At 35.7% G+C, this 53,160-nt stretch overlaps 1 protein-coding gene and 4 long non-coding RNA genes across 5 annotated transcripts; 1 reads left to right on the top strand and 4 right to left on the bottom strand.

Annotated features, from left to right (window-relative positions):
* Window positions 1-8,240: 8,240 nt before the first annotated feature.
* Window positions 8,241-8,678, bottom strand: LOC124444039. The gene is made up of 2 exons (XR_006947803.1): window positions 8,503-8,678; window positions 8,241-8,290 (listed from the first exon to the last, which is right to left on the bottom strand). It is a non-coding gene; the product is annotated as an uncharacterized LOC124444039 (long non-coding RNA).
* A 1,138-nt stretch (window positions 8,679-9,816) lies between these two features.
* Window positions 9,817-12,557, bottom strand: LOC124444038. Its single transcript, XR_006947802.1, has 3 exons — window positions 11,572-12,557; window positions 10,153-11,498; window positions 9,817-10,053 (listed from the first exon to the last, which is right to left on the bottom strand). It is a non-coding gene; the product is annotated as an uncharacterized LOC124444038 (long non-coding RNA).
* A 3,439-nt stretch (window positions 12,558-15,996) lies between these two features.
* LOC124444045 lies at window positions 15,997-17,035 on the bottom strand. The gene is made up of 2 exons (XR_006947804.1): window positions 16,626-17,035; window positions 15,997-16,529 (listed from the first exon to the last, which is right to left on the bottom strand). It is a non-coding gene; the product is annotated as an uncharacterized LOC124444045 (long non-coding RNA).
* Window positions 17,036-20,879: 3,844 nt separating this feature from the next.
* On the bottom strand, window positions 20,880-47,892 carry LOC124444279 (mitotic apparatus protein p62-like). Its single transcript, XM_046994858.1, has 14 exons — window positions 47,798-47,892; window positions 47,623-47,726; window positions 45,859-45,975; window positions 40,133-40,184; window positions 35,918-35,956; window positions 31,204-31,260; window positions 30,697-30,725; window positions 30,373-30,448; window positions 29,455-29,498; window positions 25,506-25,727; window positions 24,405-24,521; window positions 22,825-22,902; window positions 22,317-22,391; window positions 20,880-21,060 (listed from the first exon to the last, which is right to left on the bottom strand). Exons 1-14 carry the CDS (start codon window positions 47,826-47,828, stop codon window positions 21,016-21,018), a joined length of 1,086 nt encoding a protein of 361 aa, XP_046850814.1. The 5' UTR covers window positions 47,829-47,892; the 3' UTR covers window positions 20,880-21,015.
* A 3,793-nt stretch (window positions 47,893-51,685) lies between these two features.
* LOC124444713 lies at window positions 51,686-52,336 on the top strand. The gene is made up of 4 exons (XR_006948006.1): window positions 51,686-51,715; window positions 51,791-51,844; window positions 52,014-52,034; window positions 52,185-52,336. It is a non-coding gene; the product is annotated as an uncharacterized LOC124444713 (long non-coding RNA).
* The last annotated feature ends 824 nt before the right edge of the window (window positions 52,337-53,160 follow it).

A 53,160-nucleotide genomic window follows, 5' to 3' on the forward strand; every position in this document is an offset into this window, starting at 1 on the left:
TGTGGCATATTGTCGCCTCGAAACTAAGAAATTTACAAATTTAGCGCTTTATATTTCGACACAGCGACGCAAAAAAACTTCACCCATTGGGAAAAGCCCATGTTTTGAAACATGAGTGCCCATAATTGTTTAGATGCACATAAAATCCTAAAATCTTACCTAAATTATATTAGCAATTAATGTTTCATTCGCAAACTTTCAGTGAACGTATTTGATCATAGGACTCATTTTGCCTTTTTCTTTAAAAAAACGACGATACGTTTTGCTCTTTGTTTACAAGGCATCAATGAATGAACCAGTTACTATTGATAGCAAAAACAAGGACAAATTTCGTTGACTGAAACTTCAGCTTATTAATGTCATCATAGAATTATAAGATAATGATTAACTAAAAAATGCTTTTCTGCTTGACTTAATAAACCAATATTTTATCAAAACAAACAACACAATCTTGAGGTTGTAATTTGAGTAACAGTTCATTATAATGCCACAGCAAATCCCGTCTATTTGCTTGTTATTACTTTTGCGACAAAATGGAAGAGTGCTTTATCCTTGTTCTGTCAACATGCATTCGCCAATCAATTATTTAGACTAAATTAAACAGAACGCATTTTATTCAAATTATCTTACATGTTCGAAATTGAATAAGAATGCGTTAATTGTGAACAATTACGTTTGTACGTGCGTGAAGAAAACGACTCTCCCATTTAGGGTATTCCCCATTCATACACTTTGCAAGTTCCGTTGGTAGTTACTTTCATATCTTTAGTCATAAACGTAATTTTAAGCAAGACCTTTAAAACGCATTGAAAAAAAATTCACAGCAAATAGTAAGCAGAGAATTGTTTTTGTTGAAAAGGATTTCCAACTTCCTTGTTCATTAAATGCAGTGTTTTCCAAGTACCGCGTATGCTTTTGCTATAATTGGGGTAGGTAGGTAGGTAGTTTATTAAAATATTAATTGCAGCCTTGCGGCTGAATTGCAAATATCTAAATTAGTAAAATTATAATAACAAATAAGTATCTAAAAATAAGTATCTAAAAATCTAAAAATAAGTATCTAAAAATGGTACTCGCTAACACCAACAGAGACAAAGAAAACTCCATACCTGGCCACTTTGTGTAACTTTATGTACACAAGGACAGGATGAACGAGTTCTTCACTCTGTTGGTGCGAGCAAGCGGAACTATATATTTATGTTTACTTCTCAGGCTATATTTACAGTTATTTTTGTTTGGCAGTAAATTTCTTAATTTATGGCGTTCATTTGTTTCAATTGTCTGGAAATAATGTTTACATAAATCTTCATGGTGTAATTCTATTGGTGACATATCTAGCTTTTTTAGCCCAATTTTATAACTATTATAAGGAAATATTATTGATATCACTCTTTTTTCTACACGTTGGAATTCGTTTTTTAAGTAGTTTGATAAGGAATTGTAAAAACTAACTACTCCATAATCCATAACCGATCTTATACAAGTTATATAAAAGAGAGAGAGAGATCTTTAGGGGATACCTTAGCTCTCTTTAATTGAATTAGAAAATAGATTCGTTTGTTTACTTTTTTGATAATATTGTCAATATGAATGTTCCACGTCAAATCATTGCTGATCGTAATTCCAAGAAATTTTGCTGACTTAACAACCTCAACCTCGTTGCTGTTAATAACAAGTGGGTCAAAATTTGGTGTTTGTTTTGAGAAGGATATTCTCAGTTCTTTGCACTTGTCAGGATGTAATTGTACTCTGTTCTTTTTGGACCAATCATTTACATCGTCAGCTATATTTTGTGCATGACTCACACTGCCTTTAGGTACAATTTCGGAAGCAGTAGTGTCGTCGACAAATTTCCAAAAAGATGGTGCTCCTTGTTTTAGATCGTTTATCATCAATGCAAAAAGCCAGGGTCCTAGTTTGGTGCCTTGAGGAACTCCAGATGGAACAGAGCCCCAGTCTGAATAACAATCATTTGCTAATTTAACACGTTGCAATCTGTCACTCAGAAAGTTGATGATCCAATTGATTACGCTAATTGGAATGTCCAGATTACACAGTTTGTCGACGAGTATGGAATGGTCTATATAATCAAATGCTTTTCGATAATCAAATAAAATCGACCTTACAGTAGACCCATTTCCATCTGTACCTAATGTCCAATTGTGTAACATACTGATCAGTGCCATTGTTGTTGACGAGCTTGATACTACTCCATACTGGTTGGGATCGATCACCTTGGTTACTGCCGGTTTTGCTGGTTTGCAAAAGCTTTTTTAGGCTAACAAAATAAACTTTGCCAAATGGATTGGTAAATTCAGCGATTCAGCTAGTAATATTGTCATTTACGTCCAAGATAGCTGCTTGCAGTAATATTACTGACGCGGTTACAAAAATATGTAAATTTATCTTATCTTAGTATTCTATTACGTCATAAATTAGCCAGTTGTGCTGTACGTGTGGATTAGTAAGCACAGCATGGTTATCGCTCTCATTGATTTTCTGTATTAGCCGATATAGTTAAATTCATGCAACTAATGCATTGCATACATCATTGTCAGTGGTGGATTACTCACTGGGGTAAGTAGGCTTTGGGCTTCCGAGAGGCACGTTGTATATAGACATAATTAGTTTTAAGTTTTTGCCATTCCGGGTAAATTAAATGTTCTTAATCTAGACTATTTATGCTATTAAAAGCCGTACGATCTACTGTTCAAAGGGACGATGCTCAAAACTCATGAAGTGGCGATTTTTCCAGTTTGACTTTTAAATTTATTCCTTATTGTTGATATCAGGAGTTTTAAAAACAAGCCGGGAAATACAAAGGCAAGAGCGTAAGGAACGCAAATGTCATCATGAGACTGAACTTAGTATGAGAGAAATAGACTACCAACTTAAAGTTCAACAACTTTGTCTTAGCCTACAGGCCCCGTAATTAGCAATCCACCACTGGTAATTGTATGTTAAATACAATGAGAATAGATGTTTATAAATACGATTAACTTTTCTTAAACTTTGTAGTGAAGCCTTAATTGAATATTGCATTGACAAAAAATATCTTAATGACGTAGTTATTAGCGTTTCGAGATTTAAAACTTGTATCACACATGGAAATTTGACCAAGATAAATTAAAATTCGTTCAAGTTATAGCGACGAATTCGAGTTAAACGTGTTTTAGTTGATCAAAGAAAATTACTAAAAACATACTATAAAATTCAGGGAGTTTGATATTTTACTTAGAAACAGAGGGGAATTTGAGTTAAGCGAGTTTGATTTACTGGGATTGTACTGTATGAACGGTGGATAACATAAAGTTTGATAGAAGTCTTAAAAATTTATGCATAACATAAATATGCATACAATTTTCATAGAAAATAAAACAAGTTGGTGACAACGAAATTCGCCGCTGCTGCATGAGTGCTGACAAATTACTTTAAATGTGGCTTGATTTTCTATTAATTTCTTTATGTGAGCTCTCTTTGTGTAATCTGACAACATTGAGGTTTTGGAGCTATTGTGACCTTTCTGATAATAACAACTAAATAGCTTTAAACGCCATCACGTCTAAAACTGTTTAAATTTTTCAACTCTATCATCAACGTAACATTTGTCCTTAAGTTACATAAATTCCAATCGTTGCATTTATTTGCAAACCACCAGAATCGAAATTTCCCTTCAGAAACAATTCAATGAGCAATTAAACTCGCACAATATATTTTTGATAGCGTTTGACTGTGTAGAAACTCCTAAATGCTAAAAATAGTCTTTATGCCTCTTATTTATTAATTGACACCAAAAGCAATTTGGTAAAAGAAAAAGAGAAAAGTATATGAAATTTATTGTTATCCAAATGATATTATTTTTTAGAAATGACTGAATTTAGATTTCCCTTTCGTGTATTATTTCATTTTCAACATAACGTCATGAATTGTTTATAGACATTTGTTAAATGCCAATGTGAATGTTGAAATGATTAAAGCAATAGTTTTCATGAAACAGAAGAAATTTTTCATGTCCAATGCTGATTTAATTATTCAAGCCAAAACTGAAGATTTCAACAAAGGTGAAACTACTTTATGTTTTCAACGTGTTAATATACTTTTGGATGAGTCACTTTTGCAACCACCATTATATGCTAAAAATAGCTACGACATCATGTCATAGTCTTTTATTCAGCAGCTTCCAACATATCATCAGTTGTATGCTGAATTTATCAAGTGTTGTTGTTGTCAGATTCTGGAATTGTATTTGGGTTTGTGGTGGCTGTTGTGTTTGGTGCTGAGGTTAGTTTACCAATGTTTTTTGGGCAACATTTTGAACCTGAGACCAAGGACTACTTTGATTGCCAACGATAAAATTGCCAAAAACTGGTAAAAAATAACTGGACATGTGTTGTGCTATATGAATTTAAAGCAACAATTAGTTATAGTAAATTAAAATGACCCAACAATTAGAGCCTAGCATAAAAACAGGTATCAATAGTCAAAGTAAGTAAAACTAAATTGGACATTATGTAATTCTTTTACATGCCTCTTTTACACGAATTGTAAACTCCTAAGTTTTTTCTATTTTCAGTTATTTCGTAGCATTGACTATTCTTTATCATGAGAAAAAAAGTCACTCTCGCATGCTATATAATGCGCTATTGGTGGTTTCTAAAAAGGTGATTTCAACACATATATATCTTATGAATTCTATTTCAAAAAAATTTTTCAAGAGCTCTCAAAAGTGGTCCAAGGCCGAAGGACCCTTTTGAGGCCGAGTGAAAATATTTTTTAAGTACGGACCGACTTAAGCGGTAAATAAGATATCTGTCTTTTTGTTTTTATCATGAAGAAATTCGCCTTGTAAAATGGCCGATACAGCGTGCTGCTGTGATTACTAGCTCAGACTGAAATTGGCTAGTATTCCACAAACTTTCCTTCTTCTGGATAGTAAAAATCACTATTGCTATGATAATATTGATCTGAATTCACTTTACCTACTTGTTCAACAATTTACAAAACTTTTCAATCAATTTTAAAAATTTACATTTTACTTCGTAGACAAACACATTGCGAGAAAAGTATCACTTCTGCCTACGGGCAGATATTGTAAAAAGCTGCCCACTGAGACAGAACAATCAAATTGCATGAAATCAAAAAATATTGCTCCGTATGCGTAAATAATAAATTAAAGCATAGGCAGCTCTCAACTTCGAATTTTTCTGAATAAATATGAAATATTAATTTCTTTATAGTTGGATGATAAGATAACGTCAGACTTATTAATTGGCTTTATCACGCTGACTCATTGTTATAGTATAGTTACATTCTAATTTTAGAAACATTACGTCATATGTTGTAAATAGCGATTATGCCATAATTATAAAAAGGACTCATACTTTATAATTAGTTTCCAGACAATATATAAGCAGTGGACAGCTAAAGCGAGGAGGATGATTTTTGAAGAACATTGTGTAATACGAAAGATACCGAACACTCGTGGTATTTGGCTATTTGTTGTTGGACGTATCGTCGTAATGATTTGAGGACGGAGAAGAGTTGAAGATTTTGTCTGAGAAGCAAAGCTATTTATTGTTGTCGTAGACAGATAAGTTTATACTATCCTGTTATTTCTTTCTAAAAGCTTTCTTTAATTTAAAAATAATATAAATATAGTTGCAGTCCTCTGTTATTAAATCTTTCTTGCTACTTTTTCCTGCAAGTATGACAATGTCTATTTGTCTGTCTATTCATAAGATCAAGTAATTGTGAATCATTTTCTGATTTGCTGCAGGGAATTATGCATGCTATTGATAAATGCGACAGTATCTTCATCTTTATCAACGCCAAACACAGGTGTATTTTCCAGCCATGTTAAAAATGAATATGAGGTGACCAACGCTGTTGGTACTCGACTGTATAAACCAATCGTTAATTTTGCTTAATGGAGCGAGTTCACTCATCAAAACATCTTTTAAGAAAGTATTAAATTGATAGTCAAAATGTCTTGCACAGATTATAGGGTCACTTTGAATAGGTCGTCATCTTTCCTCGCATATAAGATTGTCCAATTCCTCATCACTATAATCCTTTTGATCAATAAGTTTTCCATGAACTCTTAATAAATAATTCCATTTTGTTTCTGCCGATGAAGAACTGCAATTAATGATGCTGGTCCTAACTGTCGAATCAGAGCAAATAAATCCTTTTTGGTTCTTTCAAAGTAAGGTGGTGAGCCCCTGAAGGTTTTGAGAAATCTAAAACCATCATCGTGGTTGATTAAACTTTGCACACCTTTGGTAGTTTTAGGTCTCCAGCAGTGAGTGTCTTGCTACCAATTTTGTTTTTTCGGAGGGCAATTTGTGCTTGACCAAGCAAGAATTTCACAGATATAGGTACAGGTCCTTTTCACACATTCACTGCACATTCTCAAATGCATGAAATAACGTCAGACGGACCATGTTCGATGATCACTTTTCGAATTTTCGGCTTAGATGTAGCAAGGACTTGCAAGTAGAGAAGATTGCTCCTAATTTGCTTAGACATGGTATTTAAATGATTGTTGAACGCGATGATTATTACTTATGTACATAGACAATATGCTTTTCCCCAGGCAGGATATTTTTTCTGATACGCATATTGTCGGGTGTGAGTTGATGCATATCCAACATTAGATAACCAGAAGGACGACTTGCAGCATCTTGAAATTATTCCAAAAGGTAATTCGTTTTTTTCGGATACATTCGCCACGCTAAATTGTATATCCCTAATGAATCTCTGGGGTTTTTGAAAATGATCCTAGAATGAGAATTTAGACTGATAGTTCTCGATTGAATAAATTTTGAGTTAAATACATAACAGATTATTCCACGATGATGTGACCCGAGGGTAAATAAATCAGACATTCGTTGATCATTAGAACACTCGGAAATCACATCGTCAACGATCACTAAAGAGTTTTGACAACCTTCCAGAATATCAAACAAGTTCTCAGGGACTCCTTCGACAAAGCAAATGTGTGGAATTTTCGATTCCATTTCCCCAAATTCACTTTGCTATTCACCGTAACAGTTAATAATTTAATTCCGGACCGGATAAAAGTGTTAATTCAAATTATAAAGTATCGATCTAACCAGATAGCTTTTACTGGACTGACTTTGGCCACACACATAAACAGAGGCGTAACTAGAACGTTAATTGGGGTGTGCATATTTATATATTCCGTTGTGTCCTACTGATTTCTTTTGAAAGTGATTTGAATCCACCATCCTCCAGTTATTTCTCGTCTATAATACCATCTATCTCAAAGGTTTATGTCCATTCATCTCGACTTTTTTTAATATTTCGTCGTCGTCACCTCGGTCGTTCACCATTTCACCCACATTGTCATCGTCATAATCGTCGTCGCTGTCCCTGCCGTCTTCACTGTCTCTGTCGTCGTCGCTGTCCCTGCTGTCTTCACTGTCTCTGTCGTCGTCACTGTCCCTGCTATCTTCACTGTCTCTGTCGTGGCCGCTGTCCCTGCCGTATTTACTGTCTCTGTCGTCGTCGCTGTCCCTGCCGTCTTCACTGTCTCTGTCGTCGTCGCTGTCCCTGCCGTCTTCACTGTCTCTGTCGTCGTCGCTGTCCCTGCTGTCTTCACTGTCTCTGTAGTGGCCGCTGTCCCTGCTGCTTGTCTCTGTCGTCGTCGTCTTCACTGTCTCTGTCGTCGTCGTTGTCCCACTGTCTCTGTCATCGTCACTGTCCTGTCTCTGTCGTCGCCGCTGTCCTTTGTCGTCTCTGTGCTCGTCTTGTGTCGTCACTGTCCTCTTTACTGTCTCTGTCGTCGTCGCTGTCCATGCTCTGTGTCTTTACTGTCTCGTCGTCGCTGTCCATGCTGTCTTTACTGTCTCTGTCGTCATCGCTGTCCCTGCTGTCTTCACTGTCTCTGTCGTCACTGTCCCTGCTGTCTTCACTGTCTGTCGTCGTCGCTGTCCCTGGTCTCTCTGCTGTTTTGCTGTCTTTGTCGTCATCACTGTCCCTGCTGTCTGTCGTAGTCTGTCCATGTCTTCACTGTCTCTGTCGTCGTCACTTTCCCTGCCATCTCACTGTCTGTCGTCGTCTCTTCACCGTCTCGGTCGTCGTCACTGTCCCTGTTGTCTTCACTGTCTTGTCGTCGTCGCTGTCCCTGCCTTGTCTCTGTCGTCGTCGCTGTCCTGTCACTGTCTCTGTCGTCGTCCCTTCACTGTCTGTCGCTGTCTTTCCCGTCACTGTCCGTCTTTATTGTCTCTGTCGTCGTCGCTGTCCATGCCGTCTTTGTCTCTGTTGTCTTTACTGTCTCTGTCGTCGTCGCTGTCCATGCCGTCTTTACTGTCTCTGTCGTGCTGTCCCTGCTGTCTTCACTGTCTCTGTACTGTCCCTGCTGTCTTCACTGTCTCTGTCGTCGTCATTCTCTTGTCGTCGCTGTCCTGCTGTCTTCTTGTCTCTGTCGTCGTCACTGTCCCTGACTGTCTCTGTCGTCGTTGTCCATGCTGTCTTCACTGTCGCTGTCCCTGCGGTCTTTACTGTCTCTGTCGTCGTCACTGTCCTTGCCGTCTTTACTGTCTCTGTCGTCGTCGCTGTCCATGCCGTCTTTATTGTCTCTGCTGTCTTTACTGTCTCTGTCGTCATCGACTGTCTCTGTCGTCTGTCCTGTTGTCGTCTCTGTCGTCGTTGTCCCATTGTCTCTGTCTTGTAGTCCATGAAAAATTGACTGTCAAAAAACTTGACTGATCGTCGATGAGTCTTTGTCGTCAAAGAAATGAAAATTTTTAAGAACATCACTGACTGTTGTTCACTAGAAGAGTCTGCGAATAAAGAAAAAATTTTTGTCTAAAAAGAAAGAAGAAACAGTTAATGAGTAAAAAAAAATTCACTGTCTCTGTAGAAGAATACTGTCCCTGACTGTGTGTCCATATGTTTTATCTTTGTCTTGAATTGAAATTGACTGACTCTCCGACTGATTTGTCTACTTAGTTGCTGTGTTGTTTGTCCCGTCTTCGTCTGTCCGGAAAGTCCTTTTGTTCTTGTCCACTTGAATTGAAACTGTCCTGCTCTGTCACTGTCGTCTTTGAGAAAGAATTTGTTCTCGTTGTGTTGATTGACACTGTCTCCATCAACCTCGAAGACTTGATTGTCATTGTCGAATCCACATTGTACCGAAACTGTCTCTGTCATGTCTTTATTGTCTTGCCGTCTGTCTGTCGTCGTCTGTCCATGCCGTCTTTACTGTCTCTGTCGTCGCTGTCCTGCTGTTTCACTGTCTCTGTCGTCGTCACTGTCCCTGCTGTCTTTACTGTCTCTGTCGTCGTCGCTGTCCCTGCCACTGTCTCTGTCGATGTCCCTGCTGTCTTCACTGTCTCTGTCAAGCTGTCTGTCCACTGTCTGTCATCATTGTCTGTCCCTGCTGTCTTCACTGTCTCTCTGTCCCTGCTGTCTTTATTGTCTCTGTCTGTCACCTGTCCCTATCCTTCGTCTCTGTCTTTGTCTCTACTGTCTCTGTCATTGTCTCTGTGTAATGTCTCTGTCTCTTGTTCTGTCCGCTCCATCCTTCTCCAACTGTCCTGTTGTCTTCACTGTCTCTCGTCGTGTCATCTCTGTCGTTGAACTGTCCTACTGTCTCTGTCGTTGTCCAACTGTCTACTGTCTCTGTTCGGCTGTCCCTGCTTTATTGTTCTGTCGTCACTGTCTGTGTGTTCCCTGTTCACTGTCTCTGTCTCGGCCATTCTGTCGTCGTCGCTGTCCCTGTGTCCTGCTGTCTTCACTGTCTCTGTCATCGTCACTGTCCATACTGTCTCTGTCGTCTGTCCCGCTCGCTGTCTCTGTCGTCGTCGCTGTCCATGCCGTCTTTACTGTCTCTGCCGTCTTTACTGTCTCTGTCGTCATCGCTGTCCATGCCGTCTTTACTGTCTCTGTCGTCGTCGCTGTCCCTGCCGTCTTCACTGTCTCTGTCGTCGTTGCTCTGTCCCTACCATGTTCACTGTCTCTGTCGTCGTCGCTGTCCCTGCCGTCTCTGTCATCAAGATCCAGTGAAGAAATGTATGAAACTCGTCTCTAAAAGTAATTATTGTGTAATTAGTGCATAATTGCTTGTTTGATTGTGTTACCTTTTGATTAAAAATTTCATAATTTTATCGTTCCCTGATACTTTACCTCTGTCGATGTTACAGTTGATGATCAATCCGTTGGTAAAATGAAGGTTCGTTATCAGAAAGATCACTGTTGTCATGAAATTCCATATCGGATTGTCGTTCGGAAATGCTTTGCGCTTCTTCTTCGGAGTCGGTTTCCTCAATTAACTTGTTAATTTCCTGCAATCCTGCAATCCGGTATAGTGTAAAAGAGGCCTTAAACAAAGCTTTGCTAGTACCTTTAACCCTGTATTTTTTTGAATTTTCGCCTACGTAATAGAATTCCCTCATGCTTTAGGTAGTCAATGATCTATTTTGCCTGGTCTGTTTCTGAGGAAATCCAGCTCGGCCAATCGGAAGCTTCTTGCTTCACTCGCAAAAAGAAATTGACTCATTCGGTAAATAACCTGTCAGACCTTTTTCAAAATGCCAGATTTCATGTATCTCTAAAATTTTGCCTTAGTCATTTCAATAGTACTAAATGTCCCCCCAAAACGCACGCTTGTTTTCTAAATGAGACAGTTGCAGCACATCGCTTACACATTATATTACCATTAACTTTCACGGGGAGGACAGGAATGTGAAGCTTTTCGGGGGTAGAACGCGACACTTAATCAAACAAAAGTAATTAAAAATGTCTTCAAAATTTTTGCGAATAATTGTTGGGTGACTTGTATGATAACGCCGATTTTTCAAAACAAACGTGTTAAGACTTGTAAAATCGTAATAAAAATTTTTTCGTTTTCTTCGGCCTTACGAAACAACTTAAAGCCTTCAACTTTCCTTCCAAAAAAACTATCAGTCGTGTTTAGGTCTGTTATGACTTCGTGTGTGTTTAAAAAATGCTGCATTTGCGATGTCTGTCTCAATCGCTTGAAATCATGCTCCCATATTGTTTTCACGTTATACCTTAACTCTAATAATCTTTTCTCACGCTCAATGGTTTGATTGTACACGTCTGTTAGCGTTGTCCCTCTGTGATAAGGATTTTCACCGTTCAAATCAAGGCACAAAGTGCAGCCGTAATAAACTTTACCATAAACTCATAGACAGTATTAGTGTCTACGCAAAATCTGTTGAAGAAATAATTTTCACCTAACAATGGATCAAAAATAACTTTCTCACCCCCGTAGAGTTGGGCGTGCTTGCTATTGCTTTTTGTTTGAAAAGAAACTAACTGCAACCACTCAATGGAACTGTTCGAATACGGCTTGTTGTTTTCGCGATACATATTCTTAGGTACAATACTTATGATTTTTTTCTTTTAAATGATTTCAACGAAATACAGCCATGACTGTAGAGGCAATTGTACAGTAACAAAACGGATCTATGGTAGTCTCTGCTATGAACAGCTTTCTGAATTCCATACTACACAAACGTAAAATACGTTACATCTTGAGAGCAATATTTGAACATTTCATTTTGAAACTCAAAAACGTACCCCTCATTAACTAAATTCTGATGCCATACAATTAGTTCATCTCTTTTTCATCTAGTCTTTGTGTCGAGGCTATAATATTCTAGAGCTGGAATCGGCCAAATGTAGTTTTGATTTTCTCGAGTGTTGAATTTAAATGGGAAATCGCCTTTCGAATACATCGACAGATTCAATCCAAACGTTCGCGGTAAATTAGAAAGAGGCGTACTTAGGAAATTTGACGAATCGAATAGTGTGATTTGGTAATCCTTTAAAAATAATTGCATTACTTTCAGACCTGAATGAATGACATGCATGTCTGCTGTCGGCCGATACTGTATGAGCCACTTTTGAATGAGAACGGCGTCAATCGTTTTGCATTGTGCGCAATTGCAGCATAGCCTGTATGCTCTCTTGAAAACAAAAACTAACAAAAATCATTTAATGCATTGTATCCTTTGAAAACATGTTCGTCAGCTGAAGCATTATGTAAAACTTCAAAATTCACAATGTGCTCTCCGCTTGTAAAATTTATTTCTAAATCGTAAAAAATGAGATTAACATTTGGCTTTTTTGCTGGTTCGGGTTGAATAAAACATAAATATCCGTTAACAACAAGCTGTTTGGAGATATGGCACTTAAATTCTCCGCACTTGTGTTTATCTTTTCTATTTCTGTCGACACTGACATTGTATGCACGGCATTTATACGAGCTTTCATATTTTAAGGGAAGATCATGTCCTTTTAATCTGCGTTGTTTTTTATGTAGGTTGTAACATGCACTTGATCGGCAAGACTTATGACAGTCGGGGAATTCACGCTGCTCCGATTCAATTAATGCACATCCTTTGTGCAGGCATGTATCGCATACATCAAAACAAGTGTGATCAATATAATTATTAACCTACGTGCAAACGCGCTCAACATGTTCACTCAACATTTTGGACTCAACATGTTGAGCGCATTTGCACACCCTGTTGAGTGGTGTTGAGAGGTATTTAAACTTGTTCAAACATTCGACTCAACAGCACTCAACATTTTCTTTGTTCCGCGCACATCAATGCGTGTCTAAACATTGTTTAGTTCGTTTGCACACCTCACTCAACAATGTTGAGCTAACGCATGCGTACTTTTTGGCATATATTATTGTCACTGAACTGTATATGTATGTATAGCTCCAGTTGTTGCTAGGCATCGTGGAATATTTTATGTCATAGGCTCAACATTGCTCAACCATTGAGTTCTATAATACCTGGAGGGGAAAAGGGGCCTGGACCCCGTGGTCAAAAACATGGCGGTAATGGCGGATTTTGGTGGTCAAAACTTCCACTTTAAAATTTTTTTTCAATATTCACTTCCTCCTGATTTCGTATACGAACGATAACAAGTGAGAAAAAACAATTACGATACCGACAGCATATCATGTGAAAATAATGCTTCAGCATTACGTGAAAAACACAGTACACACAAACATCAAAATAAAGAAAATCGACGGTAGAGAAACGCATATTTTGGCTGTATTATTTAAGTTATTTTATGACATTTTAACCATTTAAAAGTGAAAATCAAACGGCATTCTTTAGTAGACCTGTCAATCTCGGTAAACGAATACATTATTTTATACTTCTGTGTGTTTGACTGTTTGTAAACAGTTTGGTGCAACTATTTTTTTTGCTCAAATGGGTAAATCTGTGTTAAAATGCTCCTAAGAAAGCGAGAAAATGTTTGCTTCAGTTCTACGACATAAGTCAACTGAAAATTTACCATGGATAAGTATCATAAGTATATTGGCATTACCTGATAAATCTACTGAAAATTCATAAAGAAAGTATTACATGTTTGTAAATGTAGATCGTCCAAGTTGGTATAGTACAGAGAAGGACTGTTTTTGTTGTTGTTGACTGACGTTTCGACAAACTTAGCGGTAGTCATCTTCAGAGTCAAATGAGGAATAAACGTCAGGTTAGCCGTATTTGTTATCTGGTTCTTACGTCATTGTATTGTGTGTACAGGAAATGTGTGGGTGTCAATTGTGTATTGTCATTGTGAATTAGTGCGAAGTGAAATGTTTTTAGTTGTGATGTGTGATTTAGGTGTGATGTTTTTAGTTGCAATGTTTGGGTGTCAATTGTGTATTGTCATTGTGAATTAGTGCGAAGTGTAATGTTTTTTAGTTGATCGTTTGTTTGTATTGTGAATAAGTCGTTTGTAAGGTGCCGGTAATTGCTGTGATCTGTTCAGGGGGGTTTGTTCTAAGTTGGTATAACAATTGTGAGTTATAACTCTGACTTTATCAAACGCAACATTTACAAACCCAGCAAACCCAACGAAACGAACAACTCAGTGACAACAGCAACGATACCTTACATCAAAGGTACGTCTGAGACTATCTCGCGTATCTTACGACCATACAACATATGTGTCGCACATAAACCAATCACAACGTTACGACAAGTACTTAACGAACATAAAGGACAAAGAACAACCCAACGAACGACAAGGTGCAGTTTACAAAATAAACTGCTCCGACTGCCACGCCTCCTATATCGGCGAAACTGGCAGGAACTTAAACATAAGACTTACTGAACACAAACGAGCTACTAAGAAACAAGACAAAACTAATCACATTGCCGAACATCACCGAATGACAAAGCACAACATTGACTGGGACTCGGCAAAATGCATTACTTACAGTACTGACTATAGACAACGGCTTACATTAGAAAGTTGGTATACCAACTTGGAACAAACGACTTATTCACAATGCAAATAAACGATCAACTACAAACATTACACTTCACACTAATTCACAATGACAATACACAATTGACACCCACAGATTACAACTAAAAACATCACACCTAAATCGCACATCACAATTAAAAACATATCACTTCGCACTAATTCACACACAATGACAATACACAATTGACACCCACACATTTCCTGTACACACAATACAATGACGTAAGAACCAGATAACAAATACGGCTAACCTGACGTTTACTCCTCATTTGACTCTGAAGATGACTACCGCTAAGGTTGTCGAAACGTCAATCAACAACAACAAAAACAGTCCTTCTCAGGACTATACCAACCTGGACGATCTACATTTACAAACATATAAAAATAAGTTGCCCGAAAAAACGCGCTTTTTGTGTTAAATTTAGTACAGTACCGATATATTTTGACTAAATACGTGAATTTCAGAAAAGCATTGTAAAAGCGAGAAGGACAAGAATAAAAAAGGCAATAGTAAAAAAATCGACTTACCAAAACAAAGACTTGTCAAATTTCAAAGACGACTCTTTAAATTTTCCCGCCCCCAAGACCAAGAGTAATTTAAAGTGCGTGGTCTCCACGCGTGTATATCTCGAGAATGCAGAAACATATGCCAGCATAAAAAATAAAATTCAAATTAATTTTTGGCAAAATAGCCTTTTAAATATTAGAGAATATTGATTAGCTTACTTGGTAACAATAAATACTTTAAAGATGCATTATCGCAGTTACTTTTGCATTCTATATGCTAAGACGCTCATATTTCGTGCACGAAAGACATATGGAATTATTATGTCTTGTAACAGGCATATGAGACTTAGAAAGCCCAAACGTGCCCAGTAACACCCATATAACAACTAAGTGCGTAAAATCATGGGACCTAGAAAGCACAAACGAGCCCAGTAACACCCATATAACACGTAACTGCGTAAAATCATGGGACCTAGAAAGCACAAATGTGCTCAGTAACACCCATATAACACGTACGTGCGTAAAATTGTGGGACCTAGAAAGCACAAACGTGCCCAGTAACACCCATATAACACGTACGTGCGTAAAGCTATGGGACCTAGAAAGCACAAATGTGCCCAGTAACACTCATGTAACATGCACGTGAACATAACTAATACGGTCACACGAGTAATTGTTTTAAATTCTACTGATGTTTGAACAATACTAGTTTGCTCAGTTTTTATCGTTCTCTGTCTTACACAGATGATGCATTCATATCTTCACGAAAGCTTCACAACAACATTTAATCAACTTTAAGATATGATCTTCTGTAACAACAAAATCAAGTACATGCTGGTTCAATGAACTAAAAACTTTTCTCTCCACGCATTCAGTCAAAACAGTGTTGGAGATTGCACCTGTGATATGCGAACATGTGGCAAACTTCCGCTGCAAGAATTAATCATTCGCATAACGCATTTCTCGGTCTTGTGACACACTTTTAGAAGATCATTAGTTGGTATTTTTAGGCCACCATGACTCTTCTAAGACACAAAGAGGTTTGGAGCCCTGTTTTTCGATGTATGCAAAGCAGCAATACAATCTTGGCAAGTGATCTTTCTTACAACCATTTTAAAAACATAGCCAGCAATGTAAGATATAGCTGCTTCCTTATACTCAGACAGAGCAATGAAGTTGGGCACGTCACAATAGTCATGCTGTTTTCTTCCCTTTCCATTTGATAAGCCTGGAAGCCTTTGCTTTCACGAACTCAAAAAGTATTTTCAACATTTCACAAAGTCCTTTATTATTTCCACTAGCTTCCAACATAAGCAATTATATCCCGTTATAATCAACATAGTAAAAAATGAAATTTTATACCTGTATAATGGGCTGAATCATTAACCACATTTTCTAAAAACATGCATTTCTGTATACTGCTGGTGTTAACAAATGACTCAGTCGCATAAGTTTTAAGATGTTCATTAGTTAGGTTGGTTTGAACAGCAGCATCTTTTTTCTTTACAACAAGAAGAAGTTCGTCTTGGTCCTCTTGGATATCACGGGATGTTGTACTATTTTCACATAAGGATAGGAGGGCGTCAGCTGCGTCTCTTTTAGCGTGTTCCCTTTCGCTCAAGCGAAGAAGAGCCTCTGCTGCATCTTTTTTGGAGATTGACGCTCATTTTGGTGGCGGATTATATACCCTCGTCATTGTTTTTTTTTCGTTTTCCCGTTAGTTTTCTTCTCTATATGAATTTAAAATGAATGTATAAGCTTATAAAACGTTTAGCAAGCTTTCGTATAATTCACACATTTATGACAAAAAAGCAGGCAACACTTACATTCTCAATACTTTGTATCGCTGAAATAGGGTCTGGGTTATCTACAGTAGGACCATTTTCTCCCACACAATGAAGACTGCAGATATAACTGTCTTTCGTACACACAAATCTGTCACCTCGATGACACGCACGAATCCAGCGCTCTCGCTTGTCGCTATGGTATTTCTCCCCAGGAAAATGTAAAAAAAATACTTTGCTTCTACTTGCGCCTCGTTTTAAACGATCAGGATACCGCGAATCGCTTTTGCAGGTTCCCTAAGCGCACCTCTTCGTCGTAACCATTGTTATAAAATTACTCCGCCATGTTTGTCCGAGTTTTTCTCTTTAGCAAACACGTGTTTCCACATATATGAAAACCGCCAAAGTGGTGTATTGGTTGTCGTAACTTCATATCATATCGTCTTGCCGTTGTCACATCGGAAATATCTGCCGATATTTCATTTGTCTCGCAACGATCATTTACTTTTGTCAAGATTTCAGTGCTATCTTGAGCAATACAGTTTCCATGTCCTCCTTTGATGTTATTTCTCATCAATAGTTGCTTGTATGCAGCTTTAAACTGACGTGGTGTTGGATTGTTATTCCATCCACCCGCCGCTCGTACAGCTAAAAAGAAAAGCTCTAAGTGATCTTGACTCATTTTGTACATCAACTAATACCTGAGAACTGGTTTCTCCGAAACAACTAGTTCATAGACACGATTCTCTCGAGGCCTACACCACAGAAACACGGATATTTTTCAATCGACACCATGATGATCAAATTATTTTCTGTCTAACAGATTTAACTCGTTTATGAAGCACTGCTGTAGCTAAAGTGCAGCAACAACATTTTCACCCCGTTTTTAAAGTGTTGGCTTGCACATAAATGATCATTTACAAACGTAATTTTCTTTGAAGAATAAGAAGTCTCATTCACACTGTGAGTAAAGAATTGAATAGAATCCCATTCACGTGAAAGACTCATGCTTGCTCAAATCGGTAACTCCATTTTAGGTACATTGTTTGATATCCCCAATTGTTTCTTAAAATTTTACGCGTCACCTCCCTCTGTATGATCTTAATCTTATCTAATGGATCTTATCTTAACAACTAATGGATCTTATCTTAACAACATGATTTTCCCCTTCAGTATTGACTCATGATCATGCCGATTCTTATTTCACATTATCATGCATCATCACTATCATTTACTACATCATGTTGGTCGGCAATATGCAAAAGGCTCTTTTCATTTTCTTTTCTTTTCTTTTCATTTTTTTTATTGACTCATTTTTTTTGTTCAACCCACTCCTTTATTCGTATTGTTAGATTTCTTTCCAGAGGGTTCTTATCATTTACTGCACATTTCCCTCAGAAGTATCTCGCACACCACGAAGGATCTTATACACACATCATTATTCAAGGTCATACTATTCAATGGTAATTTTTAATTTACATTTGCGAGATGGCAATGAAGGTCACATCTTCAGGCGCAAGCGAAGCAATTCTAAACCATTTACCACGCTAAAAGCTTTTGTGTATGTGACCATAAAAACTTTGCAAAAAAATACAAACATGCAAAGCGAAGGATGACCTCGCCACAATCATCGTCGTGCACTGGAAACTTTTATACCTTCAGTAAGTACCGTTTATCATTTTTCCGTTCCTTAGGGTCAATGTAGCTATCAACTTTAAAAAACACGCCGGTTTTATTTTCAGAAAAATGTGATCACTGTTATGATTTTTTGGTCAAGGCTTCATGTGGCCATGCTTATCTTACTGATGTGATAACCAGTATGTTTGGCAAGGAAGACATTGTGTTTATTTAATTTTTTTCATTCCTACAATTTTTTTCGTTCCTATAATATTTCGGAATCAGAGACGGATCGTCTTATCAAAGACTTCATCAAGTAAGTTTTTAATTTGCTTGTAGTTATCGTAAAATGTTTTTATTTCTATGTAATATTACATCGTTTACGTATATGAAGTGCTAACATGAATGCAGGAAATTCATACATGTTTTTATATTTCTTTCAGAACAATGTGCGATGGTTTAACTTTTTCTATCAAGTTTCCATTCTTTCCAAGAAATAAAATGTAAAGCTTTCGTAAGTGTAAGCTATGAAACGTAATTGCCTCGTCATCCTCCCGTTTTTACCTTAGAATGAAAAAAAGGAAACGGATCTAATGTTACTTTACCAACAGCAAGCAGCTTCCAGCTTTGTCGTATTTCCAATTTTTCACGCCATCCAGTGGGAAGCCTCGTTCATTTACCACATTTCCCAAATGACACGCGTTCGGTTAACTTCCAAAGTCTGGAAACTAATTGGCACGGGTAAGAGCTCTGTGATAAAAGTGTGACAAAGCTGCACGATATCTACTACCTTGTTCATGTGGTCATGTATGAATTGGATCCCGGGGGCTTGTTGGGCGTTCATAGGTTCAAAGAAAAGAAAACTTAAAGATCATTTCGCGACTAAAGGACCAAACTTTGTACATTCGGTTGATTGTCACGACATGTTGATGGGCTACCAGAATAGTGCGTATCTATTAGCTGTTTACGAGTTTATTGATGCTGCAAGTCGTAAGTTGGTGTGGTTTCGAGTTTGGGTGAGCAACTCTGATCCCATGCTAATTGGTACTTTGACTAATTGTATCAGACAAGGAAGATATCAGTGTTTATTAGGATGGACAAAGGGAATGAAACTGGGATAATGCGTTCTTATGAAGACATCACAATGACATACATCATTGTGACACAGTCCCAATACGGACCTTCTACTTCTAATTAGGTAAGTGGACAATGATGAATTACAGCATGAACTTTTTGGACGTATAACTTATCAGTGTTGTATTGAAATACATATTGAGAGGTGGTGAAAAGAACTCCACGAAAGACTCGAAAAGTATTTTAAGAACCAGCTGAGTTCGTTGAAAGACCATTGCTATTGTGATCCAAACAATAACACAGACAGGTTTGTATGAACTTCATCTTCCTGTATTGTCATGTATGACATATAATACTGGGGCCGGCTGCACAAAGCTTGGAAAGCGAAAATTTTCCTATTTGTAAAAAAGGTGTTTATATTTTTCTCGCAAAGAAAGTGCATAATCTTCATTTCAGTGATTGTTCAATTCGAATCTTATATTTTTGCTTTTTAAAAGGTTTTATAAAAGTTAAAAAATTGCTGTTCAATGGATAACGCTATCCAGGCTTCGTGCAACCGGCCCCTGTCAATGCTGGTAATATTTAGGAAGTCTACTATACAATACAATACATGCAATGTTATTAGGATACATGGGGAGAGGAGGGGAGAGCTAAGGCGGATATGATTGACCGGGGTCTGAATAATTCTTGATGCAATGTGAAAAACGAATTCAATAATTGTTTTAATTGTTTTATTATTCACTGAAGTGTTATTAAAACATATCGATATAAAACATTTTTCAAACCTTCGCTAATTTTTTTTTCAGACGATTTATTCAAGCTCGTTTCGTTCATATATGCTGTAAATGTATTCAAAGCCAGCTTCGCCGCGTTTTTAGTGTTTTCCACATCCTTTTCGTTTAAAAGCTTCTGCTTATCGTTTTTAGAAACTGTGGTAAACATCGTTTTGATTTTTCAAAACAGGCTTTTAATGGCGTCCATATTTGTAGGTATGACGTCATGATTGCAGATGTCGAGATTATCTGCAAGTAGTTGACCAATCACAGCCGAGAATTCTCACATAGTGAATAATAATAGAATTACCTGCTTATACTTTCTCCTAGCTTCAGTCATGTTGCCGTGGTAAATTAATATGGAATTTGGAATACGGAACTTACATGTTTACGTAGGACGTGCAAGATAACTTCTAATCTTGAAGACTGCGTTGAGGAGAATAAACTGTACTGATGAAGACTAGCGTTTATCTGGTTGCCCTTCTCAAGAGTAGAAATCTAATAAGACCGTCACGTAATATTGATGGGACTTGGAATTCTGCTCGACTTCGAAGCCCGTATGTAAGGAAGAGGTGAAATCGCCATATCACTCGTATTACTGGTACTGAATCCAACACTCACAAAAGAGCAAGAGTGATTTTTTAACGGATTTAAGGTTGTGATTCACTCGGCTTGACGCGGTTAGCACTCACATTTAACTTCGGGGGAGAGCGATTTCATCTGTATAGTGTTAACTTGTCAACGACAAAAGAGCTTTGAACACGTTTTTTAACAGCAAATAAGTTTTTTCCTTTTAAAAATAACTCGACATAAAATAATAAAACAAAACATATTTGTAAATATACGTATATTTATTGAAAGTGTGTAATCTTTCTTGGACTACAATTGCACGAATATTTTGCGGTGATCAGTTTCCACGAAATTACAAACTTTAGGCAACGAACTGTTGACAGCCACGAGCAAGAGTTTCATTTCTTGTTCGCTTGTACGAAAGACCACAGATCTTTCACAGTCTGTTTGGAAAAAAGATACATAATGAAAAAGTTTGTTTTGATGTATGTATAAACTACATCGAAAACTCGTCCAGCAAAGGCGTTTGGCAGAGAATTCAATTTATTTTTCTTAAATAATAAAACAGAGACTTTGTCGTGGTGACAAATCTGAAAATCGTTTTAAAGATCGCCAATAGCTACCATGGTGAATGGTAAGAGTAATAACTTAATAGTTCTTAAAAGAACTGTTTAGAATTATTAAAACCATTGGGTTAGTGCTCTTTACTTAAAACAGTTCTATTAAGAACTATTAACTTATTACTTTTACCATTCACCATGGTATTTGCGATCTTTACAACGATTTTCAAATTTATTTTTCGTGAAACATCCAGCAAAATCAAACTGTGAAGCAATATTTCTAGTATTTTTAGAGAGGATTAGAAAATTCGTATCTTATGTTAACAAAAGCTATCCTGATCCCTCTTTTGCTTATGGAAGATCATACGATAATCCACGAAAAATTTAAACATGTTTATCGTTCATACATAAATTTTATTTATCTTTTTTTTATCAATTTGTTATCTCAAATCTTTGCATAATTTCTGTAGTACTTAAGCGTAAACCGAGTTTAAATTCAGTTTCAATAGTTCAATTTTCATGGCAGTTGAAAAATGGCATGATTGTCATTTCAAAAAAGAAATATGCTTGTAGGGGATTGAAAAGTCGTGTTTGCTAAATCACTTTATTATAGCATTAAATCACTGTATTATACAAAGCGTCCACAAAATATATCATTAAAAAAGATGATTTACAGTGGTGTTATTGCTTATTGTACTAATAGGGCCAGTCTTAAAGATGCTAGAAGTCTTCACGCGATTTAATTTTTCAAAGATGACCAGCTCGAAGGAAAAAAGAAAAAATATGGGTGAACTTTTTGTCAAAGCAAAACAGATATTTGAACAGTCAACTATACGCTTTGCTTCTGACAGTTCAAATCTGTGGAAAGAGAAAATACTTTATTTTATTTTATTTTATTTTATTTTATCGACACTACTAATGTCGGAATTATTATTAACTTCGGCTTAAGCGTAATCACGCGTATCCCGTTTATCGACATGACGAATGTTGCCGTTGTTGTTTTGAAAAACCTACCGTATCTTCAATTACGAGATATCCCAACATAAAATTTTATATCCGTGTTATTGGACGGATATAAAAGTTGATTCACTGACAGCCATGATAACCGGACACAATTTTGACAATAAAAAACATCTTACCGCATCATCTGTAATTCTCATATTCGTTTTCATAAAATTTTTGAATTTTTCTATTTTCCTCGGGAGGTTGGGCGACTAAACATAAAGTAAATCATAAAAAAATCTTCGCATGAAACAGTATACTTGTAACAGTATCAATGTACTTCTTTGCATGCAGTACATCAGGGAGTCTCGAAAGAAGCCGCCCTTTTAGTTTGGAAGTTAATACCTTCAAGAGGCGGTTATTTTGGAAGGGGGGAGTGTTGCCCAGTTTCATCTTGTTATTTTCAGAATAAGTAAATTCCAATGGTCAACTCTTAATCCATGATTTAGAAACGAAACTTTTTAATGCGTTTAAAGTTGTATAAATTTGATGTAATTGACACAAATTTGCATTGAATAAAAGTATGACTGTTATGAAGCTCTCGACAGTTCTATAAAGAGAGAGGTCACTTTCGAGTGGACGGTTACCTTCAGATGGAGGTTAATTTCAAGACTCTATGATAACCAAACAATGCTGTGAACAAACCTTTAGAAGTTTTTGCTTGACTGCATTCAGGTCGGGAGTTTTGGGAAGTTTGACTGAAGCATCCACCTTCTGTGGGGTCTAAATTACGTAATTGATGAGTGAGTAGCAAAGTAGGAGAGGCACACTTGCAGATATACTACTCTTATGCAAAAATTGCATTATTTACATCATTCGTTTTTTTTTGTTAGAAAACTATTGCTGTTATAATTAGCGAACACAAAAAAATCCTTGGGTTTCAATCAAACAGAGGGGGGGCTTAGAAAACCATAACGTTGGCCACCACCGGCTGGAGCTTACAATTGCAGTAATAATATATTATTTTGTATCTCACCTCCAACATGGCGTTATCAAAACACGAGCATATTTGCGCACAGGGACAGTTGCCGTAGCCAGCGTCAATAATTTGGGGGTTGGGGTGGTGGATAATATTCACATATACATGTTATCATCCGCAAAAAATAACTTATTTTATACGGCAGATTCAATAGTGTCGTAGTGGTTACGATATTTATAGCGACGAATTTTTATACAAAAAAAACAACAACTTAATACAGCTATTTTGAATCTTACAACAGTTTTGTAGGAATACCGTATTTACTTGTTTGAGCACCAAATTTTCACAATGTGTTTACGAGAAGATAAACTTTCGAGATCATTTAGGATTTTTGGTGATTTTGTTTTGGCCGTCTTCAAACATTTTGAAGGTGTGACCATTATTTCTATTAATGCAATTACTATGCGCTTAATCGCTGGCGGCGTTCTTTGAAAAATATTGATTGCAAATGCAGCGGTCGTTTGAGAGAAGCGCTTTTCAGGTTCGGCGCTCAAACAAGCAAATACAGTAATACTGTAATACAGAATAAAAAGATTATAGCCTGCATGACATGTAATGAATATCAATAAAATAAAGGCCTTTGAAACTAACATATTGTGAAATTTGAATGGCTGATTACAAGGCTAAACCCAGTGGTGCACTGCTGTGCATGTTTTGCCGTTAGAAATTATGTCGAATTCCCAGGAGGAAATAAATATGTAATTCATTCACGAAGTTGATAATGCATAACCTCATTTAATTTTTATTCAGCTTATAAAAGTAACACGAAATATCAGGGTTTTAGGGGCTGTTCACATGAGCCCAGCTAACCGGGATTCAGCGAGACGTGAAATGATTTTGCGATATTGAAAGGAGTAAAAACGTTAAACGCAAAACTTACAATCTTTCTTATAAATCACGAGTCATTTTAGTTGTAATTTTCAAATCTGGCCAAATTATTTGTTTTCATTTTAAAGGTTTTGTGAATTTGCAAATTCAGAACATAGAGAAATTGCTTAAATACGTTTTTTGTTGTGAAGGAATTAATCTTTTCCATTTGCTAAAATGATTAAGCGCTTCGCTGAATCCCGGCTACCCGGGCTCATATGAACAGGCCCTAAGACTGATTTCTAAATCCGGGCGAGACAGCCCGGTAGAGGGCCAGCCCTACCATTGTGAAGAGGCCCTTAGAATAAACTGTCCATAAAACATATCATAATTGTCTATGAAAATGAAATGCCCAGTTTCGTTGTTTTTAAAGTCGTACCTGCCCTTTTTTCGGCGTTATGGATTTCGAATTCTTGTCTTTTCCAGGCGATATCTTCGGCGTGCCAGCTTTCTTAGATGAATTTTTCAAAGTTTGTGGTTGGGTTTTTCCTTTAGCCTATTAAAAAAATTACAAAAATTACACTTTGATGAAGCGAATTGTTGACAATTCAAAAAACGCTCAAGAGAATATTTTTGAAACAGTTCAAAACCATTTCCAATTGAAGTATGTTTGTCAACCAAATCATAGCGTGACGGCCATTTTGTTGGCAGAGAAAAGTTCCAAGTATTTCCTCCTTTTGCAAAGCAATTATAATTAAACCATGCAAAGGCAAGCAACGAGAAATTCGTAGCTTTGTATCGGGCAATCATTCAGGAAACAGAAAAACAACATAACTGTTAAGGCCCATTTTTACCTGGAAATTATTCGCTTAGTGAAGAATTTTCTCGCGTAATTGGAAACGGGCCTCACGTGAAAAGAAGTGAAAAGTTGACAGCTTTGTCAACGGAATTATAAGAGGGCTTTCTTAATATTTCTTTGTCCTGATAATCAAATAAAACTAAATACAACGCAGTTGACATTTAACAAGCTCAAATAATCTCTAGGCAATGCTATAAACGTTGAGCTACAACTAATAGAGATCAGAAGCAAAGCCAGCCAGTTTTTGCTCCTACAATGCAACTATTTTTTTGTTTAATCACCAAAACAACAATAAAGGGAATTACTTTCCTATAGAAACGCGTAATATTTATGCGGAAAATTTGCATTGTAGAAGTAAAAGATAGGCTGGATTCCCCAATGGTAAAGATCCAACATTCTTGACAAGACAAAACATGAGCCGGTTGCACAAAGACCAAATCGCTATATCAACAGGATAGCAATATTTTTTAAGGCTTCAAAAATATCTTGAAACTGAAATGGATAGGGCGTGAGGAAGGGACGGGAGGTGATTATTCGTGTATTTTAGTTTCGGTCTTTTACACAAATTAGCGATCTAGTTTCGAAAGGTCAAGAAGGACAATTATAAAACTTCAACAACAATATAATTACTCTACAATTAAAATCAAAACAGTGAAAGAACGTAAGCCAAACAAAACTTACATTAGGCGACACTAGCTCTTCGTCACTGTCGTCCTCATTGTCATCATCATCATCGTCATCATCATCTTCGTCATCATCGTCATCGTCATCGTCGTCTTCGTCATCTTCTTCATCATCATCGTCATCAACCTCCTCATCGTCATTACTATCAGGATCGAAATCGTCATCGTCATCATCCTCATCATCATCTCCAGAATCTTCCTCTTCATCGCTTGCATCAGCCTTTAAGATGTAGTAAATTTAGCGAAAATTCAAACATTCGTTGTAAATATAAACATGACACGAAAATGTACACGTATTCAAAGTGTTTATAAAGTGAAATTTTTACATTCTTATTTACTAGCTTAAAGAATAGTCGTTGGTAGCAAAGAATTTGATATATTTACGTCAATTTTAGGTTAAGTGGAACTTGACAAATTGCAATTCCATCGGCATTTTGTCCAAACTTTTTTGGCCGCCACGTTCGCTAATTTGACGTCATAAGTAGTAAGGAAGTCGTAGAAGTAATAGTGATTTCTATGCTATATGGAGAATGCTTACTCATTAGCTATGACTTCAATTTAGCAAACATGGCGGCCAGAAACTTTCGCACAGGAAAGAAAGAAAATCGCCTCGTTTGACGGCTATAAAATTGGTCTTAAAGGCCAATTTTAATTCTATTTGCATAAATATGCTCTTGAAGCAAGTACTTTCCGATAAAACAGGATACAAAAAATTGTGGCGCCACCTTGAACATATTATATTTATCGTTCATCAATTTTAAAACTTAGCAGGAACCAAGTCATCAGGCATCGACTAACTAGTATGAAGCTAAATATTGTGAAAAGTCATAGCTACCTATACACACAATGTGATTCGAATTTTTATTTGAACATTAAATAAGTCAGTAGGAAATTTCTTATTATCAAGTGTCTTATGCGTTGCCCTCTACGTGCAACATAAACCAAAAACCTTGCCCAATATTAAAAAGACTACGGACGAAATTTAAGTTTTTCTAATGACATATTGTTTTCCGCCAATCATATTCATAGTTACGGGATCAAATACATACACATCTTTCCAAAATCCATTTTGAAACCGTCCGTTGTCATTTAGAGCTCCTTACAAGCCATAATTGAAACTTTTAGTGGGTTGCACACTTTTAAGTGCCATCATTTTATTGCATATTTAGAAAATAAAGACTAGATTAGACACACTCGCCATATTTTAGCGTAAAATTCCATTTTCATAATTAAAATGCTTTGACGAAAGTTCAGAAACAAGTATAGACTCCAAATCGTCTTCTGAGCCGTCTATTTTCGATAACGCTTGAACAGAGCATATGGAGTATTAGCAAGAGTTGAGTGTGCAACGTCATAAGCAAGAATTAAGAATTATCTTTACGATTATCTGGGGAGAAACTTGGTAATTTTGTCTGCATAAAAAAATCAATTGAATGGTGTTTTGTAGAGTATTCTGTATATTATTGTATAAATAATCGAGTTTTTAGACACTACGTAGGTGTAAATGTGGCAACTGGAACTTACAGAATTTGCCGTGTAACATAGCGGGTGTCTTTATTGATTCGAAAATTGTGCTCGGCAAAGAAAAAATAATGACATAGAAATGGAGGGGAGTTGTTTTATTGAGCACCCAGGTTTTGAACCAGTGTGCTAAAATATTTGGCTACTGAAAACTGCTGGTTTAAATAATAAAACAAGCTCCAAAGTACGGAAGAACTACACAATCTTGTTTATACCATAAACAAGATTGTTTTCCCTTATGGTATACCATAAGGGAAAACTGAATCCAAGTATGTTTTTGAAGGTATTAAACTTGCCTTTTAGTGATATATGTAACAAATACTTCTTAATAGACTAGTGGTCAGGCTAGTGTAGGGCTACTCTATTCGTTCAAATGGAGACCCACTTCCTTGCTGTGTATATGCAATAGGAAATTTTTTTTGGCTAAAAGAACTGATCAGTACTACTGGTTTTAACACGACTCAGATTTATAATTCAAATTTATTTTGGTGTCGATGAAAAAATAATTGCATGCAGTTCAACAAAAAAGTTCAGTTACAATTTGGTTTCCTGATTGGATCAATAAGACAATACTGACAAAAATAACTATTGGCTCATTAGATTCTACAGAGTGTAGATTTTCCATTTCTATAGCTATAGCATATTGTTCATTGAAGCAATCAGAAAACTAATTTATATTTGGTGGGTATATTCACTGAAAATTTTTGTTGAGCTGCATGCAATGTGTTTTTCATTGACGCAGCAAGTTAAATTTTAATTATTCATCAGAGTCGTAATAAAACACATCATACTGTATCAGCCAAAAAAAGTTTTCTTATTGTAGCATGTACAAAGCAAGAAAGTGGACGTCTTTTTGAACTTCTAATGTAGTCCCACATTAGCCTGACTATTAGTTTATATGCAACAGCCTCAAAAATCGTTTAAAAATTCACCATTGGCTACGTACCATAAGTTTAAACACTATTTGTTACCTTATACTATATGTTACCTTCTCTCGAATTGTACCATCGAATTCATTTTTTTCCCTTGTGGTAAGAAATAAAAATCATGTAGTTCTTGTATCCTTTGGAACTTGTTTTGAAATTCAAACCAAAAGTTTTCAGGAACCAAATATTTTAACGTACTGGTTCAAAACCATGGTGCTGAATGAAACATCTCCTATTATTTTTTTTGCAGGGCACAATTTACGAAACAGCAGACACGCGCTATGTTTCACGACAAATTCTAAGTTCCAGTTACACTTACAAAGTTTGTTAACCCTCGAAAATGCCTGCAATTCTAAACAGAATACTTAATTAATTATATAAACACCTTACAATTGACTCTATATAATTGATAAGATAATACTTAGTTCTCGCCTTTACTGTCGCACGCATAGCTATTGATAATATTCCATATGCCCTGTCCAAGTAGCTGTAGCATATAGGTTTAATGAAAGAATCATAAGCTTCAGCGAAATTTTCTTTGAGTGTGTAAGCATTTTCGCAGAGACGGCTCAGAACACGATTTGGAGTGTTCATTTTTTTTCTGAACTTTCGTCAAATTACATAGTTTAAAAAATTGAGCGCAAAAAAAACAGAAAAATATTTTTAAATTTTATATTGCGAAGCTAAAGCGCATTGTATTTCAATGGTATTTGTTCGACGGGGACAAGCTCCTTGAGTAAATGACGTTTTCATACCGGATAAATGTCCCATTTCTTCAATGACAGTTTTTAAATGGCGGCCGCGAAATTGCATGTTTGAAAAACGTGGATAAAAATGGTATTTTTTGCTAAAATTTGGCGAGTGTGTTTAATCAACTCTTTATTTTCAAAAAATGCAATAAAATGATAACTCTATTTTTCGTCACAGTGGCACTTTAACAGAAGGATGACATTTGTCATAATCGATAATCGAAGATGAAAAGGTGAAAACAATCTTCACACAATACAAAATAAATAAAAAAAAACTGAACAGTAATGAAAACTTCGCGAAAGTGATCAGCGCGCAAGATCTGAGCATTTTTCCATCCGCGCACGATTTCAAACCTACGCTGAAAATTCGTGTTTTCATTAATTTAAGATCATATTCATGAATAATTGATGAAGATTGAAAAACAACATTAAAATCGAAAATAACCCGCAGTTTGAAAGCTAAGCGTTGGCGAACGTATTGGCCAAATTTCGTTGAAATGAACACCACGTGCTTTTTAACCGTGCCATTTACGTGCGCAAACTATTTCAAAAGTGCTTCTCTGTAACACAAATCTCACCCTAAAATTATTATTGTTTGCGAGAATTTTACTGCCAGATGAGCCACTGGAAGTCGAACTACCAAACCAAAGGTTTTTGCAAATCTTGAGAGCTGATAGATTATGCGACGTTCTCCTAACTGTTAAGTCTGTTTAATACAGAATGCATATAAACGCGACTCAAGTAGGGTTACCTTGGCAGCAGTCTTCTTTGACTTTGATTTCGATTTATCTTCGCCTTTATGAAGACATATGTAAAAAACATATTATATAGTGAAGGCGATTACTGCATCTTGATAGCAAGAAATGTTAGACTGAGGTCAAAAAACGACTTAACAATGTTGTTTGAGAACAAAGTTTTTAACGACATATTTTAGACTTATTTTGAATTAGTCAAAATAATAATTAAAAATGTGTCAACAACACACGGTAACATAAAACATATTATTTTTTGGTGAAAAATGACCAAATTCTTACAGTTGTATTGATTTGGCCAGAATGACCAATTCTTCACTGGTTTATACGACCAATTGGTTGCTTTGATTAAACCAACCACTCAGAACTGGTTGTCTCACGTGTAATCAAACCACCATTTTTTTGGTCATTTAAACCATTCTGTTTTTACTCTAGAGTTCTAGAAACTATTTTAATTTGCAAGTCGACTCAATAATTTGGGAATAGACTTTACGCAAATTAAATGTGATGGCCTAATAAATCCACAGAAAATCAGCAAAAACAACTTGATGACATAAAATTGACTTTAGCTCCGCGACTTCATAACACGTCATGACGTCATGACGTCATGTTGGTCTAACACGGCGGCGAATGAAACTCGTATTACAAGACGAACTTTTAGGTTGGAATATGGCAATTTCTACGACACGTGTTGCTGATAAACATCTGATATTCGCTAAAATGTCTAAATATGTTCTAAGAAAATAAAAAAAAGTTTTCGTTTCATGTCTTCTCTAAGTTACACTACTCATACATGGCTATACCTAACCTTATATAATGTACGTAGCTACAACAAATAAAACCGAATACATTTTTTATCCACAGATTTATAATATAATGGCCGGCAAAAAGTAAGGTGCAGGAAGCAGAATGAATACCGTTTTCCAACCGAGCCTTTTTAGAAGGAGGTCCTGCTTGTTTTTTTGTTGATGGAGACCGTTTTTCTTTTACGGGCTGAAAAAACGTTTAATTTAAATCAAAACAGTTACGGAATTTGACTTTCCCATATATGCATGCCTTTTGTGCTAAAGGTTTCAAGGCTCTCGGAGTTTATCTAAAATGACGATAAATTCCCCACCTATCCTAAAACTCTTACATGTAACACCAAGATATACATGACAGCACCCATACACTTAATATTTTACAATTATGCGGCAGCAAAACAAAAAAAAAAATCTTCTTCGTCATACGCACTCTCTTACCGAACGTTTTGGAGGTGCCAGAATTTGGTCTACAGAAAATATAACAATACACATTCAATTGTAAATATTTTCAAAGACAGGCAATGCAAACTGCAAAGGGCCGGGCAAAAGCAATTGCATAATATGAAAAAACCCTTCAGGACAATATTGCATCAGAACTAACAAGAATTACACGTAACATTTTGAACAAAACAAAAACAACAGCTGAAGTATACTTTCAGGTTTGTCAAAATATATTATAGCTCTTCAACGCTAAATTGAATATACTTTACTTTAAATTTAACATTATTTAAACAAATAAAAAGCCCAAAGAACAAAGCAAAATGTCATACAGCTATCTTGCACTAAGTCGAACAAACGCTAGACCGAGACTTCTATGTAATTACTATGTCAACGACCCATAAAAATCTTAATTCATTACGCCCTAAGAACTAGAAAACTCGATGTAACGATACAACAAAATGGTTTCAGATGCTTTTCAACAGTGATAACATTTGAGTTTCTCACCTGAGTGCTCATCGTCTTGATCGTCACTATCATCGTCATCATCTCCTCCCACTAAAACTATTAAAGAAATAAACATGAGCTCTAAGTTCGACTGTATCCAAGCAATTTCTAGTTTCTCGCAAGCATTCACAATTGTTTCTTTAACTCATTAGAAACGAGTAAAACCTTTTCTATTTCTATTATTAAATAGCCTTTCAAATAAGGCCTTAAAAAGATAAATTAAAAAGATAAATTAATAAATAACATATTGCACACGTTTTCGCAGTTATAGTTATCTGCAAAAATCACGCAACCTGCGAGATTTTTAAGAGACTGGAGTTCTCGTGCATTATAAAGTTATAGAACAGGGTTTTTTCGAGCATTCGACCAATCAGCACCCGTGTTTTTAAAACGTTATTAGTGCAAGTTTCCATAGGAACTTTGTGCTGTTGTGGTGAGTGGCGAAATTTCACACGAGTCAGTTGGTCAGTCAGTCAGTAATGCTTTTCGTTAATGCTGGCACTGTTGACAAATATTGTGAAGATTTTGTAAGCCCGTGTTCATATAGAACGTGAACATAATTGGCATTTAATTGGCCGTATTGCCGTATTTGCCAAGTACTTGGCTAGCGCTGATTATTTAGCAACCTGCTCTGAACTTCTGGTCTAACTACACTCATACACTACGTGTTAGTGTATTGGTCTTAAACATACGACAGTAAAATTGAAAGTTGCGCACACATCTGCCTCTGTAAGGAACATTTTACAAGAAATAAAATGCACTATTACTGTCCTTGAAGAAAGCATGTGGATTTCTTTAGAATATTATATGAAAGTCATGTACGACTGTATGAATTTGTCGACTTTCATGTAATTGCTATGAAAGTGCAATACGAAATGAACGTTCACTTACGCAAACTTGCCGAAAACTGGACTTGTTCACCAACTGATGCAAATTGTACAACGTAAATATTTATCGAACATTGTTGCATTTTATTACTCCGATCCTTGTTATTTAATTAGGTGGAATTTAGAGCTAAAAAATATCGCAAACAAAGCATTTTGTTCTTCTGAACACATAAATTTCACATGTGTCAGAAGAATAAAAAAAATACAACATAACCGAAACAAAGAAAGTAATGCATACTGCATAGAAATAACAAAAGAATGCGATGCATGAAAGATGAAAGTATGATTGTGGCGTGCCAAATGTCCTTATTATGTATCGGCAACGTAAGTGCGTATACAATTTAACGTTTATTTACGCAATCTTGGAGCAAGTTGTAATGTCAAAAAACAAACTGATACTTCTCGAAATGAATTTCAGTTTAGCATTTTTTGAAACGCCAAGGCTCGATACTAAGCTTTCTTAAAACTAATTTTATTTGCCATGATTAAGAACATTTTTTCCAAGAAACATTGCACTATCCTTGGATCCCTAGTTCTTCATATATAGCAATATTTTTTTGCATAATATTAAATGAGGCTGAGCGAGGATATCAAGAATTATTCTGATTGAGGTAATTGTTATCTGCCGAAGAGAAATGAAATTATAATTGCATTTAACTATTGTATGGAAACAATAAAGTTTTTAGTCCTTCGACATAAAATTGTTTTGAAGTGAATGGTTTGAAGTCGGAGTATTGCTAGATATTTGTAGATGTACATCGTCCTAGTTAGTAGAGTTCTTTGAACTGTTGGTGTTTATGCTCACTGACGTTTCAACAAACTTAGCGGTAATTATCGTCAAAGCGGCGATCGTCTACAGATGACCACCGCTAAGATTGTCGAAGCATCAGTCAACAACAACACCAACAGTCCTTTTCAGGACTCTACCTGGATGTTATACATCAACAAACATCCAAAAAATTATTTTAGCGGATCGCATTCGTGTTTTCCCCTAAAACACATGTTGAAAATTTGTCAGACTGACTTCGGCCCAATTCGTGTTTTTTGCGTCCTTATAATAGAGCGAAAACGATTTGTAAAATGCTAGCAAATCTCGAGGAAGTTTTTAAGTGGCAAAATATTGAAACTTATCTGTTGGCCATTGGCCAATCACAATGAAGACTCCACCCTCCCTGTACTATAATTAACGATTATTGGATAGGCATGGAATCAAAAGTTTTTCAGACCGATGTCAATGTTATAATAGAGATTATAAATAATACTAGAGGTGGTATCGTAATATAATCTATCTTCCAAAAATATAGTACGCGTCTTTTGGGGGGCAAAGTCGATTCTCGGATGTTAAGTTATAATGGCCGACTATGATTTTTTGACTTTTTTGTACATATTATGCGCAAATACTATGGTAAATACTATCACAATCCAATTGTTGAACAATGCTTCGCTTTTTATTGTAATTTTAGAAAGTTTAAGCCACTCGTATTTTGCATACCGGAAAAATGTTAAAAATGGTTAAACTGTGTAAATATGTGGGTTTTAAAATAGTAAAACAAAAAAGTTCTCATTGCTCATAGTTTAATTAAAACATACAATGCATACGGAGATTATAAACAACATGTAATCATAATAACAGCTCGCTAAAAACAATTACTAACGATCTAAATTGACAAATTTTCTTGATGCTGGAACAATGGAACAAAAGAGCAAAAAACTTACTGCAGAATATTCAGGACCGGATCTAGGATTTTTCAAAATCAGTCTCCTCACCTGGGGGGGTCCGAGGCATTCTCCCGTGGGAAATTTTGAATTTCAGAGACTCAGAAATGCCATTTTCAGCGTTTTAGAGCAATACAAAATGCATTTTGTGGGCATCGTTTTTGCGTAAAAACAACACATTTTGCTTACGTTTTTTTCAAAAAAAAACTGAAGTGAACAATACTTGAGTGTTTTGCCAAACATTTAGGCTCAGTATCATGTCATATATATGGCTCATTAGCATGTCTAGGAACATAAAAGTTATTGTACAATAATGCTATTCCAAAAAGATATTGTCTTTAAAGCTTTCTACCAAGTTGTCAGGCATAGACCCCCTAGAGATCCCCATTCAAACCTCTATGTGAGGAGTTAAGTTAGAAATTTGGTACTACAAGGGACAGTTCATAGATGTAGAAGAGCTCAGACTTTGAAACATGCAAGTTTATTGTAACCCTTTACCCATCTCCACATACAGTACCAGCAAATTCACCTTTTGAGAAAAAACTCAAAATTCACCTTTTGAGAAAAAATTCACCTTTTGAGAAAAAACTCAAAATTTTTTTCTAACAAAGATTAAGCAAAACTTACCAGAGTGAAAATTTGCAATTAAGGACAGCTTAATGCCATTAATGTTTATTAGGTATTTCACTAGACCATTATCTTCTGTAAGTATATGCAAGGTGTGCTATATAGCAATCACCAGTAGCATTGTATTTGCCAATACAAACAGAATGTAACCAACATGCCTTTAATCATATAATTACATGAATGTTAAAATTGGTTCATGTGTCATGCTTACTGATTATGATAAATATCTTCTCATATGATCAAAGCTCTTTTAAATGTAAATCTGAAATAATCTCTACGAATGTTACGGTATTCGCACTTCGCGAGAAGATTATGGTAACAAACTTGGCTCAATTTTCTTTCTGGCATAAAACGTGCGAACTTCAAGTAACCAAGAGTGTAAGAGAAGGAAGCTTTTAAAATGGCTGACAGTATGAGTGTTCGTATCGATGGTTTTCCCATTCTTGAATAGAGATCTTTATTTCAGAACCAATACTGAAAAAGCAGTAGCGCTTGGTAGCAAAAAACAATTGGGGAAAGGCTTCCCTCCATCTATTTATATCTGGGGGCGGGCTACATCTCTTAGCACCTCCCCCCTTCTTAGGCAGTTAGAGTTAAACTTTTATGCCTATCTATAACACAAACTTTGGTTTTACACTGAAATTTGAAAGTCGACCAAATTAAAACAAACGTTAACTTCTTCATTTTGGTTAACGACATATAAACGAATTATTGAACAACTGTTCTTGTTAAATTCAATCATCAACAGTCAGGCCGTATTCTGTGGCCGATTATCGTTCAGTTTCGATGCCCCCCATCGGGCACTACATTTTCACACAATAGATAAGTAGAATATATCATAGAAAGTAATAATCCGCTTGTTTCCACCTTCAAAGACCCGCAGTTTTTAAGTATTTCACCATTGAAATTTCAATAATTTGATGTCTTTCGCATGGGCGACAATAGTCTCCAGATTTTCCCAAAAAAGTTTTCTTCCTAAAGCAGAAATAGTCTATGATATCTCAAATGTGTTTAAGTTCATGTTTCCTATTTAGTTCAGTTTGAAAACTTTTAAATCCTCTCCCAAAACACTGTCAAACAACATCCAAAGCTTCCTGGTTGAAGATTGCCTGAACGGTGGATTGTTGGGAAACTTCATTTAGAAATGAGTGTAAAACTGCAGAAAATCTGCATTTAATGTCGTATCCTACATCAAGTATCCCTAAAATTACGTAATCAAAATGGCGTTGATTGATTGTGAAATACATCAAATTTATTGAAATTTCAATGGTGAAATACTCAAAAACTGCGGGTCTTTAGAGGTAGAAACAAGTGAATTTATACTTTCTATGATATATTCTACTTATCTATCGTGTTAAAATGTAGTGCCCGATCGGGGCCAACATAAATCGTTTTCTAAGCGACTTGTTGTGCTACAGAATACGGCCTAAGTACATCAAAAGTTCAATAATAATGACATGAATCATTCCCATAATTTCACTTACCTTGAACGTGACTCCCACACAGATGAATTGGACCATTTCCTACAAAAATATAGAAAGCAAAGTACAAAATCACTTAACAATTCGAAAGGGTGACTAAGGTCTTAGTTTCGGGCAGATGCATCTTGAAAATGTTTGTATAGTACTCATGCATCTGTGAAAAATTCTTAAAAAAGATTAGAGCCAAGACGGGAAGTGCACACGTAGAAGAGCCTGTATTTGTAGCAGCTGAGAAGCGTTTTGTTCTTTGCATTTTGCCTTATGTTCATGATTGGCTAAATGTGGTCATATGAGTTCTTGCAGCAACGTTTGTTCCACAAGCGCAAATATATTTTTGTATAGAAGTCAAAGTATAAAAACTATTCAAAATGGTTTTGTTGCGTTGTTAATAAAAACTGTCGTAAACTTGGATGAAATAATCATACTGTAGTTTAGCAGTTCATTATATTAGAATTTGGGAAGCAAAAATGCATCATCACTATCTGGGATGTTCGAACCTACGTTATGGAAGTGATTCAGCAACTACAGCAAAAGGCGCAGTAGGGACTTAACACTTAAAAACTAGATGAGTTAACAATTTTTATCTTAATAATTTCCTCATAAATACGTAATAATTTCCTATTCATTTTGTATAACTAAGACCAATGTAACGTAGAATAAGCACATTAGAAAAAGATTAGAGCATCAGAACATCTTACAGAAGAACGTTAAGGATATAAGGAGAACCTGCGTAGCTTACATTGTAGTAAACTTGTTGTACGTCAGAATATTTAATGTCATTGGTGATTTGTGAACATTCCTATTAAACTCAGTTGAAACTTATTGTGAATTGTGAATAGCTGGGCGAAACAAGGGAGGCAATCCTCAACAAACCAATCAAATCGGCGAATAACTGTAAGCACTCCCTTGTGGCAAAAACAACTTTAAAGGAGTATAAATTGCATCCAGTGCATTAAATAAACGCTTTTCTATTATAACGATATCCATAAACAACTAACTCCAAAGCTACGCATCAATCACTGTCTATTCATGAATAAGAAAACACAACAGAAAATTTGCCTTTCCACAATTTAATGCTCTATAGTTGCCGCCTTTTGGAACAAAAAATGGCGGACACATAGCAATTTTACTTTCGGTTTTAACCCTTTCGTATTTAGGGCTCTGGTGTATATATTTTCCTTTATGCACGAGTATATTCAATTGCATTTTTACGGATACAATTTACCAGCTCAAAGCGCGATCACCAATAATTTGCCAAATTGCTGTTCTTTGACCATTTGCACAGACGTAATTTATCCACATGGCTTATTTTAACAAAACACTGGGAATAACATTCATCATTACAACAACAACCTACAGCACGCCGGTGACAGCCGCTCACCTCAATGTTTTTGCACTCCATGTAGTTTGACAGGAAAAAAATCCATAGTGAAGTCGATAAAAATTTATGTGAGTTTTACATACAGCTAAAAGCTTTTTTGACGAGACATCTGCCCCTTTTCAATTCAAGTGAGTCAAGGTCACACACGTAAATTGAAAGTTATTGAGTAAAGATGCAATAATTTTGACAAACAATTATATTAGTTGCAAGCAAGACACGATGAATGAGCCCACAGAAAATGCTCCAATAAAGACCCCATCAAATACACGCCTTGCATGTAATAAACGCCCCAGTCTATGTTGCCACTATTATAATATAATTAGAATAGTGGTTCATCGATTGGACTCAGATACCGTATATTTGGTCTTAATTTTGTTATCATTAATTCACAAAAGGTTACAAAATAATATCTACGTCTCGCATCTATTTGATGTCCCCCTCCCCGGAACTGCAAGAGTTTACTTATTAACACTCCAGGGGCCGGTTGTATAAAGCTATTAACTACTTTAAACTACATTTTTTGCAGCTAAAAAGTAGTTAAATTTAACCACGCAGTTAAGTCGGTTGTATAAAAAAGTAGTTAGCGCTAACTGCATTTAAAAGGTTGTTAAAGTTAACTATGCTATGGAGCATAGTGAACTTTTCAAAACACAGTTAAATATGGCGGCTTAACTTTTCAAAGACAACTATGGGTGAGATGTTGTTGATCAACAAGGTTTTACTTTGAGTTTTTAATCACATATGTATCTTCCATGGCAAAGGCTTTTAGAATAAGAGCTTTATGTACGGTGTACTACATTCGTCAGTGCTGTAAACATCCCAAGTTTTGCCGACGAAAAACAGCCAACAACAACTTAGCCGCGTAACAAATCCCTTTTTACACGAGAGCAATTGCATTTTGTATTATCTTTTTTGAGTCCGGTAGCTCTTTGCAACTCATAAGCGAGACTCTTAATTGAGATAGAGCCACTTCTTTAAGATTAGTGCACATAACTCGCTGACATTGTCTACAAACACGTACAATTAGTTCAATGACAAAAAAAAAGAAATAATGTTATTCGAGCAATGAATCCTATAGCCTTGGGTGTATCAATTATTCAAATTGCGGGTTTTTCACTATGCATTTTGCTTGATTGAATATCATATGCACTATATAAACTCATTGCTCCATGGAAAATAAGCTAGATTATGTTAAAACAAAGAGGTACTACAGTATAAATGTTGTGCTAAGTATACCAATGATAATACATATAGATACATGAGTTTTACAACAGTTTTTGTTCATGACTACTCTTATCTTATCTCTGCTTGAGATACAATGATATTAGTTTTCTAAATACATAAAACATTTCATCAGCATGCATGGTCAAGGTCCATGTTGCTTGATATACATACATTATCCATTGCACATGGTTTATTACACAAGCAGAAAATATACATGACAGTCAATTAATGGGTTTTATTGATATTTCATCAAATATTTCCTATGTAAAAATGTTTCTTTTTAATGTACATACAATCTTGCCTGCCAATATTTTTCTAAAAAGCAGAAAGCTCTAGCTACTGTTTGATGATTTAAAAAGTAGAAAAATAAAATAAATAAAACTCCCAAGCTTTAGACAAAAATAGGCTAATAAATCACAAAGTAATAAAATAAACACTTTGTCGTGGTGACAAATCTGAAAATAGTCTATTTTCAAATCTGAAAATAAACCTTTTTTCAAATCAAAAAGGCATAAATAAAAGTTTCATAGCTAAGGTTCATTAACAAATATACTCAATAGTTCTTATAACTCAGTTTTTTGCAAGGCAGAATTAAGAGCAAATAAGTATTTTGTGTATGCTGTGAATATAACATGTCACAAGCAGAGAAAAACATTTGCTGAATTACATGGCTACTAACTATGATGACTTTAAAATAATAAAAAAGTCCATCAATGTCATCTTTTACAAATATGTGTGACTTATGTCTGTACAAACACATTTCTTTCAAGCATTTTACTCAGCTGTTATAAAGAGATACGAAGCGACCTTTTCCTTTGTTACCCTCAATCTCTCAGTTTAAATTCTGTAAAAGCAAGGCCATTCAAATATTCAAATCCTTGCACATAGAACATAATATGAATCAATTTGAGAAGAGTTCATTGTTTCGTTTGCCCAAGTCCATTATATATAATTGGTACATGAAATAAAGCAATCCTTGCCGAGATTCATATCATTCATCAATATCGTACTGTATGACACAAAAGATAAGGATCGATTTTCTTGAGAAAAGTCCAAAGTATATGCTACAATTTAATCCGGTTACCATGTCACCGTGAATCGTTTATTAAATTTTCTTTTCGCATCACCAACATCCGTAAAAACGACAGTAATTTGCCATATTTTAAGATTTTTACATAAGCCAAGAGATTTTTCATGATTTTAAAGTCATTTTATAGTTCACTTGCCCGCCATTACAAAGCATAAATTGATTAAACTTTATGTCTTTTAACGTAAACAGCACTTCATGCAATTTCCACGTAAGTTAACTACGCAGTTACTTAACTATCCGACAAACTACGTTTTGTGCAACGCAGTTAAGTTACTACAGTTAAGGAGTTAACTACGGTAGTTAGCGTTAACTATAGTTAAAGTTAAATACGTTTTTATACAACCGGCCCTAGGCGTATATTAGATCATTTAATGTAAGCGTATCATCCTTAAAAGCAGCAATTCTAAGTAATTTGGTGCTTTAGATAAAGTGCATTAGATTTGTGTCCGCACAAGTCCGCCTCACTAAAATATAGAATGCTTTTAACTGGTAGAAAAATCCCGAGTTCGAGCAATATACTTACCTTCAACAAGTTTGAAGGTTGCTTCCGTTGAAAATTCTAAGCGACATTGAACCTATAACAAACGATAACTTATATAAATAAAAAATACAACGACATAAAAAATAGTAGCTAATCATATAAATTCACTGGGATAGATTTTCCATAAAAACAGTTAGGAAAACTGCAATAAAATCACCCGCACGCAAACAAGGAATAGCTTCAAATGCCTTGCCTGACAATAAATATATCGCAAATAATAACTATTTCTTGGATAAGAATGATGTTAACGAGAAGCATTTGTCAAATAGCTTACGCACAAAAATTACGAAGCTAAAAAGCAATTGGAACACATACGTAGGGTTAAAATATGATACATGCTAATCAAGTTAAAAAGTTTTTCAGGAATTTTGGCCAATACGCACGCAAACATTGGATATCCAAATCGCGTATTAGCTATGTTGCGTTTTTTTAAATCTCATCCATTATTCACGTTATGCATATTTCATGTGTATGATAAAAATAGCATATAAAAACGAAATATTCAATGCGAGTTGAAAACGGATTGTTCGCGTACGCATTGGCCAAATTTTCCGAAGTTTTGTTGGCTTGAACAACATGTGCTATGTTTTAACCTTATTTTCTGAATAAACAAATCAAAACACTTTAGTTGATTGGTCAATAACAGTGTTTGTGTTAGCCTGTGTAAACAGATCAGAGTTCAACCAATCAAATCAATCAATCAATCAATCAAAGAGAATTTGTAAATCAATCATGAAAACATTTTAGAGAAAAAATTAAAACGTTTGTTTGAAATTCATCTGTTTCGCATAATTGTTATTTTACAAAGGAAATAAAAGATTCTATTTTGTCCTTGTTCTACGTCTCTAGGAAGCCATGTGAGATGGAGCGTGCGATATCAAGATCAATTCAAGCGTAGATTTCACAGCGATCAGTTACAAAAAGTTCCTTTCCACAATATATTACAAATTTTTGAATTATGGCTTCTACAAGTGAAGAGTATACGACAAGAGATGATGTCGGAGATGAAGCAGCACTCCTGGGTTTTGCTGAACACGATGAACAAAAAAACATCGTTCAAGAAAGCGAAGAATAGCAAGTCACATCAAGAAAGTTGAATGTGGCAACCGCCCTTTGCAGGATGAGTTAAGTAATGACAGCAATGCGTGAATCACTCAGGTTAATGTAGCAAACTTTAGTATCCTCTACAGAAGAATCAACTGGTAGGGGAAAGCAAGTGCTTACGTCCCTGAATCAGGGCATGACGCAGATTACGAAGTCATGGCACAAAACGAAGAACCTTCGACCAAGCGCAGTTCTGAAGCAGAACAACAAACAATGCACCCGCTGCTGGAAGAGATTTCGCAGACACTTCACGAAACTGAGAAGACTTCACCAAACGTCAACGAGAAGCTTGCCTCAATTATCAACAAACGTTGGCTGAACAAGCTGAGCGACGAGCAACTGAAGGAAAAGCAGGCAAATATTTTAGGCCTAAGAACTGCGATCGCCTCACTAGAAAGTTAGTTAGACCGCGCAGCTAGAGGGCGTGATTTACAATCGAATGCCATTCAATCAGCCCCCGAAGAATGTCGGTCATATAGCAGCACAAACTACCAATGAACTGTAGGTTGTTCGATATAACAGAAGCAAACTGATGGTTGATAATCTTGTTCTTATGAACGCTGATATAACAGCGATCAAGGGACATGCAAGTTTTGAATTCTCTCAACGACGACGTGACGCTATACTTCCCAATCTCCATCGAGAATTTAGTATTTTATGCGCATCGCATGTTCCCATTAGGAAATATTAGTTTGGAGATGAATTGCACACCCAAATTAACCACATTCGCACATCCAACAAAATTGGCAACGCGACAACAAGGTCTTCTAATACTACCCTTTTTATCCCGTCGTCAGGGCAACACCCCCTATCGGTCGAGGAGGAACCAACTCAGGAAGAAATGATCGGACACAATGAACGATCGCAAGTAGAAAACACTGAAATTTTAAGAAATTACAGGTAAACCAGTATTCTTCTTTCGTACCCATGCTAATACCGTATTTGAATAAAAGCTTGGAGACCTATAAGGCTATTTTCAACTGCATGGAAAACACTCGCCTATGATAAGGAAATCTTAGAGACATTGTCAGTACAAATTTTTGAATTTGACACAATTCATATTCAAAGAGCTTTATCAAAGCAAATATAACTACCCGGAATTGAAATGAACAATATTGATTTAGAAATAAGCAATTAAATTACGCAAAAACGGCGTTGTACAGCTTTCTCACCGTGAATCAGGGGAATATGTATATTCAATATTCACTTGCCTCAAAAAAGGCGGTTCTTACGGCATGATTCTTAAACTGAAATCCTTAAGCAGGCATATCAGATATCACCATTTTAAAATGGACTGTGTCTGGTGAGCTATTAGGCTTATGAAACCAAATAGATTAATGGCGTCCATCGAATTCAAAGATGTTTACTATTTGGGTACCTATTCACGCAGCATATCAAAAATTCCTCAAATTTTGGTGGAGAGGGCAGCTATATAAATTGGTCTGTTTTCCTAACGTCCTAGCCATCTGCCCACAAAATTTACCAAACTCCTCAAACCTGTTTTTTCTAATTTACATCAAAAAGGACATATTTCTGTTGGATTTACTGATGATACTTGGCTGACATCCGACACATATGCTTCATATGTTCGGAATATTCGAGATACCATCTGTTTATTTAGTGAAGTGGGATTTTACGTACATCCGGATAAGTCAGTATTAGTTCCATTCACAAGTAATTACTTTTTGGGTTTCCGACTCAACTCAGTTCTTATGTAAATATCTGTCACGACAGAACGAGCTGAACAGATAAAACGCATGTGTCATGAATTGCTACAAGCTTCCCACCGAAAAATAAGGGATGCTGCTCGGGTTATTGTCTCAAGTCTCCGGGGCGTAATGTACGGTCAGTTGCATCATCGCTGTCCGGAAATGGATAAAAGCGACGCCCTTAAGTCAAACCGTGGTAAATTTGACAAGACAATGACCTTGTCTTCAGAGGCCATACATGATTTACGATGGTGGCTGTCCTCAATATGAACGACTTACAGGCAGATTACTCACAATTGACCTAGCATGTGCCTAAGAACAGATGCCTTGTTGACAGGGTGGGGCTGCTCCCTTAAAAAGGTGGAGATAACTGGAGCCCTTGGAAGATTCCTATCATATAAACTATTTGGAAATTCTTGTGGTGTTGTTTGCCTTAAGTCATTTTCTTCGGAACTAAAAGGTCAGCATGTTAAGGTATTAATTGATAATACTACGGCGGTAGCTTACTTCAAATGGTCACATGCCACTCGAGGTCTATTCACAAGTTGACATGCAAGTCTGGAGCTGCTGCACTTCATATGACATTTAGTTGACAGCAGCACACATTCCAGGAATACACAATGTCACTGCGAATCGAGTATCTCGATTCTCAGGCAGAGAAACAGAATAGCAATTTGAACAAGACTCAATTAACGTGTGCCATTCAAAAACTAAACGTAAATTAGAACATCGATTTGTTTGCGTGAAGGCTGAGTAATCAGGTGAAACCATGATGTTAAATACAAACATGACTCGTATGCTATAGCTGTCAAAGAATTTACGATATCGTGAGCCATTTATACATTTTATACGTTTCCGCCTTTTAGCATAAACTCGCAAGTATTGCAAAATTAATACAAGAAATAAACACAGGAATAGTCTTAGTCCCGAACTGTCCAACACAAAGTTGGTAGCCAGCTTTAATGCAGATGCTATTAGCACATCCAGTTGTTTTACCTTGAGGCAGAATGAAATTAACTCTTCCAAAATCTTAACTCAAAACTGGAGTTACTACTTTGCCATTTATCGAAAAACTCCTCTCTGATAGATTCAATATCGATCCTGTCGCGTCCTCTGTAGGGCATTGATTTTCTTACAAAATTATATCAGGAAGGTTTAACTTACAGCGGTATCAATACAGTAAGGAGCGCCTTATCTACTATCCTAATGCTACCAAGTGGCATCTCGTTTGGTCCACTCGTCGCTAAGTTTGTTAAAGGTGTATTTGTTGCAAGACCAGCTCTTCATAGATATGCCATGGTCTGGGACGTTTCAATGGTATTCAAATATCTTCGAATGGTATTCAAACTCCACCCTCCTAAAGATCTCTATTTGAAATCCTAAACACTAAAAACAGTAATGCTCTTAGCTTTATTATCTGGTCAGCGATGCCAAACACTTCATGCATTGGACATTTCTCACATGGAGAAGAAAAAAGATCAAATAGTTTTTTATGTTCACCAACTAAAACATCCAAACCTGGTAAACATGCTGCACCTTTAGAGTTTCTGGCTTATCCACCAGCCTGGGTCATGTGTATTTAATGACTTGTCCCATCATCTAAATATCACTGCACCCATACGAAAAGGAGCAAGACAACTGCTATTGAGCTATCAAAAACCTTATCATTCATTCACCTCGGCGACCATTTCCAGATGGTAAATACGTGCTAAAGGAAGCTGGTATAAATACAGTGGTTTACAGTGCACACAGTACTAGAACTGCATAACTTCTGCGGAAAAAGCATGTTTCTATGGACACTATTATGAATGCAGCTACATGGCGTAATGAGCTAACTTTTCAAACATTTTTTAATAAATCAATTAAGGCAAACTTTGGCAATGATGTACTTTCTGCCATTGGTGAGACATGAAATGTGAAATTTCGATTATATTCTTTTGTTATTAGTTATTGATCACGTCCACATTGCTTTAAAATCTCACATGACTTCCTAGTGACGTAGAACAGTGACAAAATAGAATTGGAGAATTAAACGAGACTTACCTGAAGTCGAAGTATGATTGAAATCCTATGAGTTACTGTTCAGGAACTGGAAAGTCACCCACCAGACTTATTACTTAATTCTTTTTATATATATGATGTTAAATACTTCTTGCCTCCCAATATGTATGTGCACATTCACAAAATTCGTAAAAACTGATCTTGATTTCGCACGCTCTATCTCACATGACTTTCTAGTTCCTGAACAGTAACACAAAGAATTTCAATCAAACTTTGACTTCAGATAAGTCTTGTTTAATTTTCTAATGTTTTACGTGTTTGCACAGAACTTGAGTAGGAGTAACCTTTGGACTCGGGCTTGCACTGATCTGCACTCAAGTTCTCTTAAAGGTCTTCTCGGTTTGCATATGCTTGTGCAAACACAGTAAATATCTTTTAATTCTTAAGTATTCAAATTGCTTTTTAGCTTAGTCATTTTTGTATGCAGGCTATTTCAAAAAAGTGCTTATCAGTAACAAAAATTTTCATCATAAAAATGATTATTATTGCTTTGAAAAGTTGCCATGGTGAATGACCAAAAATTATAGACTTTGTAAAAGTTCTGAAAACCAATTGAAATGAGAGATATCTGAAAAGAACTGTTCGTAACTCCTTGAATTTATGGCTTTCTATTAGATTTCAGAACTCTAGGAAACTCTTTTATTTTTGGCCATTAATAATGGCAATTGCACTTTTAAAGTTAATATTTAGATTTGTCACTGTGGCAAAGTCTGTGTTTGAATAATTATTATTTGCTTACCATTCTATTGTTGGATTTTTGCCACATAAAAAGAAGTGAAGGCCATTTCATTTTGTGTTATCAAATTCAAAATTTGTAGTGTTTCACAACATTACCTGATTAACACCAGGACTTATAACAATGATTGGCTGCGTAATTACATCATTATTAATACCACTTGTGGTAACTTGCACGACATGTGGGCCATCTCTTGCTTTGGGTCCACGAACAGCCTGTAAAGCAACAAAATAATTGCACACTGACAAATCAAGAAACTTGATTTGTAGATAATGTGATCTATAAGATCAGACATGTGGAATGCTTTCGCCTGAACTACATATACAAAGCTGTGCTTTTAATACTTAAACAAAACAATAAATCACAAATGAAAAAAGATCTTTAAAGTCCAAAAATGACATTGGTTTCTTGCAAATATAAAACTTTGCTGCTGTATAGATGAATGATGAATGGTAAAAGAGGTTTGGGTTAGAGTTGAGGTTAGGCTAAATATACATAAATTTAGGTTATAATCTGCAGAAAACAATAGTTTTTAATAAAACTTAATGTGGCATAACATGCATACATGAAGATGTGCCCTCCCACCCCTTCCCCAAACTGTCTTGCAGGCAGCACCTCTTCTCATATCAGTCATACTAAAACATTGCATTAGCTGTTGTATGTTAGTTATACATATATAATATTTATTGTGACAAGGGGATTCCTGTCGACAACTTAGGCAATTTTATGCAAAGTGACGAGTGGTGAAGAAATATTTAGCATATAGCATTTATACTTCATTCATGGTCAAATTGCAAATAATAACTGCAAATTTTGAATGGTATGAATTGTATTTCTGACAAATATTCTAATAAAAACAATCTTTACAGCATCAGGAATAAATACAGAAATCACAGACAATATGTAGTATGGAAAAGGTCTGAAATAAGACAACTGCACAGCTACTACAAAAACATAAAGGAAAATTTTCCATAACAAGCACATCAAAACAAAGTTGTATATTAAACATTGAACATTCCAAAACATCAATAATTCTGATGCACAACAAACATAAATCAGAAATACATGTCAAGCCTCTAAAAATGCGAATATCCAGAAAATATACCCAACTCTAAACATTGCAAATAAATGCTTCTTCTTACTTCAGAAAATGCAATGGATAATAAACTAAAAAAATTATCCATTAAACTGAACCTCAGAAGAAACAAATTATTTTTACGAAACAGGCTTTTTTAAAATTTATCTTTCTCCATATGTTTGTTTTCAAACCATCAAACTGAAATAAATAGAATGAAAGAAGCAGGGCACAACATGTATGAGAAAACTAAAGTCTTGTTCAGTGACATCATTGTGTATAAAAAAAAACACAATGAAACAATTTTGTCAGTGCTATCTGTGGACTGTGGTTGGCATACACAATGACAATTTCTTTCTAAATGCCTTAGTGTTAAAGAACTATTTACATGTAAGCCAAAACCACCTAACTCTAAAACAGTAGTGATGATTTAATAACATAACATGGTGTTCAAAATCATAAATCTTCTCCATATTCATCATATGTTGTCATGTTATATTGACACATTATAATTTTAATTCACATATCACCAATTTATTTCAAAAATAATTCCTATAAAGAGTCAACTAAGATGACTTTGTCTTCAGCTTGTGTAAATACTTCTAGTGCACATTTGCAATGACTTTGGTCACCAATTTGGACAGTGTAATTGCTAGACAAACTCATATTTCTCATCAAACTCCCCGCAATAAGAATCAGGCGCAACAAACGTGTTTCTATACATACTGCGATGCATTTGATAAGAGATGACTCATAGTAGACATTGACAATAAGAAAAACGAATTACCTGACTGAGCACCAGTTGGTTCACAATGTCAACTTCTCCTGTGACATCTTTATCATCGACGCCAAGCCATTTGTATTCTTGTTTGTCTTTGCTCAAGGTGCATCCTGGAAGAAATAATTAAATAAAATACAATGAAACAGTGTAATTGTCAAAAAATACGAGATTACAAGCTAACCCCAAAAATATTGCCTTTCCAGCGACGCCATTTGACTTGAAAGTTTGCTACACTACACGTGCGATGACGCTCATTGAGTTCTATAATAACAGGAGGAGCTAAGTGGAATGGGACCCAGAGCCCTGTATTTGCATAGATATAATAGAACTAGATTGCTGACGAGTGTGACGTAATATAAGACTTATTAGGGAGTTTTAGCAAGAGTACGACCATTGAGTTCTATAATAACTGGAGCGGCTAAGTGGACTGGGAACTGTTGTAAAAAACATGGCGGCCAACGGACGTATTTCCGCTGAAATGATCGCTTTGCAGAAAAATAATATTCTCGACCTCCTCCGGATTGATGTTATTGATTTTCCCGCCTTCAGTTGAAAATTTCAAATGCAATTGCAAGCTGTATGATAAATAAACAATATTTTCAAGGCCAAAACAATATTTTTTTCAAAAATGCCTAATCGATGTTCAATTGTAGAATGTCGTAATATTGACAACGCGAAGGACATCGCTTTTCACAGGTGAGTTATTCGCTTATTTTGTTTGTTCCTGAAAGATTGAATCGGCATTTATACAATTGAAAGCCCCAAAATCTGTTAGGCCTTATGAAAAAACATTGTCTTAAATACTGCATACACTGATGTTTTCCTGTGTGTTTTTTAAAAAATTCAACAAATTTGTTTATTTATTTGTTGAATCAACGCATGAAACAATAAATTTACTAATCTATTTCAAATAGTTTTCCTGACGAAGAAAAACCCTGCACTTTTTGGAATGGGTAAATAGTATAAAGAAATGGTCGCCTCTCACAGTTCTAACTAAGTGGAGCAGAGTTTGCTCAGATCATTTTTCCGATAGCATGAAGAGAATATCAGGTAACAAAGTGTGTCTAGAAGATAAAGCTGTGCCCACATTATTTCAACAGGTGAAGGATGTTGAATGTACGAAGAGCACTGAAAAGGTGAGTCGTCATTTCTCTACTCATGATCACTCGTATTGTCTTAAGTCTCCCAGGAGACTGAAAAGACAATTGGAAGATGTTATAGACCGGGCAGAGTATTATAGAAAGAGGTTAAAAGTGTCTAATATGGAAAAAAGTAGACTGAAAAAGAAGGTAAATGATTTATTGTCAATCATTGATTGCCTTAAAGATGATAAAATGATCAGCTCTGATCAAGCTGAACTTCTTAATGCTTCACTATCTGGGGTTCCTGAAGATATTTTGAGTCGTTTAGTGGCAAACACTCAGGGTAAAAAAGGTGCTCAATACCCCCCAGAATTGCAAGCTTTTGCACTAACTTTGAAATTTTACTCGCCTAAGGCTTATGATTATGTTCGTGAGAAGTTTAATTTAGCCTTACCTCATCCAAGAGTAATTCGATCTTGGTATAAATCCGTGGATGGTGACCCTGGTTTCACCAAGGATGCCTTGAATGCTTTGAAAGTGAAGGTTCAAGAATCAAAGAAAGATGGCAAGGAAGTCATATGTGCATTGATGCTGGATGAAATGTCAATCCGTAAACACGTAGAATGGGATGGTCAAAAAGTTTGTGGTTATGTTGACCTTGGTACTGGGATTGACGATGATTCACTCCCTGAAGCAACAGAAGTTTTGGTATACATGGCTGTTGCTCTAGATTCATCTTGGAAAGTACCAGTTGGTTACTTCTTGGTAGATGGCCTCACTGCAGAAGTAAAAGCAAATTTAACCAAGGAGTGTTTGATGCAGTTGCATGATGTTGGTGTTAAAGTTGGAAGTTTAACGTGTGATGGTCCATCCACACATCTTGCAATGATGAAGTTGCTTGGAGTGAAACTTTCACTTAATGATTTCCAAGCATATTTTTTACATCCATCTGATTTAATGTTGAAAATTTATGCATTCTTAGATCCTTGTCATATGATCAAGCTTGTCAGAGGAGCAATTTCTGAATTGAGAACTCTGAAGGATGAAAAAGATGGTTTGGTAAGATGGCAATACCTAGTTGAGCTAGAAAAACTGCAAGCCTCAGAAGGCTTGCGACTTGCCAACAAACTAAAGAAAGCTCACATAAACTGGAAGCCACAGAAAATGAAGGTAAATTTAGCAGTGCAAGCACTCAGCTCGAGTGTTGCAGATGCTTTAGAGTTCTGTGAAGGTAAGCTCAAACTTCCACAGTTTAAAGGGTGTGATAAAACAGTCAAATTCATTCGAGTATTTGATCGCTTGTTTGACGTTTTGAATTCCAGGAATCCAATTGCTAAAAGATTTTATAGAGAAAAAAATACTCAACAAAACAGCCCAATTGGACGACATAAGAAAACTATTTTGTGGTCGTAACATTGATAGCACTTTCAATCAGATCGAGCGTTGTAGTAAGTGCTTTTTTCAAAATTAAACCAGTCTGTCAATTGATAAATGAATTGTTAACGTTCTTTTAAAAATAAACGTTACTCAATATTAAACGCACGTGTTTAACTTACAGGTGACATTATGAATATTGCCGAGATGATCTGCATGCGGAAGTCCTTGAACAACGTTCATGATGCGTAACATTTTATCTTTAACATTTTTTTGTACCTTATAGTTCAATGAGTTCACATTGTTTATATAGTTTCTTGACTTGTAAAAAGCCAATGGTTAAACTTCGAATAACTTGAAAAAAATTTAGAAGAATTTTACTTGAATGCAGGGGTGTGACTTGAGTCCCGAGAATGGAGAGGGGAAACGTTGCAGAATTTGATTTGCCCAACAAAACGTAGTGTAATTTTTATGTTAATACCAGCAAAATCGCTTTTACTTAGTTATGAGTTGATCCAAACGTCATCGTTAATATTTGCCGTTTTAATTTCCGCAAAATTACATGCTTTGCTCGACAAAACTGCTAACTTTTTGAAAGGGAGAGGCTGAGCCACCACATATCAATCCCCTCTCCAGGATTTACACCCCTGTTTCAACGTTACTGATACAGCAATTGACGATTTGTGCACGCTAAATTTACATGTATATTATCATGGGAATCATCTCTTACAAACTATAAAAAACTTTAAAATTCAATGCAATATTTAGTTCTTCATAGTTAAAAAAAGTTTGATTTGTTAACCAATCAGAATACAGCATTGGCGTTTGTCATTTGCATTTTTTTCCCGCTTTTTTTTTTAAATACTATAAATATTTTTAAAACTTGTCTGAATTTTCCTTTGCTTATTTCTTGTTTTTATTGTATTTGCCAACTTTCTATTGTGGTCCATGGATGAAAAAGAGGTTAGTACAGATCAATAATTTAATAATTTCTGATCTGAAAAGCTTTATATGAAGCTTTCAGCATGGAAGTAAACAAAAAGTGATTCATTTACATGGTTTAAATCCCTTCTTGCAAAATATCTATTTACACTTTATCGTTTTTTGCATACAAAAACACCAGATGCTAGATTATACAGATGAGGAAAAAGCAATGGACACTGGTATCAAATGTGTATAAAATTTGTTTTTGTTTTGAAAACTGAAAATCACTCAAATAGTTCAATTGCATTCAAAACAGGTCAGGAAACTGAAGAGGAAGATAATGAAAATGCAAGTGTGTATTTAGCCAAAAATGGTTATACTGTTTAATGATTGTTTTTTGCTTTATTACACAATACAACAATGCATCAAAATGTGCTAAAAATCTACTACTATTTGAGGTGGGTCCAATTCAAAAAACCAAAAAAATAAAGAAGGTAAACAGTGCTTTGTATACAATACTGTTCTCATTCATATATGATATATGCCCATCAGCTCTCACATGATACTTTTGTCTTTTCACCTGAGCCTTTTCACCAAGAGTCTTTTCACCAAGAGTCTTTTAACCTGAAATTTAATCATACACATAACAAATCAAACAGCACCTAACAAACGATTTGTTTATGTAGAAAGCAATGTCGAAGCAAAAAGTTCATTTAAAGGTGTGGTATAGTGTATACATGTACTAATTGCCTTTGATGCCTGGCTGATAATTGCCATTGTTTTTTTTAATGAAGGAAGATGCTATAATTGTGGCCACAAAGGCCACAAAATGAATGAATGCAAGAAAAGTAATGAAATTTTATACACATTTGATACCAGTGTCCATTGCTTTTTCCTCATCTGTATAATCTAGCATCTGGTGTTTTTGTATGCAAAAAACGATAAAGTGTAAATAGATATTTTGCAAGAAGGGATTTAAACCATTGTAATTGACAATTATATACTTTTTTTGTATAGAGTTTAATCGTATGAGAAGAAGTAAGTTTGATTGACCTAGTGATAAAACATCAGCTTGATTAGATGGTTGAAAACTTCAAGTTGCATGCATTATTGTTAACAGAATTAAGCTAATGACACAAACAAATAAAAAGTTTTATGAACTACAGCTTTCTTATGAATATTTAACAGGACGACGTTGCTACATATGCAAAAGATTGGGCCATGTTGCCAAGCAGTGTAGGGAAGGAAACCTACCAGTCAAAAACGTGCTGAACAATTGCAGCAACTGCACAATAAACCTTACAAGGAAATAAATTTTAAATATTTTTTTTTTGTCATTTAGTCATCTTTAGCAGAAATACAAAAGATTATATATTGTTTTTTTTCTCAAAACTTCATTAAAAAAAAATTCTTATTGCAAATATGTTGTGTAACTTAGTCTGATTGCACTAACATACATTACCACATTGACATAAATATGACTATAGAGTACTCTTTAAGAGTTAAGTAAAGAACAAATTCTGAAGAAACAAGACATCTTGAGATGTAAAAATGTGAATCAAAACAAGACGTGAACTGTAAATTTTCGATTTATTTCAAAGTCATCCACAGACAGAATGATAATCCAAACCATGCATACACATATATTAAGAAATGGTTTGTTAACACGGGACTTAAGGCTAGCAAAGAATTACAACTCTTCTCTTAAATTACAATACACTCATTCCACCAGTCTGGTCTCTTGTTTCAATTCATCCTTTTAAAATATGACAGCACTTCCAACTCCGCTTTCGTAAATATCAAACTATTTAATTTCTATTGCTTGACTTTCGTTACTTAATTCATGCATTGTAAATATATATGTGTATGCATTGTTTGGATTATCATTCTGTCTGAGGATGACTTTGAAATAAATCGAAATTTTACAGTTCACTTCGCGTTTTGTTTTCATTCACATTTTTCATCTCGAGATATCTCGTTTCTTCAGAATTTGTTTTTTACCATCTTTTTTAAATTGTCGGCTGGACATGGCTCAAGACTTTCTCCTTACCTTGAAAAGAGACCACATCGTCCACATCGTGCACATGTACATTAGACACGATGTTTAAAACGTTCAAAGAGTTCTTTCGTACATAGTTTATAGTTAATAGCTTTCCTCGCAGGA

Source organism: Xenia sp. Carnegie-2017, unplaced genomic scaffold, assembly GCF_021976095.1.
Source record: "Xenia sp. Carnegie-2017 unplaced genomic scaffold, XeniaSp_v1 HiC_scaffold_21, whole genome shotgun sequence".
NCBI classification, from domain to species: Eukaryota; Metazoa; Cnidaria; class Anthozoa; order Malacalcyonacea; family Xeniidae; genus Xenia; species Xenia sp. Carnegie-2017.

What these genes read in the sequence shown, in the direction of transcription:
- LOC124444279 (XM_046994858.1), bottom strand. Translation starts at nt 47,828, where the DNA reads ATGGCGTCGCTGGAAAGGCAATATTTTTGGG. An exon ending in TCAAGACGATGAGCACTCAG is followed by an intron (nt 30,726 to 31,203) that starts GTGAGAAACTCA and finishes TATTTTCTGTAG; the next exon opens with ACCAAATTCTGGCACCTCCA. An exon ending in TGGCACCTCCAAAACGTTCG is followed by an intron (nt 30,449 to 30,696) that starts GTAAGAGAGTGC and finishes ACGTTTTTTCAG; the next exon opens with CCCGTAAAAGAAAAACGGTC.